The following is a 72,089-nucleotide window of genomic DNA, read 5'->3' on the forward strand; positions in this document are numbered from 1 at the left end:
GCTAACCGTCGGTTTCCGCTATCAATCCAGCAATTAATTGGGTTTTTCTGGTGTATATCGAAGAAACGTGGCAGAGGGGATGTATTTTCGAACTCAGGTCCATCTCAAAGTTGGTGGAAGTTCCGAACGGCTTTAAGTCCCGGCATCCTGGATTAGGATTGTGTCGCCCTGATTCATTGGACAGAGGGCCTCATTAGGTAGTGTGAATGCCCTATGAGAGTTCTTTTCTCTTTTGAAAGAGACACGTACTGGAGAGCAATGAAATGACTGACAAGCCTGATCGTATATATAATTGCGACGAGGCTGTGCTTTTCCTAAATAAATCGGCAGGCCAAAAGGTCATTGTGCCGACAAGAAATAAGCATGCCCATTCACTGTCTGTGGCAACAAATGAACATATATCTGTACACTGGTGCGTTGACGCTGCTGGCCATGCGTTGCCGCCTATGAATATCTTCACCAACAGCTTGCCAGGAGGCCCGTACCATCGCATGGGTCCAGTGAACGCGAGCTACGCCTGCTCTGACAGCGGCTTCATGGATCAGACCCTCCACTTACAGTGGTTCGAGAAAACTTTTTGACGCATGCAGTACCTCAGCGCCCAATACTCCTGATTCATGATGGAGCTTCCTCTCACTTTAGCGTTCCTCTTATACGATCAGTTATAGCGAACGATGTTATCCTCATGTGTTTGCCCTCCAAGACAACTCACATTACGCAACCCTTGTACGTTGCAGTGTATCGAAAAATGAAAATCGAAACAGCCAAGATGGTCAGCCAAGCCAAAATGATCAAGTCAGATGTAAGGATTTCAAAAAAAAGTCAGTGCTGTTTTTAAGGTAATTTTTAAGAAAAGTTTCTCAATGAATTACCTCACAGAGGGCTTTCGAAAATGCGGAATAAATCGGCAGGCCAAAAGGTCATTGTGCCGACAAGAAATAAGCATGCCCATTCACTGTCTGTGGCAACAAATGAACATATATCTGTACACTGGTGCGTTGACGCTGCTGGCCATGCGTTGCCGCCTATGAATATCTTCACCAACAGCTTGCCAGGAGGCCCGTACCATCGCCTGGGTCCAGTGAACGCGAGCTACGCCTGCTCTGACAGCGGCTTCATGGATCAGACCCTCCACTTACAGTGGTTCGAGAAAACTTTTTGACGCATGCAGTACCTCAGCGCCCAATACTCCTGATTCATGATGGAGCTTCCTCTCACTTTAGCGTTCCTCTTATACGATCAGTTATAGCGAACGATGTTATCCTCATGTGTTTGCCCTCCAAGACAACTCACATTACGCAACCCTTGTACGTTGCAGTGTATCGAAAAATGAAAATCGAAACAGCCAAGATGGTCAGCCAAGCCAAAATGATCAAGTCAGATGTAAGGATTTCAAAAAAAAGTCAGTGCTGTTTTTAAGGTAATTTTTAAGAAAAGTTTCTCAATGAATTACCTCACAGAGGGCTTTCGAAAATGCGGAATATTTCCGTTCAACCCTAATGCCGTTGAGAAAACGTTGCTGCTCCGCTCATGTACTGATGTTAATCCAAACACAAGTGACCACGAGGTCCCCACACCAAAGACATACACGGACCAAGAGGTACAAGTAACTAAACCTGACACTGCAGTTCAGATGGAATGCTCATTCTCCAGTATTGAACCGTCGCAGATCGATGACACACTTTTTGACGCCAGCTTTACCGATGGTGATGATGGAATACTGACTTTTCAAACCCTATTTATTTCATTACATTCAGTTAAAGTACGCACCTTAACTTGATACTTTGCGCTACGGTATAGTTACCGCTAAAATACAAGACCAAACGGACAACCGTTGCAAGTATCTTACAAGCCCAAATCAGACCAATGTGTAAAAGACTGACGACTTTAGGTTATCGTTCGTTACTTGGGGAACATGCAAATGGTACCTAAGCCGAAAATCACCAATTGAGCATAAATTAAGTAATATTTAAAGGAGATGCTTCAAAACGAATGCACTTGTGCGTTTCAGATGAGATTTGTAGAATTTCAGCTTTTGAAGCCTATACAAATAATGTGAACAGGGACCCGTGCCCGTTATGAACTCAGGGCATTTTCGTTATTAAATTCGATACAGGAAAACTACAGTAGGCTACACTGCCTACTACTGAATACTACACTGCACTAAAGAATTGCAATTCAGAAGGTTACATTGCACTACAGAATGCCGCATTGAAATTATGAATCCAAGTAGTACCGGTAATCCAGTTCCAGAGCAAAATTGTTTTATTGTTTTCATTTATAATAGCGAAGGTGGAGCGGTTCGAACATGTTTTACTCTTGTCCCTGGACTACAGAATGTACAGTTGGAATACTGCATGTTGCCATGGAAACCGAGATGGCATTAAAAAGAAAAGTAGTTTTTAAAGTTGAACCTTAACTAATTGTATTAGTACATTTTAATATCAAACGTCTGATTTGTAAATGATTATCAAAATGTATGTACACTAGAAGAGCATTCAAACAAGTCAATAGAAAATGTGTTTTTTTACAAAAGCAAAATTGTGACATTAAAAATATATCTATGTTCTTTTAGTATTCTAAACTTAATCCTATGCCAAAAATACAACAAGCCTAATCACATGTCTTTCATAGTGCTAACGGGAAGCTACGGTTCTCAAGCTCATACATAACCAAAGCTGGGGTTATCTTAAGGGCATGCAAGCGTCAATAATTTGAAAAGTAACGATATGTGAATATTCTTGTAAGGAATACATTTGACAAGCTTCAAACATTTTAATTGCCTTTCAAACGAAAGTAACTTCCATTATCATAACTATATAGATGATAATCACCTGTTAATTCAATTACATTTATGTCTAAATGTGATATACAAGGGATATACTTTGATGGTTATCTGCGCTGATAATTATCTTGCTCATCAATTTGTAAGTGAGTCTGGCTGAATGCATGATAGCTTTGTGAAATGTCATCGGAGAAAATTAAATGTCCCCAGCTATCACATATTTTGCTACAGTTTATCAAATGCTCGTAGTTATTTCTCAAGATGATATCGGTTGTTTAATTAAAATTTTAATAGGTTGTTCACACTTGACTACTGGAGTGTGCGGAAGCGTTCAAGTGTTGTAAGGCTTCTACGCGCATACCTCAGCAGGTGGGCTGGCCTGACGACAGTGCAGTAGCTGAGATCCACTGAATGTATCAACTGTATTCAGCTCCTACGATCATATTAACAAGGGTGTTGTTTTTCTTTTCATTCGACGTTTAGCTTATGTACGTGTACGTTTTGAGGATGTATATATATTTAAATAAAATATAATGTTTTTAATTGACCTTTAAGCTCATTTCTTTGACTAAATATTTAAAAAAAAAACTACTCCTTTTAGCATTACAATATTTTCCACGATCTATTGTGCAATAGAACTAAACATGTTTAAAATTGTTAAGTTTTACATGAATTAATAATTTTAAACTCTTTTGTTGATGATTTTCATTAGGCGTAAAAGTCGTTTGTTTTCACTATACATAACGACCCTATTGTTTGTTTCCGACCATTGACTTTGTTTGGTATTTCATGTTGAGTTTTCGATCAATTTTGCTACATTTCGATCATTTTCGCAAAAATGACTTACATAAAAGTATAGGGAAAGATATCCAAAATTTCAGCAGTTGTGAAGCCGCAAGTGAAATTAATTGTTGTATATTATCACAAATGAAATTATTGGATCCTATGGACCTCTGAAATCAGCAAATTTCCTTTTAATTCCATGCTTTCGTAAGACTGAATAAAAATCTATGCGAAATTAGTTTGGAGGTAATACCATTTCAAGGATTTTGCCATCATTTATATGAAATAATAATTTTTAAAATCCCAAAACCTTCTCAACAATCCAAAATGATAAAACCTCATCATTTCACTAAAGCTAAATTGCAATGATCATGTTACACATATTCTCCAGTCATTCCCCCACCAAGCACGAAATAAAAGAAATGTCAACCTATTACTTTGAACATGTAATATTTATTTTCTCGTTAGACATGAGCTTTTTCAACGGCAACTTTGTTTGAAACCCTCGAAGACTAACACTCTCGGCGAGACATGCACATCTAATAGAAACATCGTTTAGCATTCATATACAAGGAACAAACAGTTAACATTTAGCTGTAATATACACAGTCTATATTGTGGGCATCATTATGTTATTATTTATACGATCGCGCACACTTAAATGATGTCCGTAGTAGACATGAGCCGCGATCTGAGAAAACGGGGCTTAATGCATCATTCAGTCCACACAGGCAAATAGGGGACGACACTTTCCGTTTAAATTGTATTTTTAAAGGATGTTCGTAGCGAAAATCCAGTTTAAGCGGAAAGTATCGTTCCTGATAAGAGTGCTCGGGCTAATCTGTGACGACACTTTATGCACGTCATGCGGCACGTGCATAAAGCCCGTTTTCCGAGAGTGAGGCTCATGCGTTGTGCAAAGAAGCCACATCTCTATTGAAGCCATATGCACAGTTGGAATCTCTCCCTTTAATATCGTTTACACAATAGTCCGGGCTGTCTTGTATCTTCTTTGCGTTGCGATATTATTATACCCGTTGCAAATTCAGCAGTCGTTCAGAACGGGAACCGACAGCGTGGAAAGAACTTGAATGGACCGTATTAGTACTTGCGGTGATCTTGCTGGAGACGACGCATAATGGACGGGACAAGCGTGACACAGACTAAGCATGACACGAGCAGCGAAAGTGCGGCCTCCAGTCCATACGTCAGCAAATACTCAACACTACGATTCCTCAAACTGTACGTATCCATTTGTCAATGCGGTCCCTTATACACCTCCCTCCATCCGGCTTGTACTGCTTTCATATTCTCAGGGACCTATACAAACGTATAGGTCCTTGATATTCTTTATCCGTCAGGGTTGAACTAGTTGCAATAATTCAACTATCAGCTTTATAACCCAATGGGTTGCCAGAGCCGCCATAGCAAAAATTATCAAAGGCTCTGGGAGTCCGTCAATATGGACTAGGGTTGAACATGCTACAAATCTCACCTAAATACCAAATAGTGCAAAGAATCCATACCAATAGCTGGATACTTTTAAGGCCTGTTGTCCTTTTCACAGATTTTGGCATTTTTTAACTTATTCATTAAATGCTTTATATCGATAAATGTAAACATTGGATCGTAAAAGCTCCAGTAAAAAATCAAGAATCAAATTAAAAAAAGGAAAAGAACATTACCCTAACCCGAACCAGTGACCCCTGGAGTCCTGCCAGAGTCCTGAAGTAAAAACGCTCTAGCCTACTGAGCTATTCCGCCGAGTACATATACTTAAAGTATTTTATACCTTATATAAGCAATCTTGTAGTTTCACAAAATTTAACGACAAAAACAGAACTCTCCAAATTATTCAATCGTTTCGCGTTGCAACGCTTTATAATTTTTAGGTTTTAAAATCGTCAAAAGATGCATATAATGGCTATATAAGACCATGGTAAATGTTCAGTATTACTGTTTCCTCACAAATATCATAACTAAAACGAAAATTTGCGAATCTGAAACAACTTTTTTCAATTTTGTCAATTTACCAAAGCGTGAAAAGATCCCTTTAACAGTAAGTGGCTAATTACCAAGGTGTAATACAGAGCAATATATGCAAAACGACTTTTAACATCAAAAGTGATTGAAGCTGCAGTCATCGCAATGGAATGGTCAAGGCAAAGACTTGTGCGTTTAAATGTGTTTAAAAGCACCCAAACCTTACATTAAATCCAGCAATTACCAAAGGAAAAGGTGTAAAATTTACAACAAATTGATTTGCTCAATAGAAACGATCTCTTAAATATTGGAACAGTCAATGTAAATAGTGCATGTATATACACATGTATGATTGTTGGAGCCATGGTCCAAGGAAGTTCTTACCTTGTCCTGTCACAACGTAGAGTGCATGGCGTTTTTAGGTGGAAAGGAAACCGTAAGATATTGTAACATAAATGTATGTTGTTACGTTCATCTATGAATTATACTGCATTACAATCAATGTTGTATATTCATTTACAAATATCCCATAGGGCTACACATGCTGATTTTATGTTGAATAAATACAAACTTTTCTTGTCATGTGTTGGTTGAGAAAAGAATAATTTGTATACCAGTACACAATGATCTATAGATGCTATATACAAAGAATATTGTTTATATTATAATATAACCATAATTATATTGTGATTATAAGTGTATACTAGGTCATAAACACCTTTTTGTATGATGGTGTTTGCTGTTGACATGCTGTTCATATGATTAAAAAGCATTATATTAAAATTAATTTAAATGTATGTTTACATTGTATAGATTGTATACATTTTTGAGACAAATATCACTATTTACTTACAGTCTTGCTATATTTGATTAAAACTTTTTAAGTTAAAATGTGAAGAAACAGTGCCTCACACAAAAAAGGTTTAGTGGTTGATACAGGAAGTTGCTGTTAGGCACGTGCAAGTGTCAGAAGACAGGCGTTGGGTGCTTATTATAAATTCAATGCGTGTTTGAATTGGATCAGATATTATCAGATCTTGATTTATGGTTCTGTTGAAAAAACTGCACACATGTCCAGGGGAAGAAAGGACCATATCAAAGGCACAATAGTCAGTTAAAATGAAGGAGACAGAATAGTGTAAGGCGTAAATAAGTGTGCCACCCAACTATTGGCAACTAACGCTCCATTGTCTTTGTCGGCACAGGTACTACTTAAATGAACTTTGGGTATTCTTAAGTATACTTAAATGTACTCTGGGTACAGAAAATATACTAAAATGTACCCGGGAATTCTAATGCAAAATTGGTCATTGTCGGCTATTTTAAAAATTAATTTTGTTCATATTTTGTAAAATGGCCTCTATATTAACAAAATATACTTAAAAGTATGAGCGGTAATAAAACTATAAAAGTCTAAATTGGCTGGATATGTTTTCCATACCTTGGATACATTTTAATATACTTAAGAGTACCCAAGGTACATTTTATAAGTACCCCAGCAGACAATTACCAATCAAGCGCAACTACTGGTCTGTTTTTCTCTTTTTTACTTTACTATGTCTTTATAATTCAGTAGAAAAAAAGTTCAATTGTTATACATAACAGGTTTGTTCCATTAAATGTCTGTTTCATCATTTTGCAAGCATAAACCTGTAACACTACCCTCATTTTGCTTTTGTGATGGACCATTTAATTCAATTAAAGGTTAACTAGATTGCTATCTAATATGGTATGACACCTTGGTGAATGAAAAATAGATTTATTTGCCCCTAATGGCTACAAATGTTGTTATAAATTAATGATACACAGCTTGCAAAGGTTTCAACTTCGAGTTTGAATAGCACCATTTAAATGTAAATGAAAAAGAGAGAAAGACAAAATATACATAATTTACCCATCTGTATTCCATGACAAACCTTGTGGTTGGTGACGTGTATTAATTTGCTGTTGAAAATGACAAAGTGTATTTTGTAGGTAACAAATGCATTCATGAAACATCATGTATATAATCAACTGTTGTAATTTTAAATATCATAACATTCTCTTATTAAGTTGCATATGCTAATGTAGGTGGAAAATGAGCTCATACATCTTTATTTTAACACTTTTCATATAGTAATATATAAAGCAATTTAAACTTAGTAAAAAATTTCTGATCAAATATGTTTTTGTGTTCACTAACTGCAGATTAATAATTCACAATGAGGAATAGTATAAAAATTCAGTGAATCAATACTGTACTTCTTAATGTTACATTGTTGTCAATATTGAATATATTTTTTTCAAATGAATATATAATTATTGTTTACCATTCAAACATATGTTAAAGAAATATTTTTTGCACTAACGCCATGTGTTCACTTTAACATTTGATCCACATCTGCTATTACTTGTATATATATACATAGGCCACGCCAACCCAAAACTGCCTTTTACTATAATTTTTTCATTTCTACACCGATTCACTTCAAATTGATACTGAACCTCTCTTATGACAATGCCGTCGATCTCAACTATGTATGGCCCCATTACCAACCCTAGGGCATCCCTCCCATAATAGGCCACACCAACCCAAAATTGTCTTTTACTATAATTTCTTCATTTCTACACCGATTCACATCTGATTGATACTGAACTTTTCTTATGACAATACTGTCAATCTCAACTATGCATGGACCCATTACCAACCATGGGGCGCCCCTGGGTCAAACATGCGGCGTGGGTATATGCGTCAGCCTCTGCCGCGCCATTTCTAGTTTTAGCTGTGTTACAAACCTCATAATATTTGTGTTGTTGGTTTTTAAATGCTCATTTTGGCTCTGATTGTTATGACAGATCATGGGGTTATTCCTTGGTGAGAATCATCATATCAACAATAATAAAGACCCATTCAAAACCAATTTTAGTTTTGACTTTATACAAAAGTATTGATCCTTATTTTAGGAAGTTAAATTTGCAAAGTTTAATATTCTTGGGGATGTATCTGGGTGCAGGATCACGTGACTTAAAGGGGTTCACAAATGGATTTTAATGGATGTAAACACACCGGTAAGAGATGCTTTTTTTCAAATAAATTTTTTAAATAGTTTTTCGTAAGAATTTCAATTAGTGCATAAAAGACAGTTTGTATGCGGCTTATGACAATTTGAAAAACATCAGAATTACTTTATTTAATAAGCTTGTGTTCTTGGCCAAATATTTGATGTTTACAGCCATTCATATACATGGTGATGCTGCAGGCAACATGTAATTTTGGCACTGATTGACATATTATATAATGAATTCTTAAATCTTAAGATACCGGCAAAAACTGCAAAAAAACATATTTCAATAACTTGAGATATGTACAAATATTAAGTTCTCAATGGTATGTTTTCATTCTGGCCAGCCTGAGGGTTTTAACCCTGTTGATCAATCCTGCACCATCGTATTGTTGGTGTGAATTAAATTTTTGTAGACGAGGATAGCTTTACTGGGGTTTGTTGAACTGGTCATCTGTTAGAGACTCGCTCTGGGAAAACTGGTCGTAATGCATGTGCATACAGGCTAACCAGGGAAGACACATCCCAGTTTTATGGATTTTTGCATTTAAAAGAAGTCTTTTTAACAAAAATGGCATTAAGGTGGAAAGTGTCATCCCTGATAAGCCAGTGAAGACTGCATAGGCTAATCAGGGACGACACTTTACGCACATGCATTAAGCCCAATTTAGCCAGAAGGAAGCTCTGGTAGTTTACAGTATAAGGTCATTCAGTATTGATGGTCAGCAAGCAGTTCCCCTTAAGGCATATGGATATGAACAGTAAATGACTCGGTAAATGAATGTTCTGGTGTCACTTTGACACGCAACCTATTAACTCTAACAGCCTCATTAAGACAGCCTTGTTTACATAGCCTCCTTATGGCACAGGTTGTGCATACCATAATTATTACTTATGTAAACTAGTATCAGTTATAATGATGTGAGGATATTTGATGTTTATCTTCCAAACAGGCCTGAGGTTGCATCGCCTGTAATTAAATCCTTATTAAATATTGTTGGTCAGGCTCTGACGGTACAGCTGAATTTATACCAGTCTTATTAGTCCAGATCACATTACATGTATCTGTATTTAGTACTTGTATTCCCTGGTCTAGGGAATGATATGAAATGCCATTTTGTTAACACACTGATTTATTGTATTTTTATTATTGGAGGTGAGTTGTGAAACGAATATTATAATGATATACAGTTTTGAAAAGCGACTCCAGCGCTGTTAATTAATAAATATTAATGCTGGAAAGCATATCCATGATTGTGCCTTTACGTTTTTTAAATTCATTTATTTGTTTTTACTTTTTTTGTCCCCGAAGGTGGGCATAAAGTGATCGCACCGTTCGTCTGTCTGTCCGTGCATCCGTCTTTCTGTCCGCCTGTCTGTCTGTCTGTCCGTCACACTTTTTTTTTAAATGCTCATAACTTCTATGTCGCTTCAGATATAACCTTCATATTTGGTATGCATGTGCATCCATTTGAGACGGCTCTTGTTTACTTGATGTGTTAAACTGATAAGATAATTACAAGGCATAGAGCTCCATATGTGTTGCCAGTCTTATATTGCTGTTTAATTTTGTCAATTGAAAAATGGCGGGTAACTTGTGTAATTAATTTTATGATTACAGGGGTTGAATGGTGTACTGTAAAGAGGATGGATTTCTGCATTAATTGGGTCGCTTATACTACAATGGCCTGTAAAAAAATACGTCACAATAGTGTAATGTGTTTTAGGTATACAAAAACATTGCATGAGACCTCACAGTGTCAATTTGGAAATCTTAGGGAGTCTTAAAGCAGCTGTCAGAAAATGGGTGAATTTAAATAAAATTTCATGTATGAAAATCTATTCCACTGATAGTGGCTTTAAGATACTGTTGAAACTTTTCTGACTTATAAAATATAAAATTTCTCATCAAAACATGAATTTAAAAAAATAAAATAATGATACTGCTGCCTGTGTTTAAATGTGATGCCCGTAGTTGCTGATCTACCAATAGCCTGTGTTCAATCCATAGCCAAAGTCTTAATTAACAAGGTCCATTTACATCTGCACTTTGTTGGCTTGATTCGCTGCAAGTAATTTAGCGACTCACTAGTGCAGGCTACCAGCACTCATCCACACTGACAGATATGCAATTATTCCACTCATGAACAAGTTAATTGTCAGATCTTTACCTTTTACTTCTCATTTTCTTAAGAGATTTTGAACATGCTGATTAATATCGCTAAGATTGCTACAAAAGGACATTTTCTGCCTCAGGTTTTTCCACTGACTCTGGTCTCCAAGTTTCAATTATCCCTTGTTGTACCAGTGAGGGGCCAATTAAGGGAACACAATGGTTTTGTGTAGGATGGGGGCTGGGATTCCCCCACCACCGATCTCACTGAACGTTGTTCTGGAAAACCTGGGCTTAATGCATACGTGTAAAGGGCCGTTTAAGATTAGCATGTTCAGTCCACAATCAACTTTTCTCGCTTTTAAAGAGATTTTTGTTTAAAGGAATTCTCTTTGAAATGTTGGGCTGTGAACAAGCCTCCAAATGTTACATCACAATTATTTACTGGACACCACAAGCAAACACAGCAATATAGCCCTTACAATGACCTGATGTATACCAAAGACTTTGTAGACCAAGGAATCCTTTTGATGACAAAACGGAACTAATTTTCCAGTCTGGAATTGGATTAGTTTCAATCTGTTGCAGAAACCAATTAACAATGTTGATATAGTGTTGTATCAGATAAACACAGGCTGGCTAAAACAATATTTGCTATTTGTCTGGTTTAATTGGTTGTCTACACTTTAAGACCACTGTAAACATAATCATTGTCAAAATAGCCCTTAAAACTTGACAACTTGCAAAGCTTTGGTTTGTAGGAGGTGGTCAACATTGTGGTTTAATAGAACCTGCAACTGGTGATATTGGTGTTTCAAAAAGTATTCAATTTGAATTGCATAAGTACATATAATAATTTTCATTTTATCGCAATCTTATCACATAGGAAGGGATGTAATTTTATAACAGATGTAATATTAAAAGTAATTGATACTTAAATTGCTAACTGGATCATGTAACCTTCACTTAATTACATTTGTTATGTTTTTCATCGCTCCATTTTTAGCTCATCTATTCTTTGAGAAAAAAATTATGAGCTATTGTCATCACCTTGGCGTCTGCGTCGGCGTCCGGTTAAGTTTTGCGTTTAGGTCCACTTTTATCATAAAGTATCAATGCTATTGCATTCAAACTTGGTACACTTACTTACTATCATGAGGGGACTGGGCAGGCAAAGTTAGATAACTCTGGCTTGCATTTTGACAGAATTATGTGCCCTTTTTATACTTAGAAAATTGAAAATTTTGGTTAAGTTTTGTGTTTAGGTCCATTTTATTCCTTAAGTATCAAAGCAATTGCTTTCATACTTGCAACACTTACTAACTATCATAAGGGGACTGTGCAGGCAAAGTAATGTAACTCTGACTGGCATTTTGACAGAATTATGTGCCCTTCTTATACTTAGAAAATTGAAAATTTGGTTAAGTTTTGTGTTTAGGTCCACTTTTTTCCTAAAGTGTCAAAGCTATTGCTTTCATACTTGCAACACTTACTAACTATCGTAAGGGGACTGTGCAGGCAAAGTTATGTAACTCTCACCGGCATTTTGACGGACTTATGGGCCCTTTATACTTGAAAATTTGGTTAAGTTTTGTGTTTTGGTCCACTTTACCCCTAAAGTATCTTAGATATTGCTTTCATACTTGGAACACTCGCAAACTATCATAAGGGGACAGTAAAAGACAAGTTGCATAACTCTGGTTGTCATTTTTACGGAATTATGGCCCTTTTTTGACTTAGTAACTTTGAATATATGGTTACATTTTGTGTTTAGATCCACTTTACTTCTAAAGTATCAAGGCTATTGCTTTTAAACTTCACATACTTTCATGCTATATGAGGGTACTGTACCTGGCAAGTTGAATTTTACCTTGACCTTTGAATGACCTTGACTCTCATGGTCAAATTATTAAATTTTGCTAAAATTGCCATAACTTCTTTATTTATGACTAGATTCGACAAAACAACTCTTACCTGACATACCACAATAGACTCCACCCAAACCATCCCTACCCGCCCCCCCCCCCCCCCCCCTCCCCGCAAGTCCCCTCCCCCCACGAATCCCCCCCCTCAATCCCCCCCATTATTATTTTTTTAAATGAAAGATCATCTAATAAATGACCACCACACCCTCACACTATACCCCCCCCCACCCCAAAAAAATAATTTTTATGCCCCAGTTAGGGTGGCATATAGCAGTTGAACTGTCCGTCAGTCTGTCCGTCCATCCAAAAAACTTTAACATTAGCCATAACTTTTTCACTTTTGAAGATAGCAACTTGATATTTAGCATGCATGTGTATCTCATTAAGCTGCACATTTTGAGTGGTGAAAGGTCAAGGTCAACGTCATCCTAAAAGGTCAAATGTCAAATTTATGGTGTCTGTCCGTCCGAAAACTTTAACATTGGCCATAACTTTTTCAATATTGAAGAGAGCAACTTGATATTTGGCATGCATATGTATCTCATAGAGCTGAACATTTTGAGTGGTGAAAGGTGAAGGTGAAGGTCATCCTTCAAGGTCAAATGTCAAATATATGGCGTCTGTCTGTATGAAAACTCTTAACATTGGCCATAACTTTTTTAATATTGAAGATAGCAACTTGATATTTGGCATGCATGTGTATCTCATGAAGCTGCACATTTTGAGTGGTGGAAGTTCAAGGTCAAGGTCATCCTTCAAGGTCAAGGTCATCCTTCAAGGTCAAAAAAAATAATAAATCAAAGCGGCGTTCTCATGAAGCTGCACATTTTGAGTGGTGGAAGTTCAAGGTCAAGGTCATCTTCAAGGTCAAGGTCATCCTTCAAGGTTAAAGGTCTTCTTTTTTTTTCAAAGCGGCGTTATCATAAAGCTGCACATTTTGAGTGGTGGAAGTTCAAGGTTAAGGTCATCCTTCAAGGTAAAAAAAATAATATAAAAATTCAATGCGGCGTTATCATGAAGCTGCACATTTTGAGTGGTGGAAGTTCAAGGTTAAGGTCATCCTTCAAGGTCAAGGTCATCCTTCAAGGTCAAAGGTAAAAAAAAAAATAAACAATTTCAAAGCGGTGTTCTCATGAAGCTACACTTTTTGAGTGGTGGAAGTTCAAGGTCAATGTCATTCTTCAAGGTCAAGGTCATCCTTCAAGGTCAAAGGTCAAAAATTATTCAAAGCAGCATTATCATGAAGCTGCACATTTTGAGTGGTGGAAGTTCAAGGTCAAGGTCATCATTCAAGGTCGAGGGTCGAGGTCATCCTTCAAGGTCAAAGGTCAAAAAAATATATTTCAAAGCGGCGTTCTCCTAAAGCTGCACGTTTTGAGTAGTGGAAGTTCAAGGTCAAGGTCATCCTTCAAGGTCAAAGGTAAATTAAAACAAAATTTTTTTTTCAAAGTGGCGCAATAGGGGGCATTGTGTTTCTGACAAACACATCTCTTGTTTTTTTTCAAACATGGTTAAAAACACACAAATATTTATTTTTATTATTTTATTTTTGAAATACCATCCAACCATCCCACCCAAGAATCCCCCCCCCCCCCCCGCCAAAAAAAAAAATAAATTATTTTTTTTCATTTTTTTTTCATTTTTGGAAGATAATGTAATAAATGACCACACACCCACACTATACACTCCTCTCCACTACACCCCTCCATCCTTTGTGATTGAAATTGAGATAGGTCCCTACACCTTTAAAAAGAAAAATAGATGAGCGATCTGCACCCGCAAGGCGGTGCTCTTGTTAAAATATGACTTAAAGTGTTTTAAAATCAGTTTTTTTTCTCACTTAATGGGGAAAGACCTTTCCATTTTATAGGGGAAAAATTGGTGTAAATGCCTGATTTCGGAGGAAATTAGATCTATATGCCTTTTTATAATGGCCAGTTTTGAGAAAATATTTACAACTATAAACATACTCACTCAAGTGTTATTGTTATGTTTTTTATTTATTTAACTGAGTTTGAACTAAAATAAAGTTACAAATTTTACCTTCAATATCTTCCATTTCACTAACAATTGCTTTTACTGTAATCTGTATTCAGTTACAAACATAATTAAGGAGAAAATGCATATGAATCTGACTATATTCAGTGAAAAAAAGCAAAGACTGATTGATATATGGATCTGTGAATAGCATACTATGCTATTGACAGATCCATAAATCAATCAATCTTTGCTTTTTTCATATTCAGATGATTATCTCATAAAATGTTTATATACATTTAAAAATTTGTCCTTACAAATAGACTTTCTTAACTGGACTCCAATTGTTTTTATGTCATAATTTCACTGTGTAAATTTATGATGAATATTTGTTGCTTGTCCATCAAACTTCCCTGGGATTTAAGGACGCACAAAGTTCATTCATTCTTACTTGTTATACATGATGTTCATATTTTATGCCATTAACCCTTTACCACTTTAGGTACATCATTTTGACACATTTTTAGTTCCTTAGAAAGTTAAATTTAATCAAATACCTTGCTGACTAGATTCAAGTTTTAAAGGCTTCATTTCCAACCTGTAGTTACTGATGAGCAGCAAACAGCATAAAACCTGAACAGACTGTGAGTTACTCGCATGCTGTTCTGGTTTTATGCTATTTCCACATAGCTATTTTCACTTTGCTTCTAAGTGGGAAACCGTTAACATGCTTAATTGTTAATATGTTTAGTTAATTCCAGAAGAATTCATCAATAACTTTTCTAGTTTCCAGTTTATATGTGGAAGAAAAATTATACACAAGGAAAATCTCTGATTTGGGAAACAACTGTATTTCATTAGGGGAAAAACTTTCCAGGGGAAAAGGGCTAATAATTATGCAAAGGGTTCCAAATAGGGAAAAAACAGAAGAAATAAAATTAAAATATATTTGGTTGTGCTTAAACCAGAAGATTAGAAAACATAACTCAAATATATATTTTTGTTATGATGGCCACATCAGTGTTGTTGTTTTTTTGTTCAAATTATGTTCCCAATCAAAAAAGTATATATTTTTTCCCAAATGTGACCTTAACATTCCCAGTTTTCCAATAATAAGAGCAAAGATATTTTTTATTTAACAATCCTCAACGTTTAGTTCATTTCCGATCTAGTTGAAATTTAGACTTGGTGAATGTAATATTGAAATCACTTTTATTCTCATTTTTGATGTACCAGTATTTGTTAGCAAAAAAAACAACACTGCTTTCCCAAAGTCAGTCAAAACAAAGCGATTTGCCCAATCCAAAGGGACCCTCGTCCTTTCCAAAAATGGTTAAAAAAACCCACTGTACATTAAACAGTTTTCAACACACCATGCAGTGTTCTGTTGTATTTTTCAAACTCTTCATACTATTCTCTTTATTTAATGAATATCTTTAAGTAGAACAAGAAAGTCTTTTTATTAAATTACTATGTAAACATGTGAATTTCCTTTGCGAAAATGCAAACATTTCTTCAGCAAATTTTAATCAATTAGGGTTGTGTTCAGATGTAAACATTTGATATAACTGCTAAAAGGCAATCATATTTAGCATAATGACTGCTTGTCACAGACAGGAGGTTAAAATAACATTCATGTTCCGCCTTTTCAGGCTTGCATGTTTACTGACGAGATTCATAAATGGTTGCTGAGTCCATAATTTGACTGTAATTGGTGGCTATTGAATCAGCGGATGACTTTCTGGCTCAGGTAAATGATATAAAATCTTATCTGCAATGAGGCCCAGATAAAGCCTGTCGACTGTGGGTCTGTGGTCCACGCCCCCTAGAGGAGCCAGACACATGACAGCACTTCCTCTTATAATGGCTGTTTGTAGGTTATTGTCTGTTTAACATCAGTAAGGAAGCAGTAAAGCAACACAGTTGAGCAGTGCTCTGGGAAAATGGGGCTTAATGCCGGTGTGTAAAGTGTCGTTCCTGATTTACCTGTGCAGACAGTGGTACTTTTTCTTTGAAAGGAAGTCTTTTTTAAGCGTACATTCACTTAAGGTAGAAAGCGTCAACCCTGATTAGGGGATCGCAAAGGCTTATCTGGTATGACACTTTGCACATATGAATTAAGGGCCATTTTCCCTGCGCATGACTCGGTAAAGAAAGTTTTACAGCTCCATTGTAGAAATAAATGCAGGTAGCTTATGTTTCTGCAATAAAAATTATTCAGCAGTTGAAAACGATACATTCAGAATACAAATTAATTTGTCTTCTTCCTCTTTCAAACCCATCTTGGGCGATTCATCACTCACTTTTCTCACACCATGCATGCCTTAGGGCCATTTTCCATTTTGGCACAGTTTTGTTACTGAAATTCAGGGACAACTTTAGTCTTTTGTGTAATTCAATGCAAATGATTCACATTAAATTACAGTTAACAATTGTAGTAATGAAAGGGTTACAAGTTTCTCAAACACTGAAAGGTTGGCTAAGAGTTTTTAATGGTTACCAAAGAGCAGATGTATCTTTTAAGAAATGTAACATGATCAGATTAGTTTTTAAGCATTTTTGATCAGTAAAAAGCACCTATATACAAAACATGTGCTGTGTTATTTATAAGTAAAAATAACTTTTCTTTTTGGACTTCGGTAGTGCATGCAAAAACCATGTACAAAATCTCACCCAAATGTTATTTTACTGTGAATGATACATTACCATTATTAAAACTGATTTAACTTTACACAAGTAATGCATGGCTTTTTTCCTTTTTAAAGAATGGCCGTTATTTACAATTTTGAGAAGTTTGGCACGCAAATTTTAAAAAATTTAGAAAATTGTGACTCAATTTTCACAATTTAATAAAAGTTTGCAACACATTTTTTACACTATTTTTAAAAAGCTCTTGACTCATTTTTTCACAATTTTGAAAAGTCTGCGACTCATTTGTTCATACTGTGGGGCCAAAGACAGGAAAAAAAACCTGTAATGCTTTGTCACTGGTGAAATTACAACTAAATTGGTTGTTGTTGCGTTGGTACCTTCAGTATGTTTATATGCCTTGCTATCAATTAACATTTGAACATAACACAATACAAAAGTATGATTTCAAAAAGATATTTTATAGCTACCAGGGTTTTTTTTCCTTCTTTGTGACCCGCCGATCATCGGCCCTTTCCCCTCCGATTTTTTGTTCCCCTCAGCTGGTAAATTTTCCCCTAGATTTCATTTTCCCCTCCAAAAAAAAAAAAAAAAATTTTATTTTTTTTTTATTTTTTTTTAAACCTTTAAATATATAAGTTAACCTGATCCAGTGTAGAAAAAAGAAAAAAATATTGCATAATTAAATTTTCTGTTTCCTTGAATTTGTTTTAAAAACAGTAAAATATGCTTAATTGATTATTTAAGACTTTCCTTATTTTCCCCAAAAGGCGTTTCGTGTGATTTTTTCCCCCAAAATCTGGTGTTTCGCGCGATTTTTTTCCCCTCAAAAAAGGCCAGGCCCTTTCCCCAAAATCAGATAAAAAACCCTGGCTACTGCATTAGAATTTAACTAAGTTTGCCCTTAATTAATTCTACATTTCTGATTTGTAAAGAAAATTTGTATCTGTCCTACTTGCAGTGTTCCAGTTTTGATGTCATAATAGTTCTTAGTGAAAGCAGCTTACATATCCATCTGTCAATTGATCACTGGCTTACAACCGGCTCTGCAACCCGATCTTTATGCCCAGGTATGGGTTGCCTTGAAACCATGACCTGGTCAAGGGCTCTACTCATGTAGAATTAGCAGCCAAGTGCAAATAATTTGTTCAACATCCTTCCCTGGGTTTTTATAAGCACTAACAATGACTGATAATGTCACACAACTAATCTGCAGTCTGACTTCCACTGGAATGAAGGTACTTCCTCTGTTTGCTTCAGACTTTCTAGGGTGTCCATTGATAACAGCTGCATTGTTCACATGGACCAAATGTCAAGCTATTATCCTTGATTAGAGATTAGGTATTCCTGCTGTGCAGTGACAATGAACCAAAGAGCAATCACATCAACTACATCATATAAAATTGAATGAGCCGCGTTCTGGAAAACTGTTCTTTATGCATGTGCTGAAAGCGTCATCCCAGTGTAGCAAGTCCTAGACTTGATTCTCATTTAGAAAAGATTTCATTTAAACTAAAAATTCCATAAAACAGTAAGTGTCCTCCCTGATTAGCCTGTGCACACTGCACAGGCTAATCTGGGACAATAGTTTATGCACATGAATCAAGCTCAGTTTTCCCACAGCTTGGCTTGAATGCAGTCTGTCAATGCTGCCAACATCCAGCAGGGAACATGATGGGCTGTGATCAAATGTCTTGAACAACAACCTTGGTACTTGTACTTGGTGTGAATCTGCACAATGTGTCGAAGGCAACCTCTGTTGTCTATCATTAGATTATTTTCTTACAATGAATAACATTTTATATTTAACACATACCCAACTGCTTGGTTTCAATATAACAATTTTGGTTTCCATGGTAAAACTTGTACAACCTAATATTTGGTGTCTTTGAGATAGTGTGCAAAAGCCACGTAAGCATGAGTCACACTTTGTTAAGATCAAGGTTAAATTATTGAGCCTCTTTTGTGTCAGCTCCATATCTTATAAACACTTTGAAGAAACACTTTAAAGATTTTTTTATGAAACTTGGCTAGAATGTAACAATCTTTGCATACTATGCATGAAGCATAGCCTAGTCATGCAAACTCAAGGTCAATTTAACACAGCTAGTCATGTGAATAAAGGTCAAGGTTACACAGCTAGTCATGTGAATAAAGGTCAAGGTTACACAGCTAGTCATGTGAATAAAGGTCAAGGTTACACAGCTTGTCATGTGAATAAAGGTCAAGGTTACACAGCTAGTCATGTGAATAAAGGTCAAGGTTACACAGCTAGTCATGTGAATAAAGGTCAAGGTTACACAGCTAGTCATGTGAATAAAGGTCAAGGTTACACAGCTAGTCATGTGAATAAAGGTCAAGGTTACACAGCTAGTCATGTGAATAAAGGTCAAGGTTACACAGCTTGTCATGTGAATAAAGGTCAAGGTTACACAGCTAGTTATGTGAATAAATGTCAAGGTTACACAGCTAGTCATGTGAATATAGGTCAAGGTTACATAAGCTAGTCATGCCAAAGTCAAGGTTACACTTAAAGATTGGGTGTGTGAGCCTTTATATTACTGATTGTATTTATCATGTGCCCTTTATTATGATGATTTATCAAACTTATGTTCTTCGCTTTGAAGAAATATGCAAAAGGCAATGTAGACCACAGGTGGTTAGAGTGTGGCTATGATATTAATTAGTTAAAACATCATTTTGAATGTTAAATTATCATATAATAACGAAAAATAAACTTTTCTGAAAAATAAAATTCACTATCAAATATATATATAACAAGGTATCCATCTCGAAATCATCCGAAAACGGGGTACATCGTACATCGCCATTACTTCATCAATTTTGCAGCGATTTTCATGAACCCGGTCTTATTCAACGCAGAAATGAATTTCCTTTCTGGAAATGTTTATATCTTGTAATATTTCTACACATGCTGGGTTAAATTTTAAGAAATAACGCGATACACAATTCGCTTGACCCTGTTAACAACCATCAGACCGTATTTATGAATGAAATCTCCAGTTGTAAAGACACACCTTCGCATTGGACCAATGAAATCACTCGTGTGTTTAAAATGTCAGTTAGTTGAAATGTATGTAAACAAAGGTTTCAAAATGCTCTGGACAGTTAGTATTGATAATGCAACAGCAAGCACGGTAAGAATGTTTGTTCATACGTTTTGTTGAATTATGGTATCAAGGTCCGTGAACTTTGCAGGGAAAATGCCCTTTACTCCATGAAGATTTCAGTCATAAATATGGTCTGATCGATGTTAACTGGGTCACGCGAGTTGTGTATCGTGTTATTTCTTAAAAGTTGACCCAGTTTTTGTAAAAATATTGCAAGACATATACATTTCCAGAAAGGAAATTCATTTCTGCGTTGAATAAGACCAAGATCGTGAAAATCACTGCAAAATTGATGAAGTATTATGGCTGTTCAAAACGATGCACCCCGTTTTCGGGTGATTTCGAGTTGGATACCTTGTTATATATATATTTGATAGTGATTTTTTTTTTTTTTTTATAATATGATAATTTGTCATTCAAAATGATGTTTTCATTAATTAATATTATAACCACACGCTAACCACCTGTGATGTAGACAACCCAATATACAAATACGTTTAAAATCTAATAATGATAAAATCACTGAACCACCAAATTGCGGAACAAACCTGAATACTTGATGTTTCAGATTAGCCTTTTATGCGCATAATTAAAAACATGTTTATTAACCTGTTGATGTATACAATCCAATCGCCATGATTATCACTGTGTTCATACATCTGTTTTGTGTTGATGATTAATCAACAAATTGTATATGGATTTCTATCATTGTTTGATGTTTTTACGCTGTGGGATTCAGGTGAATGCAGTTACCATGGAGACACACTAACATCTCATGTCACCACAAGCTGCTCTGCCTCATTTGCATTTCGCTACATAGTTTCCTCTAATAATTCACAGGGTTAGAACTCCTTATGAGAAAAACATCATCTTTGATATGGTAAATGTATAAAGAAAGTGTAAGACTGTGTAAATTTCTTCAATGAACCAAAAAACAATAATGTTTTATGCATAATCGTATCAAGTGGCAGAAAACATGGGATTTCACGCCTTCTGTATTAGGGCAGACTATTAAATGTCAATGAAGGGCAGACATAAGATCACAGGGTTATTACTTCAAGCCAGCCAGTTCACAGGTGTGGTCCCAGAGATGCCTTCAAAGTAATATTTTGCTGGCTTAGCTGTAAAACAAACACTCGGTAGTTCTTGAGCTCTCAGCCAAACTATATATGGATTAACATAATTTAAATGGTTTTAGTGATGTGAAATCTCTACAATATACTGTAATCATCTAGATTGCTTGGTATGAAATTTATATTATTTTCCAAAAAATAGTTTCATGGACACACATTCGCTGATTTCTTAAATTTTGGAAAAATATGAGGAATTTGCTTCTGTCTTTGTCTGACATGTTTATGTTAAATTTGTGGATAAATGAACTCACAAGATCAACAAAAATTATTGATGTCCAACAAATAATAATGATTTTGCAGTAGTTAATGTACTTTTTCTATGCACTAACAGAGAAATGATGGAAAGTACTAATTACCTACAAAAAAAACAAAAGCAACATAGATATTAATTAAATAGACTGTCCTGAGTGAAATACATTTATCTATACCATCTGTTATGTTGTTGATAATAAAATTACCATAAACATAAATGAGGTTAGGTTTAACAAATTAGTCACTTAAAAAAAGAGTAGAGATAGTACTGGCTGACATGACAAAAGTTAAATTCACCAATGGCCAGTGGTGTCATGGCAGTTGTGACAAATTAGAAATTCTCGACTACTGTCAGAAAACATTGCTTGCATGGCTGATGGCAATCCAAACGTAACACAAACCATCCTGTGAAATATTGCATCAATATATCTTTATGATTTCTCATGAAATATTTCAAAATAAAAGTTTTTTAAATGATACACTTAATGGGGGCAAAGCAACACTAGATTAATTACTAAATTAATTATTAGAAGTTAGAACTGCTATACAAGGGTTGAATGGTATTATACTCCTCATACATTATAATAAAAATAAATACATAAACACACTGAAGTATTGCAGTTATTTAGACTTGTGTGATAAGTATCGCTCGATTGGTCATTGTCGACTCGGGTACTACTAACATGTACCCCAGGTACTCTTAAGTATACGTACTTACATGTACCCTGGGCACGGTTAATATACTTAATCATACCCGGTCGATATTAGACTTTACCCGAGTTGTATTCCCACCCAAAATCAGATGTCATAAAACGCGCTACCGATTATCTTAAACGAACTTCTCTTGTAAAAAAACTGCATCAACATGTTTATTGAGTATGAGTTTCAATAATATAGAGACCATTTTACAGAAAATTGACATAAATGTGAAAATAATTAATTTAAAAAGATAGCCGACAAGGACAGATTTAGCATTAATTTTCCAGGGTATGTTTTAGTATATTTGCCGTACCTGGGGTACATGTAAGTATACTTAATAGTACCCGGGGTACATGTAAGTAGTACCCGAGCCGACAATGACCATTATTGAGCTTTAAGTATCACTCTCAAAGTACTGACTGCTTTCGTCGCACACTTTGATCTGAAATTGATTAAAGTCCAAGTCTGTAAATATTTTCATCATGAAATTTATGTTTTCATGTTTCTAACTGCTAACTCCTATCAGGAAATACCAACTCAACAGGACTGTTTGTTTTCTCATAGACTGGATGTGAGAGCCCCACTATTCTATTGTTGCCACCAGTATTGTTAAACACTGTATTGTTGAACCTAATCCTCCAAAGCTAGGTAAATATTGTCTTTGTACGGGCTCTAAAAGGTTATTTTAGCAGTCAAACTGCATTATTTAACAGAAATAATTGAATAAATATTATAACCAAATGTTTATAAGATAAATCAATATTTATTTAAGAAAAATAACACCAGCATATAAGTACTTGGAAGGGAACATTAACAAGTCTTGATTTCTGTATACTTTAAATAGTGTTAGTTACAAGATAAAACATTGAACAAAAATTGTATGATGTTACCTTTGTAAATACTAAAATAAACCAAGAAAGATACTTTAATTGAGTGGAAGCAAAAAACTAATGTTTATGTTTGAGATGCACTCACATAAATACAACTGGCTATTGCTTTGTGAAATCGACAGTAAGCATAGAAAAATAATAAAACTTTAATAAAATAACTATGGAAAGGTATTCAGTTAAATCTTTTATAAATTATATTTAAAATAAGCTCAATTTCCTATTTGGTAACATTAATATTGGTGTTGACATTTATTATACCCACGTTTTTCTGAGAAAAAAGTGGGGATTATGTGGTTATCTCCGCCGTCCTTCCTGGCCACTATCCCCTCCTACACTATTAGCACTAGAACCTTGTAACTTACACACATGGTAGCTATGAGCATATGTGCAACGCTGGCGGCAACTGAATTTTGATCTGACCCCTTGGTCAAAAGTTATGGAGGTTGGGGTGGAGCCGGGTAAGAGATTTTCCTGCGACTGCGATTCGAAAAAGGCTCATAACTACTGTGTCCCTTCAGATATTGCTTTCATATTTGGTATGCATGTGTATCTAGACAACGCCTTTCCATGCGCATACAATTTTTTACCCCTGTGACCTTGAACTTGAGGTCAGCGTTCAGGTTTCAAAATCTGCGACCGCGATTTGAAAAAGACTCATAACTACTGTGTCCCTTCAGATATTGCTTTCATATTCGGTATGCATGTCTATCTAGACAATACCTTTCCATGTGCATACAATATTTGACCCCTGTGACCTTGACCTTGAACTTGAGGTCAGCATTCAGGTTTCTAAATCTGCGACCGCGATTCGAAAAAGGCTCATAACTACTGTTTCCCTTCAGATATTGCTTTCATATTTGGTATGCATGTGTATTTGGACAACATCTTTTCATGCGCATAAAATTGTTGACCACTGTGACCTTGACCTTGAACTTGGGGTCCGTGTTCAGGTTTCTAAATCTGCGACAGTGATTCAAGAAAAGCTCATAATGTCTGTGTCCCTTCAGATATTGCTTTCATATTTGGTACACATGTGTATCTAGACAAGACCTTTCCATGCGCATAAAAGTTTTGACCCCTGTGACATTACCCTTGAACTTAGGGTCAGCGTTTAGATTTTAAAATCTATTTTGTCGTTATCTCCGCCGTCTGTCCGTCCTGGCCACTTATAATCTCCTCCTACACTATAAGCACTAGAATCTTGAAACTTATACACATGGTAGCTATGAGTACATGTGCTACAGTGCTCTATTGGGAATTTTAATCTGACCCCAGGGTCAAAAGTTATTGGGGTTGGGGTGGAGCTGGGTCAGAGATTTTCACTCATATTTTTATTTTACATTAACGTTTTCATTTCTACACTGATTAACTTCAAATTGATACTGAACATCTCTTATGACAATACGGTCAATCTCAACTATGCATGGCCCCATTACCAACCCTGGGGAGCCCCTGAGTCAAACACGTGGCGTGGGGATACACGTCGACCCCTGTCGCAACATTTCTAGTTTTTATATGTGTGTGTGTCAGGATAGTGTTGTTATGTTTGTTTGTCAAAATTTTAGTCTTTTGGGTTAAAAATAATTCATTTTATATTCAATTGTGTGTGTCTCAATTCTTAGAAAATAAAATAAAAGATTTGCTGTTCACAGGAAGGGGAATATCAGATGAAAGTTTACAAAATTAGATTTTTTTTAATAGTTGGTTTAAATGGCATCTTATTCAGAAGAGCTTATAGAGGAAGCAGTGATGAAACTAAATATGTAAAACCCCATTAACACTCAAAATCAACAAATATTTCATCAAATCTTTTGTAAAATAAAGTTTGTTCATAAACATAGCAACTGCCAAAATTTCATTGCTAGAGCTGGTATAATAACTTAGATTGAACGAGATACAAAATGCTGGTTTTATTTTGTGTTTGACAGAATATCCCATGTGAATTTCCCGCGACAATATCTGACCATTTACAAAAGAACGCCAAATTGGCGTTGGGCAGCGTTGGAAACATGTTGTTCTCATGAGCTGCTGGAAGTCAAACTCGCGTTTGCATGTTTGGATATCGACGTTTCATTGTTTAAATAACTTAGCTTGACTTCCTCCCATAGTCCAAGCTATTCTTACCCAAATGTAAGCTTCGGCATCCGAGTATTATGCTCTTGTAATGTTAAGGTGCAAAATCTCTTTTTCTCTGTCAGTTTTTATGCCCTCCTTTGAAGAAGAGGGGGTAAATTGTTTTGCTGGAATCCATTGTCTGTCTGTCGGTCTGTCGGTAGACCAGTTTGTTTCTGATCAATAACTTATATGATACAATTTACTCTTATGGTCAGTTTTGTTGCAAAAATATCCTGTGTCAAGACTCCGTTTTGGGGGCAATAAGTCTGCAACCGAGGAACTCTTGTATATTTGAAATTTAACCCATGTGTTAGAACAACTGCATGCAAGATGAAACTTTAATAGCGGAACATTTGCATACAACAAATGCATCTCTATGTGACTACTACATATATTCACTTGAAACTTAATACATGCCTTGGGATCATTATGTGAGGTCACTGACCAAGGTCCATAACTTTGATATGCGATTGAGCACAATAATGCCCATTTTTAAACCTCAAAAATCGGGTTAGTGTTTGTGTGCATCAACTCATTATTTCTATATCTAACAGAGATATTAACATTTAATATCTATGCATGTCTTAGTGGTAATTATATAGGGTTACTGACCAAAGACCACAACTCTGATCCAAAAATAATGCCCCTTTTGTACTTACAAAATAAAGTTTTAGGCTTGTGTTTGCTTATTAATAACTTTAGTTTGCATTGACCAACTTTGATGAATGTTTGGATGTAACAAACCCACATGGAGAAACTGCATTTGGAGCAAGTTGGGTAAAGATAACTGTTGCTAAAAATATATTAAGAGTTTCCTAAAAATAGCTTCAATTAAGATGAATTAAAGAAAATGTAGGTGGCTAATACCGGTACATACTGACCTAGTGCACCTAGTGCCGGTTGGGTTAAGGTCACTGTAACTAAAATTACAAAAACAAATTTATTTCAATGACTTTAGTTTAAATGAAGGTATTTTGTTTTAATTTTATGAAAAGATAGTGTAGATGAGGACCTAGCGTGGTATTGCATTTCTTGAGAATGTCAGGTCAAGGTCACTGTTACTAAAATAGACAAGCATTTTGACGTAAGTATTTGATACTTCTTTGAGGTATTGTCCTAATATTTGTCTTCATAGTCATTATTCAAGTGACAGAAAGCACATACAAATGACATAAGAAAGGTGGAAGAATTGTCCATCACACTGTCTTTGGACAGCTCTTGTTCATATTCATTTATTGAATCCTGTCAGAAACAACATTAAAGCAGACGAGCCTCACTCTCTGCAAACCAGGCTTAATGCATGTGCATAAAGAGTTGTCCAAGATTAGTCTGTGCGGTCTGCACTCTTTCCACTTTAATGGAATTTTTCATTTAGAGGAAGTCTCCGGTAAATGAAAATCCAGTTAAGGCAGAACCTGTGCATACTGCACTAGCTAAAGTTGGACTACACTTTATGCACATGCATTAAGCCCTGTTTTCCCAGAGCGCAGCTCAAATTATTGCTGGATTCTTTTTCATTTGTACAAGGTACTACTGTGTCCCACTGACACCAGTAGAATATCTTCATCTCCTTAAACCCAGTTTAATCAGAGGTCAGATAGCCTTATCTTCAAAGGACAGCTCGATTGCAATTGTTTTAAAATCTTATTGTGGCAACTTTATTAAGAAAAAAAGAAATATTCATGAATATGGAAATAGCTATGTATACAGAAAAATTAAGTTTTCGTATCAGTGAGTGACTGGTAGTTGACAAACCATTTTAAAGGGAATTATTTACAGTTTGGTTAAATGATGATTTTAAAAATAATTGTCATAGATGCAAAAGAGAATCTATTCATTTTTTTAAAATTAAGCGAAAAAACATGCCTGACCAAGAAAAGCGTTAAAAATATTGGTTCATTAACCTTTTCCCTCATAAGTGAAAGTGAAAATGGCTATTGCAACCAGCATAAAAACAGAACAGCCTGCGAGTAACTCGAAGTCTGTTTGGGTTTTATGCTGTTTGCTGCTCATCAGTAACTAAGGGTTGGAAATGAAGCCTTTAAAACTTGAAACTAGCAAGAAAGGTCTTTAACTAAATTCAACTTTCTATGGGACTACAAATTCATCAAAAAACGGTAAAGGGTTTATTGATAATCATAACTCTAAATAGATAAAATAAAAAAGCGTTTGACTTTGTGACGCTTTTTCTCCATAATTTGGAAAATATGTGAAGCAGTTATAAATTGGTTACAATTCACTTTTGAATAATAAATTGCTCTAGCTTTTATCTTTAGAGGGCACAGGTTCGAAACATGGGGAGGCAATATTTATATAAAAAAAAAGTAAATGCTGTTGTAATTAGTTAAGACCATTCAAAACATTTTATATGTGTGGTAAACATATTAAATTAAATTGTTCAAAAGTACAAAAATCTATGAACATTGAAGATGACAACCAGGCATGATCACATTTTAAAAACCGGCACAATCACAGTGTAATCTTATCCACCCAGTTTAAGGGAAGGAAACAAATTGGTGAAAAAGAAACAGTTTCAAGTCATGTCACACACTTGACTGATAAAATCAGAAGTTCACAAGTGGCAATTCTTTGTAAAAGGAAGTTTTGGATGCCGTTTCAAAGGCACGCAACTGTTTGCTATCTGATTGCTGGATGAATATGCTCATCTTCTTCATATCTCTCTCATCTTCCTGATATCTCTCTTGTTTCAGTTTCAGACAGGACCGCATGCCTAAGGATCCACTAACAGAAAAGCCGATGTTTATCACAGGGCATGCTTTTTTACTGTCTCTTTCCACCACCAAAATGCAAACATTCTTACCCACTTCTGAACTTTTGAAAAACAATTGGACGTTTTTCACTTTTATGAAATTTTTCGTTTAAAAGAAAGTCTTTTCTAAACGAAAATTGTGTGCAAGCACAGAAAGTGTCAACCCTGATTAGCATGTGCAGATTGCGCTAGCTTACTTTACACACATGCATGAAGCCCAGTTTTCCCAGAACAGGGCTCATATGTGTTGACATTTCAACATGGGTCTTTTCATGTTTTGGTAAATTGACAAAATAAAAAAAAATTGTTTCAGATTCGCAAATCTTCGTTGTAGTTATAATATTTGTGAGGAAACAGTAATACTGAACATTTACCATGCTCTAAAATATTCATTATGTGCAACTTTTGATGATTTAAAAACCTGAAAATTATAAATGTTGCAATGCGAAACGATTGAATAATTTGGAGAGTTCTGTTGTCGTTATATTTTGTGATACTACGTCAGGATTGCTTATATAAAGTATAAAATACATCATTGAGCACGGATGGCCGAGTGGTTTAAGCAGTAGAATTTTACTCCAGGGCTCCAGGGGTTCGAGCCCCGTTGAGGGTTACTTTCTTTTCGTTCTTTAATTTTATTCTTGTTTTTTTTTTATTGGAGCTTTTTAGATCCGATGTTTGCATTTATCAATATAAAGAATTTAATTACAAACTTCAATACATGCTAAAATCTGTGAAAGGCCCATTCAACCTTTCCCACTCAGAAGCAAAGTGAAAATCAGGCTTTGTGCAAACAACATAAAACTAGAGCAGCCTGCAAGTAACTCGCAGACTGTTCAGGTTTTATGCTGTTTGCTGCTCATCAGTAACTAAGGGTTGGAATTGAAGCCTTTAAAACTTGAATACAGTATTAGAAAGGTCTTTAATTAAATTTAACTTTCTAAGGGACTACAACTGCGTAAAAATAAAAATACGTATCTAAGTGGTAAAGGGTTGTTGAGTATTTTTCTAATGACATAGTTATTATGCAGGTACTTTGGCTGATTTGAGGTACTGGTCTTAAAGGCTTAGGGTCTGTATATGAAATTACAAAACCATTGATGTCTGATTTAACTGTGATTAAAGAATTATTGGATTAATAAACTTATTGTATAAAAACCGAACACATGTAATTGCATTAATTTGAGTGTCATTAAGAGTTCATGAAAAGGTAACAAGATTAACTGTGTTGACTGAATTATGAGATTATGAAGACTAACAAACCAGATGAAGATATCAAAACATAATCTTGCTTTGTTTTGTTTAAAATTCATTGTTTAAGTCCATAATAATTCATGAAAGTAATAATATTGACTTGGATACAGTTTTTACAGTATTTGTAATTTCATAAGAAAACTGAAATATGATTTATTTGTTAAAGAAAGTTATGAAAACTTGCTGAGTTATGTGAATCTATAACACTTTTCCTGTCACCCAAGGAACACATTTATAAAGCCTTGCCCTAGGGGTCACTAGTGACTGTGGTAATGTTATTGCATATTGTTATAAACTGTAATGAACTGCAAACATTCTTGTCAGATGGCAGCCTGTCAGGGGCTGCATGTATTGTCTGTGTTTAAATGCATCCAGTGCACTATGGAGGGGGAGATACAAATCTAATAATCCTCTCATAAAGGGATTAGTGATTAGTATCTCTCTAATCTTACTAAGGGTTTCACTTTCATGATATTATTTTTCTTTAGTTCAATACCTTTTCCTGGCACATTGACAAATAAAGCCGTTTGAAAAGTCTTAATGCCAGAGATTAATATAATATGGTGATGTAATGAACGTAGATTGCCTTTCCAATTTCATTGTACACCTGTGAAACTGTGTACTGTATGATGCAATAAAAAAAATAATAACATTTTCGGAACTATTTTAATTTTTAATAAAGACTGAATCAAATAAAATTCTCTTTTCTTCTGCAAACAATAATAGAAGATTTTTTCCACAAAACATTTTAGAAACAATCGAAAAATAATGAAGGGTCTATCAACAAGGATATAGAAATATTTTTTGCAAATTAAATATTGTTTTAATCAGTCTTCACCAGCATTCAGAGCTGTATATTATGTCAAAAGCATCTGTATTGTGCAATATTTTAAATCTGTATGTCATTATAAACAACAGCTTTAAATACTTTGTGATTCTTTTAAATATTTGAAAGTTCATACTGATTAAATATTTGACCCTTGACTGTCAAATCATTAATCAAAGGGTAGTTTTATTTTCAATAAATCAATCATATGATATATAAAAACATCAGCCTTGTATTATGAATGGATTAAAGATTATCAATTAATAAAAAAATACTTTGACATGGGCAATTTTAATATGATACTGCTGTGAGATATTGATCCAAGGTGTTGAGACCCGGTGAATACATTCTTAAAGACAGAAGCTCACTGTACTATCATGTTTCATGTCACCTTGTTAATTGTAGAGGCACATGTCATTGGCCGCCTTTATACATATGTTAACCAAGTACATACACCATGTTGTTCCGGTCATAATAACATTTTGACACGGGATCTGTGAACTATCATTCTTTGATATTACATAAGAAGTGGTATTTTGGAGAACATTCACAAGATATGACCTGCTTTTATAAATTAACATTTCCCAAGGCTGAGTATAATTCCAAAGGTCCCCTGTATCATATATTATAATGATTTTTTAAATGTTAGATTTCTTAGGGTTGATTTAACCTTATGTGTTTCTTTTATGCAATCACATTCCCTGTAATATTCTGATACTAAATGCGCTTTATTTTAATTAAATGTTGAATAAGGATACTGCAATATTTAAGGCAATTAGTAAGAAATACAATTAAATTAAATGGTAATAGTTAAAGAATGTCAAAGCTTTGTTTAGGAAATTGTAAAGGAAACTACATTTTTGGCATTATAATTCTTTCCAAACAGTAGGGTGTCACAGTGATTACAAATTGCAATTAAGAGACAATACTATTTGGTTATTGACAAGCTATCACCTGTTGAATATTGATGAGGTAGCTTAGAGAGCTGGTCTGTGATTGGCTGCCACAGCTACCAATGCTGTTCTGCCAACCAATAGCAGACAGGCCAATACTGCTGTTCTAACACTGCAGTTTGATAGTGTTTCAGTTTTAAACCTTTGTGGCCAATTTACATAAAAGTATTGGTAAGGTTTAAAAGCATCATAATAAGTGTTTTGAAATACCTTTTTTATGGAGACTTTGTAATAAAGTCAGCTTTAACTAATGCATTATACAAGTTAGATGGTATCTGAGTTCCAGTGTGAATAGTTAAATAGGTGAATAGTTAAATAGGAGGTTTTGAGATACCAATCAGCAAGGCTTTGTTTTAAGTGTTTTTCATCCTCCCTGTGTATCTGGGAGGCAATCACAAACTATTCAACGTTTAGTGAGTTATCATTCAATCGTCAAATATCACGGTATCACAGCTAGTGTAACGCGCCTGTTCTCTGAAGTGGAACACCGACTGAGTCCTCTAGTATAACATTAGCAGTTTGTGAATGTATTGACAATAACTCAGTGGTCAATGGAAAATGAGCAGGCCATCTTAGGTGTTTAGTTTGACAAGTGTTTAGAAGGAAATCGTAACTGGAATATGATAGTTTGTTAGTATCAGATACACCGCAAGTGGGACTGTTGATTCACGACCTGAACTAGTCGGGGATCATAGGACAGACCTGAGCATGCTGCCATAGTCTAGCAGGACTTATAATTATTGTTTGTTAAAGAACGTTACATTACAAGTGTTTTGCAAAACTGGAATACAGATACAACCTTAATACTGGTATGTATACTTTGAGTAATATATTTTCTTTACAATTTGTTTAAGTAAATGTATTTTTATTTATTTATTTCTTAGAAAGAATTTGCCTTAACTTTTAGTGATGGGACTCTAATTTATGTTATATGAAGATTATTTAATTTATAGCGTTTTATTTGTTTGGCATTTTATTTGTATAAGCATACAAAATTTTACTACAGGTTAAAAGTATGAAGTTATCTGATTGTCAGATGAAAAAAGTGTAAATTTTTTTATACATTATAATTGAAATTTTTAAATCCTGTAAGAGAAATTGTATAATATATAACAAATTATATAAAAACACACAAATATTCTTATAAGAACATATACATGTAAATAAGGAAAGTCTCTTCATACCAATATGGTGAACATATAATGTCTTGTATGACTGTGGTAGGTGGAACATATAATGTCTTGTATGACTGTGGTCGGTGTCATTTTTCTGTGTGCGTGTATTGCTTGTTTTTGGTTCAGTTCCTTTCTTGAAATGGGGGATTGTTACCAAATGATATAGTGAATAAAAGTTTTATTCTGTAAGTGTTCTGATAGGCGGTCTTACTCATTACAAACATTATATACCATTGTTAAATTCTTTCTCAATGAGAAAAAATAATTTAAATTAATGTATACTTTACATGACATAATATTTATTAGCCCAGTCATATTAAAATAAAACAACAGGGAAAGCAGATGGGTAGTCTGTTGTCTTCATACAACAAAATTATTCATTACACTTTTAACATGTTTTAACTAAGTATATGCCAGTCTTTAAATCTTTACAGAAGTCCTGTAGCAGAACTCTTGTCTTAAATCTCCATTGTTACAGAGTTTGATTTGATAAATATTATCCAAATACAACAACAACTGTAACTGTTATAGCATTTGTCCAAAGATTGTTTTAGTTCCAAACTTACCTGGGACTCATTTAGTCACATCTTTTAATATATTGTATCAACAGATACTATTTAAGGAAGAAATACTTAACTAGTGTTACTAAACAGTTTGTTTTTTTGGTCTAATTTCGGACCCATTTCCAATCGTAAAAAGTGTATATTTTTCTCAAATTACTGACTATAATTCTCAATTGAAGTTTCAACGCACAAAAATAATGATAAAATTGAAAATAAAATTAATTTCAATATTTTGTTCATTTTCCTCTCCAGCTCTTAAAATTGAACCTAATTAAATATAAAATTGAAAACATTTTTATTCTCAATTTGAAAGTTAGCAAACAACAACATAATTTTCCCAATTTTAGGCAAAACAAGAACACACCTTTCCTAATGTATAAGTAAAAACAATGCAATTTTTACAAAAATGGGGAAAAAAACTTTTCAGTTTTTTAAATGTATAAAATATTAAAAATATGAAAATTAGCTCGTTGATGCAAAAATCAGCTATTTAACATTTATGTAAAATAACTGCTTTAAACATATTTTTGTTTTGATTTAATTTCTTTTTTCATAATCACATTTAAAAGGAATTAAATTTACTTGTAACATAATATTAGTTTTGTTCCTTTAAAAATATTTTGTTCATCCTGGAATTTGTTTGGCTTGATGTGTTTTGCTTTGAAGTGGCCATTCCTGGACTGGTTTGATGGATTGCCCTACAAATCATACTGGACTGAGAGTCAGTGAACAAACCTCACCTATCACTTGGTGTCAATTGCATACTTTATAAAATCAATATAAACATGTCAATAATGATGGATATCTTCATTATGTATGTGTCTATTGTTGGATCACGTTGTATCAATCACAATAAAAATTCCCTTCTTGTCAATGTTTACAAGTGAGTCTATGGGATCTTGTCTTTTTTATCATCTCTTGTAGTTGTTTTATGAACATGGTCGTGGTTAATCATAATATAACTGTACTAATATTGGACCTGGATGTGCAAACTTTACGAGTGGCTGATAGTGACCAGGATATGACCCGTGCACAACTTACCGCACTGGACCCCCATATTGCACAGCTTACCGGACTTCCCCATATTTTTGTCTGTGTCAGGCATTTAAACTCATGCAAATACACTATGAAGAATTCCCAGACACTAGAATCAGTGTTTTTTCCACTATAGTATTTTGTGAATTATGCTTTGGCTCTTTTGATTGGGAAAAAGCACGTAATATTTAATAAAATAAGAACATTGGTGTTGCTTTTTTTGCTAACAGGCAGTTTAAAATTGAGAATAAAAATGTTTTGAATATATTTCCTACTTAATTTAGGTGCAACTTATAGAGCTGGATAGGGAAAGGAATTTAATGTTATTATTTATTTAAAAAAAATATATATTTTTGGGAAATCTTCAATTGGCAATTTTAGGCAGTCAACTGGGAAAAATATATACTTTTTGAGATTGAAAATGATACCAAATTTCGGCCCCATTTACAAGCAAAAACAACAAAGTAGACGCATATGTTTTTGGTCAATTTCATTCAACTTAACCTATGCATAGAATGCCCGGACACTGGCGAATTTTTAGTTTGCCAGATTATTTGTATTTCAATAGAATTTTGTGACGGTTAAAATAACTTTTCATTGAATTTTCACTTATGAATTTATGTTATCATTTTTTATAGTTTAATAAATAATGATTTGGAGAACTGATGCCTATGAATTTAACCGCAAGAGTGCTAGTTTTAAATTGTAAAGGTAACATCAACTTCCAACCCAACCTCGATGGCCATGTAACATTTATTATTTACACCTAATTATTGTGTATGTTAACTGAAGTGCAATTATTAGGGAGCTAATGGCCGTTGCAGAAGTTAGTGGTAACATTCAGTTAGTGTGCTTTTTAATAAGACGTACAATGTAGTTCATGTTCATTACCCAGTGTTGTTATTGTCATGTTCATTGCCCAATATTGTTGTTTGACAGCATGAAAGTTAGGAAATGTAGGTAAAACAATAAAGGTCAAACAGCAATAAAGGTCAAACACTGGATCAGATGATGCGCAGGTTGACAGAAGAGAATAGGATGTTATATCATGGGATACATTGGTCTTAATGAAGATCTTATATAAACACTGCATCATGTGCATTTGGAATAAGACATCAAACTTGGAATGAGTATCATTTTTGTGATTATCTCAAGGGAAACTGTTCATGTAATCTTCTGAATGTATGTTAATAATATTCTATCTTTACTTTTAGTACAATAAGCACTTTTTCATGACTTTTTATCAGAGTGATTGTGTTTTTTATTATTTTCACTGTATTTTTAAACTGCATTTATCCATGCATGTACACAGTTTCATTTTAGGATTTATTTAAATCAAAAACACAGTTTTGTAGTAAATCAATTAAAATATTGCAATGATATATTTATGTGTCTATTTACTTATAATGTGTCAACATTTATAAATACAATATTTAAAACTGCACTTATTGTATTACAAGATTGAAGTCTTATTCCAACATCCCATAACATTTATTTTTCACATTTAATAAAAAATAGAAACCATTTATTCTCAAAGATTTGCAAAAAAAATCAGTCAATTTGGATGTTTTCCGTATAATGTTTGCTCAGTAATTGACTTTTGACACTTTTGTCTGATACCTAAATAACTTTTGAAATGTGATGTATTTGTATACATTGAAAAGACGTTTAAAAATATTTGTCATGCTTAATAACTGAGGGCTCGAGTTTGAATTCATCTTTTCAAAGTGTGAGGCTCCGTCAGCTCAGCCTGTTTATGAAGGCCTTTGATAGCGTTTTTCAAATTGAACGATGTTTTAAATTGTAAATGAACATCATGAAGGAACGTTGACTAAAGAATAGCCTTTTGGTTGGCCCAGATTATAATGTTCCAAATATTTCTAAAGTGTTCACGTACAATGCACTTGTAGAGAAGGCCTACGATACAAACCTTCTTGTATCACCAGATTCAATACAGTTTAGAATACATTGTGTTTGCTAATGATGAATTTAGGCTGATATAAATCACTGCCCCAGTCATTGTCCATGCCTGTGGGAATATCCCTGTTTAATATGCCAAGTCAGCTGTGGATTTCTTGGTCGTGTGGATCCCTTACTAACAAGGCTCAGCCCTTGATTTTATGGCCGTATCAAATAAAAATTTATCGCCTGTAGCCATTATTGTAATTTGGACACCTCGTTTTGAAAATATCCCAAGGCAAATTTAATAATTTTCAATTAATGCATAAAAATATTTGTAAATGTAGATGATTTAATTAAGATAATATTGAAGGTGAATGTTTATTTATGACAGGACAATTAGCATATGTTTTTTTAAGATCATGAAGTTTAACCCTAGTGTATTGAACTATTACTCAGTGTTCATGTGCGCATACTGCAAATTTCCTACAGTCAATTTTGTAACAATGTCAAGCTTGTTTTCTTTCAGAATTAAATAAACAGTAGGTGTTTAATTTAACCGGTTAAATATTAATTATCAACAAAAAGTTGATTATGAAATTTGATCTTGTGGTATTTATTTACCGATTTTTACAGTCCATGTACAGGAAAGCAAATTAGCCATGCGTCTAAACTGAATTTACTTAAGTTGTTGACACAGTGTATAAATGCATTTGTACTTAACAAAAATTGTGCAAGTAAAAATAAGCATTAAACTGAAAGTATCCTCTATTTGTATGGGTAAATCAGATATTATTTTTGCAAACTGTATTTAAGGGGGGCCCTGGCTGAGAAAATTACAGGGTTGTCACATGGCACTTGTTTTGACCCCTTGTGGAACAAAGATTAGTTTGTGTGTGAGCAGGGCATGGTTTAGGTTGAACTAGATCTTAAGAAAACTGTCTTCAAGCAACACTGACTACTGATTATAACTTTTACAAAAAATGATTTGCAATAATAAAACTAATGATAATAATTATTATTATAACTATTTTATTATGCTTATAATCAGATATCTCCTCTTGATTTCAGTTCTTATAAATAATAATATTATTGTTGCTGTATTATGTCACATTCATGCTGTAAAAAGTGAAAGCTCTTTATGCTTCATTACATATTTGCAAGGTTACACACTACATTTCATATATTTTACAGGTTACACACTTCATTTAATATTTGTAGCACTCACTACATCAATATTTTCCAGGTTACACACAACATTTCATATTTGCCAGGTTAAACACTACATTTCATTTTTGCCAGGTTACACACTAAATTCATAATAACCATGAAATATCTCAGAGTCTGGTTATCTTCAGTTGATTTAGAATAGTTACAATTATAGAATGACCTGTTTGCTATTCTTCGATGCAGATAATGTGTATTTAAAAAGCTATTGACCACAGTGACAAAAAAGTGATATCTGCCTTGCAATACTGTATAAAGAACATTATTCCATTCAGAAGGGCGAAGGGCTGTATAACACTGCTACTGCTGGAGACAATGATTGTAAAGCACTTGGAAAACAGTGCTGAAAGGCAAACATGTCCACAAAATATAAAGATCATGTGGAGAATAGAAAACAATTTAACATATTCAAACATAATTTGAAATTTTGAGCAGCTTTTTTTTCTTGTGTCAATTTTTAAAAAGCATAAACACTAATACACAGTTTCAATGTAAAATGTATAAATATTTTACAATATGTAAGTCTTTGTTAACATGTATTTAGCATATATTATTAATTTAAAGCAATACACAACCTTTGTGTTCAAAGTAACACACCTCTGTAAAAGCCATCTATCACTGAATGAATGTTTTTTCTGTATTCACAAATGAAAAGTGTCTGGTGGAAAATGTCCCACTGGGGTTGGTGGTGATTTATAATTGAATATTGGTAAGTTAAATTGAAAACAGTAGGAACAAATGAGGATCAGTAAATCAAACCAGTGCTGTGAAAATTAAAAAGTTTATGGTTAACACATCAAAAGCCATTTGTGTTTATCAAGTCAGAGTTTTGCTTCAAAGGGCTTGTTCACAGTGTGCTAAAATGAAAAAAAGTCATTCATAGAATCAAACAAGAATAAATGCAAATATGCAAATAAGAGAAATAAAACACATGAGTAAGAATTTTTTTTACAAATATATGTTTTTTTCTTGATTATCATCTTTTGAAACAATCAAAATTAGAATGTGTTTGTAATGATTTTCATCAATAATTTAGCAAAAAACATATACCAACGACATGGGATTTTAATTTTACTCCAAATGTTGGAAGCCTGCTGGTGTTCTGCAATTACATTGATGTAAAATATTACAAATACAAAGATATATTAAATGACTTGAAAAGGAAGTAACATTAATGAGCTTATTTGATATATTTTTACAAGTATTATTGGTTTTCATGCTGGTCTCAAATTTCACTAAATGAATTTAGTATTTTTGTAAAGGTGTGTTCAAATAAGTCTTGGCTTTGAATCTGATAGGCCTGTAGATGCAATCATGACTGTATCCATGGATGTTTTCACTTCTCCTGTTTCACTGTGGCCATGTGAGCCATTAGGCAAGTCCCAACAGCATGTTGGGTAGCTGGTAACAGTAGCTGCCTGAACAAGACTTTGTTTTCATCAAGTACATGTATTTCTTTATTTGTAGCATTTACTGCTTTTCAATTATTTGTTGGGCGTTGGAGTTCATGGTCAAATAATGTGAGGTAACTTGTGTGTAATGAAAACAAGTGATGGGAACTTTCATTTGATACATTAGTTGTTTCAGTTTTAGTTTATTCACACCCTACTAATAAGGGTGGAAACCTGCCCGAGTTCTGACTCTGTTAAGGTGGACACAATAGGTGGCATTTATTTCTGGCAATAGAGCCTCGATCTGGGAACACTGGCATACACAAGGCTCAATAGACAATCCCTTGCCTGGGAAAGACCTTGCACAAAGTGATATTTCTCATATGCAAAAAAATGCAGATAACTTTGAATGTAATACCTTATCATATGGGCAAGTTTAACAGTGCATTATTGTCTCTTTGGATAAGGCTATATTCTTGACAAGAGGATTTTCTTAGATTGTATATAGATTAGTGGCTAAAACTAGAAATACTTGTTAAAACTGCAAATAATCCTTTGATCCCCAAGGCTTGATTGGCATTGATAAGCTTGCAAGCAAAAATATCTGCCTAACATTGAAGAAAATAGTATCCTCCTGTGACTTTACTGTTTTAATTGCTATCAGTTGTCATGAAGGATTCCTGATACACATAGTGTTAATGACAAACCTGGCCTGACTTTCTTCACAGTTTGTGACTTTCTGATTGCTTTCACGGCTTGTCCAATGGCCTACAGAGATAACATGTGGTCCTGAATTGTGCACTGTTGACACTGGCCGATCATTGATGATTGCTATAAATCAACACTGCTTTTATTAATCAACACTGTTTTAATGACTTGAGATATTATGTGCTGTTTTCTAAGGAGGGATTAGTTACATTGAAGCACACCTGTAGCTTGGGTTCACACATTATTGAAGTGTTTTGGGTGAATCCCTGGGAGAACATGGAGAGGTTATCAGGACTGATTGAGACTCTGGTCTTACTTCTGGTTATACTCTACAGCCCCTCTCTATCAATCAAATTCAGACAGTCAAGCACCTTTCAAAGATAGTGTTAAGCTACTGACTCCATGAATTGTTTGTGTAAGTTGAAAGTTGATTATGGTGCTTATCTATTAAACAAAACTCTACTGGTTTTTACTGAAAACAATATTTCATTTCACTGCATTAAATCAGAGGATAAAACTGTGATTGATTGCCATGTACAATCAAGACTCCAATTAAGTTTTAACATTAATCCATTTAATTGATAATGAAAATTATAATGCTGTATTGCACTGTACAACTTGTCAGATAACATGACTTGTTGTTTTTTGTAGGTTTTGTTAAAGAGACTTGTTCACAGTATGGCTTATTTAATAACATTGTCATAACAAGAATAGAATTTAAGATCATAAATTAAAAATAATTTTGTCCCTATCAAAGATAGAACCAGGGTCATTTGGATGAAAAGGCAGTCACTGTAACCACTTGGCCATCTGGGCTGTTTTAAAAAGCCTGCATTGTATATTTTACAAAGGAATTTTATAGGAGTTGTTAGAAAAACATCAGAAACAATCTAAATCATTAAGTTGTTACACATTTGTAACGCTTAATAACATTGTCAATTTCAAAATTAGTGATATTTTTTCACGAACGAAACTTCTTTTGGAGTCTTTGTCATCAGTGTCATTTCCCTCCCTGATGTACAGTGTTCTTTTTTTGAATCTGTGATAAAAAGTTAGGAAAATGTCATTTTAACAATCTGTGAACAAGTACTTTTAAATATTAATATTATGTTAACCGATAACTGTTTGTAATTTCAGGGATGCCAGGTGTCTGAAGTGACCAGGTACCCGCTGCAGAAGTTTCCACTGATGGTATGAGGCTGTACAAGATGTTTGCACTGCATCTGCTAGCCTGCGTGTGTCTGCTTCTGGCAGTCAGAGCACAGGAGGATGGCGTGATCGCAAACCTTGCCTTTAACATTTCAGAGGGCCTCGAGAACGGTACATATATTGGTAACATTGCAGGAGAGTCGAAACTTGGCCTTAATGGAGGCTACAACTTTCGACTGTCATCAACGGTTAATCCTATTGTGTCCTTGACCCCTTTGGGAGAATTGCGAACAGCCTACCGGATTGATCGGGAAACAGAATGTCGCAATGAGGTCAAGTGTTCTAGAGAGTTCCAGGTCACTGCACATAAAGATGCTTCAGTTATTGTAATTACAGTTACTCTGAATATTTTGGATGTAAATGATGAAACGCCAACATTTGATCCGAGCAGCATGACATTGAGGTTGTCCGAAGCCATACCAGTGGAAACACTACGGCAGCTTCCCGCAGCAGTTGACCTTGATAAAGGTCCAAACAATGGAGTGGCTGGCTACGAGTTCTCTACTTTCGTTCCTCCATCTGATCTACAGAACTTTGCATTGGTTCAGGTTGTTGACAATAATACAAATGCAGTCACAGTCAGTTTGAAAATTGCAAAAGCTTTAGATCATGAGGTCAAAAACAGATATGTCCTGCAAATATTTGCCAAGGATGCTGGGCAACCAATCAGGACGGGCACTTTGACAGTGACCATCGATGTCATTGATGAAAACGATAATAAACCAGTGTTTGAGAATTCAAAGCTGAATGTTACTGTAACAGAGGATATATCTGTTGGAAAAACTATTGTGTCTCTTCTTGCTTTAGACAAAGACTCGGAAAAGTATGGAGAAGTGGAATACACATTGTCTCAGCCAACCATGTACATTAGTGAACATTTCACTGTGAACTCTTCATCTGGTGAGCTGAAGGTGGCTCAGAAACTGAACTATGAGGCCGGGAGTAATGTGAAGACCATATACATAGTTGCTAGAGACAAAGGCGAACTACCTCTCTCTTCCACTGCAACTGTGCTATTGACAATCAAAGATGCTGGCAATAAACCCCCAAAGATTACGGCTACCATATTGGTGAATGAGATCTCTCCAAATGTTCTTATAGTTAGTGAAGCAGCTAAAATCAATGATGCCATTATGTATCTTTTCGTGACTGATTCAGATTCTGGGGACAACGGGCAGGTTTCCTGCAGCATTGTTAACACCTATTTTGGACTGGTTGTCAATGGTGTTGGTTACAATGTCTTTGTTCAGCATTCAATCGACAGAGAAACCCAGGCTGAACACAACTTGACTGTTCGCTGTTCTGATTTAGGAGGTCTGTCAACATCTGCAAGCTTCAAAATAAAAGTCGGTGATGTAAATGACCACACTCCTACTTTTGATAAATATTTGTATCTCAAAAACATAGAGGAGAATAATACATATGGTTCTGAAGTTCTAAGACTTAGAGCAACAGATGATGATATAGATGACAATGCAAGAATAACCTATAGTGTTGACAGTTCTAATGAATTTGAGATAGTTATGCAGAACGATGAAGCGGTGGTGAGAGCAAAAATAACATTGGATCGTGAGAAGTATGCGCAGAAGATTTTTCATGTGTTGGCAGTGGACAATGGCAATCCACGCAGGACGGGCACTGCTACAGTGCAGCTTAACATCCTAGACATCAATGACATGGCTCCCATGTTCACCATGACCAGGTACGTGTTCCGAGTGACTGAGGGCAGTCCTTCTAACACCCGCGTGGACTTTGTGACCGCAATTGATGAAGACCAGGGTGAGAACCAAAGACTGCGATATGAGATCATGCCACAGTATGCCCCTGGTGGAGCACTGGCAGTTCCATTTACAGTTCTATATGATGGTGAAGTGAAAACAACACAAGAGCTGGATCGAGAAATGAAGGCTAGCTATTCATTTAAGGTGTTAGCAGTAGACTTTGGTATACCGGCGCAAACAGGAACTGTAGAAGTGCTCGTAAATGTCGAAGATATAAATGACAACATGCCAATATTTGTTTTCCCATCTGCAGATAATAACACTGTCACTGCATACAATGAAAAGTCAGAAACAGAAATTGTCAGGTTACAAGCCACTGATATGGACTCTGGAATCAATCAGGAGCTCATCTACTTCATAGTGGAAGGTGACCCAGACAATCGCTTCTCCCTTGACCCCAGCTCAGGAAAATTATATATTGTAAAGTATGTGCATTTGACTGCTGACAAATTGATCTCTTTGCTTGTGGCTGTATATGACAAAGGCAAACCTCAACTATCCAGCAAAGCTAGCTTGAACATTAATCTGAGGTACACAAACTCAACAAACAGTGGCCTTGGTTCTTCAGAGAAGAGCAACAATAGTTATGTGATCATTGTGGTCACAGTGGTGTGTATAACATGCCTGCTGTCAGTGACTATCATCACGGTGATCTGTCTGATACGCAGGAAGGACATTCACAAGTGTGGAAAGGGCGGCATCGCAGCCCTCGTCCCCAAGATGCCAGGACGGAGGCCCGAGTCTCACCAGACATTGCCCAATGACAAGGTCTACCCGACAGATGGCACTCAGAAAAACAAGAAGGAAGTGAGCTTTTCATTGGCAGACGGGGACAGTCTAACCAGCCATGACAAAATCACGAGAGTTCAGGTAGTGTAGACATTTTATATGAGCCTTACCTTGGAAACTGGACTTGATGCATGTGCTTAAAGTGTCTTCCCAGATAAGCGTATACAGTCTGCACAGGCTAATCAGGGACAACATTTTTGTCCTATACTAGATTTTGGCAAAGAAGAGACTTCATTTAAACAAAAAAAATTAAATGAGCAAAGAGTGTCAGCCCTGATTAGCCTGTGCAGACTGCACAGTCCAATCTTGGGTGATATTTTGCACAAATGCGTAAAGCCTAGTTTTCCCAGAACAAGGTTTATATTTCTTATTAATAGTTTTGAGGATTACCTTTATGATTGTGGGCATGTTTTGTATTATGTTCAAAGGCAACTATCCCAACTGCATGCAATGTTGTTTTCTTCAGCAATGGTAGTCAATTTTTTTAACAATTGAGAAACAACTCAAAAGTTGTTTGTATTTCTTAAAGAAAACAAAAACTTTTCTTGTGCCTTTATTAATAATGCTTTGATTATTAGACTATCCTATTTTGTCACAAAATATTTTGCCTCTTTAGTAATTTAAAATCATTTGATACATATGATAAAAGCAAAATAATTGAAAGAAAATTGCAATAACATTTTTTACAATTTGAAATTCATTGTAAATACCGCCAGCTGGATTTCTTCATTTAGCTTTAAATGATCTATGAGTGTGAGTTACTGAATAATTATGGCTGCTATTACACCAAATAGATATTATCAAAAAGCTTTCACCAATTTACCCATTTTCCACCCCATTGCAGACAATAATGATTTCAATAAAACATTGCGTAGTGTTTTGTGTCAGCAGTAACACTTCACAAATTACTGTATGGGTCAATTTTGCAACTTTCTTAAAACGTGCATTGTCACAAAAAGAAATATCAGTTTCTTAAATTTGAAAAAACAGATAGCGCACACAAAGGATAAAGAACTGCCTTCAAAATCACTTGAACTTGTTGAGTTCGTGCATTAAACGCTTTTGAACAGAGTTAAAGCAGGCCACTCTACCCCACCACAATTGCTCGCAGATTGACAGAAGTGATAACACTGCTCTAACAGGGGTGACATATCATTAAAGACAAAAAATCTGTTTATAAATAATAATCATTTAAATCTTGGTTTAATATGCTTGATTAATTTTGATTGGTATCTTCAAGACGTGATAGTGTGTTAATGGCCAAGTGAGTGACTCTGAAAGGCCCGCTATTCATGTGTACTCACGGTTCCGTACAGAGGCAATGGTGTAGTAAGACGTGAAAACACGACCCTTGCAGAGTATCAGTGGACTCATAGTTAATAACAGCTTTGAATTTCCTGTCACAGAATTAAAACCCAATAGCCCCGTTTTAATTTTTAAGTGAAACAACAGTTTGTTTTTAGCAGCAACTTGTTAAAGTTTCACAAGAAAAGTTGCTGCCTTTTATCAAAATGCTTGTTGGCGTAGGAATTTTAAGTACTCATAATGCGATTTCATTAAATCAGTTTGATGTTAAGTTGAGCACTTGATTATGATGTTGTTTTTAAATGTGACACTAATCATGGCAATGACAAGAACAAGGGACATTTAAATTCATACTGACATTTACATCTCACCAATTACAGTTATTGTCTAGCGGTTTCCCAGGGTTGGTCATAATATTAAACCATTACTCAGTGATTGTTGGGCTGTTCTTGTGAATCAGCTCTTGTGGTCTGTGTCAGTGCAGGCCTTATCTGTACACCAAGCCGGTCTTGTTCAGCATTGTTCTGTCTGTCCCTCATAAAAGACGTTCTAGGACTTGGGTCTATAATGGAAGATGTCCTGTTCACAAAGGCATTTAAACATTTTAGTATTAACAATATTTATATTGTTATCACTCCTCTTTTGTTTGTGTGGCTCACCTCAAGAATAACTAAATATTTAATACAGAACAAAACATGTTCATGTATTGAAACATATCCAGCAATAATTATGACTACCATGAAGAAGATTGTTAATATTAGGACACAATGTTATTAATAATGAGCAATGTTGTCCCTCTACAGACGCTGCTTTCTGCACGGCAGGCCCCTCAGGCCCCGCTGGTGAGTGTGGGCAGGGAGTCAGACCTGCTTCCAGCCAGTCTGCCCCGCCCCCTCGCAGCCACTCTGCCCCGCCCACAGACCAAGTATTCTGACACGGACGTACAGATGGTAGGTACACTGGCCACAGAAATAGTTGAGTTAACTGTGAAGAATCTAGTTTGATTTATTGTAATAATTTTTAGATTGGTTGTAAAATTATATTGTTTGTTTCAATATTATCACCGCATTATTGATACAAAATTGATCTGTTATTCTAGAGTACACTATTATTGTTTGTGTTATGTATGAATATATTTTGACAGATATTGGTAAAGCACGGTACATTTTCTACTCTAATAGAAAAAAAATCCAGCCATTCAAAAGGTATTATTCTTGGGATTGGTTTCAAAACTGCTGCATTAGTGTGTACACTTTGTGTCATTAACGAATTGGGTTATCATATTTATATATCTGAAAATGTGTACTAATGCCTTCATAAACTCAGTTGGCTTGTAATCAGTTCAGACTAACCAGGTCGCAGTCCACTCTCTTTCTATGCAAAGCAGTTTGAGTCCTACTAGAAGATTTACTGACTTGTAACCTCAACAGATAACTCATCCAAGTGGCTTGAAATGTCTCCATACAGCTTATCATAATGCTATCTGGTTGAAGTAACAGAGTTTGTTTACCATTCACCATGTTTGAGTGCTGGTTATCAATATCATTGTGAACATGATATCTGCAACCTAGCAACTGTCTCTTGAATTATTTTTCTCAAGGTTTATTAAATACGTTTCTTTTTTCAACCACATCTATAGATCATTTTTAATCTTATGCAAGCTTGACCCCAGTTGCTTTCATTGTTTATTGTATCAGTACATTACAAAAAAGCTTCCCGGTGTTGTTGAGAGCCAGCAGTTATCACGCCTTCTCTTCTTGCAGGTGATTGGTCACCACCGCGAGGACAGCCACAGCGAGACTTCAGGGGAGACAACTACTAGTCATGACAGCGGAAAGGGAGGAAGTGTGGAGGGGGACCATGGTAATAAATTAAAAACCTGTTTTAATATATATATATAGATGCAATTTTTAAAGGCTTCATCTCCAGTTCTAAGATACTGATGAGCAGCAAACAGCATGCAAACTTAACAGCCTTGGAGTTACTTGCAGGGTTTTCTGGTTTCACGCTGGTTGCGTATACCAGTAGCTTTTTTCACTTTGCTGTTGAGTGGTAAATGGTTAAAAGATAGTAGAGTGACATGTTTCTGAAATGAATATTGCAATGTTGTATATATAACGTATAGTACAAAATTAATGATAAAGTTATTGACTGAAGTTTAATAATTTTGACAACAACAAACAAACAAAATACTTAAATATGGTTATAAAAATCAAAATAATGTCTATCCAACAAAATACAAATGTTACAAAATAGTCAAGCATATATGACTTATATCATGATTATTATGTATTTTGTATACACTGGGTCTTAAAGTCTATAACTTTGAGCACCATGAATATGCTTTAATTGAGCCTTATTCTGGGAAAACTGGGCTTAATGCATGTTGGTAAATTGTTGTCAGAGACTAGCCTGTGCAGTACACACAGGCTAATCAGGGACAAAACTTTCCACTTAAAAAGTTTTTTTATGTTTTGAAGAGACTTCCTTTTAAACAAAGAATTCCATAAAAGTGGAAATTGTTGTACCTGATGAGCCTGGAAAGACTGCACAGGCTAATTTGAGACGAAACTTTACGGACATGCATGACACCAAGTTTTACAGAATGCCACTCTTTAAATGAATGTGCATACATTTGGGTCACAACGTGTTTGTCTATTTGCAGAGCCCAAGTTTGAGATGAACCCTTTGAACCCGTCTGCCTATCTGATCCTAGATGGCCACACCAGCCAACCACACGATCTCTACAGCAGACCAATCAAGCAACAGCAGCCATCAACAAATGCTGTTAAACCTGACTATGAGATTATAAACAGCGCTCATAAAGACAAACATTTACCATCAAAGTCTAGCGTCAACTTCCCTCGGAGTTTAACATGGAATCCAAAACAGTGCCATAATCTGAATTCTACGGGTAGTTACCCGGACTCGGACTATTTGAGTCTGGGCTCGAACCCCAACCTCAGCCATGTGAATACAAGCATGTATCCAAACTCTGGTAAACATGTGCAAAAGAACTTTCCTCATTCAGGATATGTGAATTCAGCATTTAACTTATCGAGTGACTTTCCATTGTACAGTTCCAATAGTTTGAGAGACGATGATGAGGCAACCACAACCTCGGGTAGCTACACGGTGAACCACGAGGACCTGGAGGACGACCTGCAGCGGAGCTACACGCGATTCTCAGACTATGTTGTCTGATCATGCAGAAAAGACTGCTTTATTATCCATTGTGCCAAATATTTGTTGATTGTACCAAACCCTTTAGAAGACTGATGACTGTCACAGTTCATACTTCACTAAACTGATCAGACCTCACAGTCCTTGGCGAGACCTCCTTCACTGCAGTGTACCTACTTTTCACAGTCGAAAGTGGCAGCCTTGATCGTTACAGGTAGCAACAGCTTTGACAGTTGTAAAAGCAAAATTCTTCCACAAAGACATGCTTTTTATGCAAAAAGAAAGAAAATATTTCTTGTATATTCTGCTACAAACCATGGGCGCATAATGTTATGAAAGTAGTTCCAAGAAATTATTTAGTAAAATGCATGTGCTTAAAAGCATGACTTGACAAATAACTTTTGCAACTTATGAATATGTTTACTGTATTTAACATGAAATATGATGTCCCATGATCTTATTTTGGCAAAAAAGGGTGGATTGGTTGCATTCCTATCCATATGAACTCCAAACCATTGGCTGCTACTGCAATAAACAACACTCCGCCTCAAATTATATCTAAAGTGTTCATTTGCAGTGCAAAATATTAAGTTTCCATCACCTACATATCTCAATAAATTAATAGATTTTTATGTTATAAATTCTATATGAATTAATATCTTTATCTTAAACATTAAGTATGTTATTTGCCTTTAATCATTGTTTTCAGTCCCATGAATAGTTTAACCCAAAGTCATGTTTCAATGGTTCATACAATATTGGCAGGCTTGTAATTCAGTGTCTGTACACGACAGCTGGCTTTGTTTCTCCAGTATTGACATTTCTTTAAGTTGTTTTCCTTGTCAACTTTCAGTTTGCTGGCAGTGAAACCAGCAGGAATCATGTGCGCTCTGAAGTCTCCAATGTCCACTTTGCATGAGGAACTGTCAATATACATCTCAGATGATCTCACTTTAAAATTAGTGTTTTGTATGATATACTTGTGTACCTGTTGATGTCTCAAGTTCGTAGCATAATCAGTAGCAATGTGTTCAAAACCTTAAACCAATAAAATGAGCCTTGCTCTGGGAAAATGCGACGTAATGCATGTGCCTAGTGTCGTACCAGTGTAGCCTGTGCAGTCCACACAGGCTAATAATTAAATCACTTTTTGCTTAAACTGGATGTCTGCGTTAAAGAGATCTTCAAACAAAAAATGCCTTTAAAGTGGACTGCACAGGCTAATCTTGGAAGAAACTTTACACACATGCATTAAGCCCCATTTTCCCAGAGCACGGCTCAGATATTTGTGCATTATTTGGTTTCAGGTGCTTTAATCAAAATCTTATTTGTTTTTAATTTTGATGCATTTTGTAAATTGATATTGTTGTTTTCGTTAACTGCTGTAACATGACTATTTCATGTGCTGGTGAATGCATAGGGCATAGGGCGGGATGGGAAAGCTGCCTGGTACTGACATTGATAGGCCAGATCGGCGCAGGTTGGGGAAATTAGATAACGTAATGGGGAAATTATACTGAGTTGATCAGCATATTGATCGGAGGTTTGGAAAGGGCTTTCCATTAATGGTCATTTCCTGAATAGAAAGTCACACAATTTAATCATTAAACTATCACCCATGTAACAATGGGGTACACTGTGTAGTGTAAAAAGACAATGAGGCGTGTCAGAAATCCTATTGTACTAAAGCTTCTGCTGCAAAATGAATGGAAAGATATCAGTGCTACATAACAGCTGTTGTTAGTTATTATATGAATATATTAGAGTATATTACTTTTATAAGTGGAAATATTGTTACTTACATTTTTGTTTTGTGTTATGTAAATATTTGTTATATTGAACGAGAAAAAAATATTCTTATAAAAATTAATAAAATGAACAATCTTAATTGTATTATAGTTTATTATGATTCTTCGCTGATTTCCAGGGTACTTTAATCATACAACAGCGGTCAGTAAGACTAGGGATAGCTGGTTAACTAATCCAACTCCCAGCTATTGACCCTCAGGGCTGTACGTATGTGGGTGAATATTTGATTAGGTTCCATTTACATGTACTCATAAAAGCTCCGAGCATCAAGAAGAACTAGCTGGTTAACCAGTAAGTGCATCTGCTCGAGCCAGATACTGCCTTACTTGAATCAAAGGGGCGAATGGTCGTTAAACATTTCAGTACTAATCCTTATGCAATAAATGTGGCCGGGAATTTAATCGCATCATAGGGTAGTCCAGTGGCAGAGTCCACCTGGGCTTACCGGCCCGAGACCAACTGACCAGTTACCAATCCTGTTAAATCTTATTGTGTTTTTTTTCTACTGACAGGACGAAAACGCAATATCCGTCATGTATAGCAATACAAAAAAAGAACCGGTTTTCATTTTTTTATTATACGTAGTTAGGTTTAAATATAGATAAGTAATATAATTTATGATATACAATTTTAATGCCCGTGCAACAAGTCTTACATCCGAACCGATAGTATGTTCTATGTCCGACATCCGAACCGATACTTGCAACATGTCTGACATCCGAACCGATACCTGTGTTCTGTTTCCGATATCCGAACGGATACTTGTGTCCGAAATCCAAACGAAACTTGCAAAATGTCCGAAGTCCTAAAAATACCCAAAACATGTCCGAAATCCGAACGATACATGTTTTCTATGAGTTAGAAGAGTAAGCAACGCAGTTAACTTCTACAAAATACTTCAACTTGATTATGTTGATGACTTGGTGGATTCAAAGCAAACATTTTTTTATCAAAAATGTAATGTTGAAATTGAATTTTATATTTCGATATCATAAGTATTTTTATTGCATTTGTCATTGCATTTCATAAAACGTAACAATACGCAATGAAATCACATTCAGTTTGTTGTGTGTATTTCAAAGTTTATGAGGAACTTCCGCGCCCGATGCTACACTATGTGAGGACCCAGAGTGTGTTCCAGAACTTCAACCAATTAACTTACTAGACTCACGAAAGTTGGGACGAACTTTGAGTATAGGTGCAATAAACAGCTATTTTTGTTATGGAAGGCATTTAATTTCGGCATGGTCTTGTACTGTACGGGAAACGGAAGTACCTGGATGACACTATCAGTCCAGTATGGTGACCTAGAACCAAGCTCACATGAGACAGGAATGGGGATTGAACCAGCGCCGCATAGGTATTGTAAGTTAACAATGTGGCATTCATACGGCTCCTGTGTGAATGGGTGTGTATCAGAGTTTATTTACAGGTCCTACCGGCCTCTTCACGAGGTCTTTGCAATCTGTGTGACTGGTCATTGATCAACAGACCATATGCTGGCCGAAGCAGACGTCAGTCGTGGTAATGGACACCCCACACAGGGGAGGGATGTACCTGGCTCAGCGGGTCACCATGACCCGTGTCAGGGTACACCTTCGTGATTCTGCAGCCATTAACTGACCGGACACCCGAGGCATCGACGTAATACCCGCGTTATTGTAGGTAAATTACACCACCGGTTTGATGTTGGAACGCTGACCACAGTAATCATCCGATCATTGAACTTTAATAGTATTTAAATTAGAAGTGTGGCGAGGATTTTATTCCCATTGCAGCAATGAAACCAGCGGGAAAAGGCCAAGTTAATGCCGGTGCATTACTTGAGGATGTAATATCCCAGCCTAAACAATGGCGTGTACAAAGACTGTTCATTATAAGGAAATGTTAACTCTACATTGAAGAGTACAAACAAATCGTGAAATTACACACCCGATTTTCGTGACGTTATTTTATTGCTCGGCGAAATGCGAGTAAAAGTTAAACACAATCTAACTACTGTACGACTAATCTTGATAAAAGTTGCCTAATTGAACAACAACGTAATTTTTCATTTTATACGAGCCATCTTTAATGCCGCTGTCGGTGTCATGTTTGTTTAAGTTATCTCGGCATGTTTATGTTGTCCCTCATTAAAGACCCATTACTTGGCAGTAAAACAATGCCACTGGACGCCCGGGCGATGAGGACACGCAGGCTGCTGATGTAGCTATGATGGGACCAGGAATACCCCGGGATCTACGCTGCAGACAAAGTCCCCAGCCACCGTATCACTGGGGATGTGATCGTTAATCCATGTTAGACTTTGAAGCTGATATGATACGAATAAGAAACTCGACGTTCTCCTGTCTTCTAGAAACATGGATTAAGCTTCAAAGATAGACAAGATCCGCCGTAGTACAAAACAGTGCAGTGTTGAGTTGGTTTAGAGTCCATTTTGCAACACAAATGATAATTTAAGCCTAATTCATGAAAAATAAACCTAATGCATTCGCGCTGAGTGTCGTCCCAGATTAGCTTGTGACGTCCGCGCAGGCTAAACCGATACGACATGTTCCGCATAAGCTGGATTTTCGTTTATAAATGCATTTAAGAAAACAAAAAGGCATGTCATGCAATATGCAAGAAAGAACTTGACACGAATCAACGTTCACTGTTTGTCTGCACGTTTTTTCCGGCTATTTTCACGTTGATTGTTACCCGCCTTTCGCGTAAGATTCACGCTGTAGTCTCCAATCTTAAAACATAACAGTGCCATGATGATAAAGATCAATGCTTTCCCTGCACACATATCGATTAAAGAGTAACAAGAAAGAATAACAAGAAAAAATAACAAAACGACTGTCATCATCTGAAAACATGTCTTCTATTTAATCAATGTGACTTTAACACATCTCAATTATTTGGTGAACTGTAAGCACACTAATAATTACAATAATAATATATAACAATACATAAAATAGAATAGTATGATACTAATACTAAAAATAGAAATAGTAATAATAATTACAACAATAATAGCATAATTATAATATAATAATAATAATAATATATAAGGTAAAATCGTGACGTCATATGATGCAAGAAAATTTGACTCGGTCAACCGCAACAAAGGCCGCTCGGTGATTTGCAGTTGATGGCCCCTTTGTCAGGCCCTGTCATGTGACGGCCCCGGGGCGAAACTGAACTCGCACATTTCCTGCGTTGCGACATAAAAGGATCCGCGATTCCGCCTATTCCATGCATGAATTTAGATAATTTTAAATGATTTCTTTTTTAGATGTTTCAACAGCTGCTTTGGACGTTTTGCATTTTACAGAGGTCGTGTGTAATAATCGAATGTATATCCTTGTTAGTGGATAGGCACGGTTAAGATGACAGGCAGTTATTCGACGTAGAACACATGTGTCAATCGCTTGAGCATGTATATGATATCCACTTAACAATGTCCTACCGCCTCTATCAGTAAAAAAGGTACCCACTAGTCACATGCATCTGGAGGGATCTTGCTGATATTATTGCTTAGTCAATTATAGTTGTGCAATTATTTAATAAATAATTGATCTTTTCATGTATGATTTGAACTCAAACGAATAGAAAATAACAAATGAAAACCATGCTTAAAAATATTCAAATCGAATAGCATCACTAAGTTTGAAACAACGGCGGTGCAACATCTGTTTATAAAAAACTGGAGTCATATACGAGTGTTGTGCTCATGTACTATTAAATAAATAGGTCGGCATTTGTATTGCCGTCATATTATTTAATTCAACACTTTTTGTTGATACGTATTCGAAACAGTCCATGCACGACCGAGTGCGCAAAAGTCGCCACATTTGTATTTGGACATGTGACGAGTGAGAGAACGTGTCCCAAATTAACGTTAAACACTAAGTCCAGTTAGTCCGCAGGTCATTGCGGGTCAACCTTTCAAAGAGCCCTATTTTCCACTGGATGCTTTCAGACAACAAACCCCTTGATCAAACCTATAATGACGCGGTTTTCCGATACAGAAATCATCAGATGCTTTTCTCGAGTGGACACTGGCAAATTGAAGAGGATTTGACTTGAACGTATGATAGAAAAGAAGATTAATGGCGCAGATTTTGTCCAAACTCATTACGATGTTGCGGAGCGGACTTTAAAATTAGATCGAGTCGCGCCGTATTTGGCGACGGAGACCTAATCAGTGTAATACTACAAATCATTATCAATGCACTTCGTTTATGCTTAAACATTTGTTTCATTATATTCTCTTTTTTTAACAAACATAGTTATTACATAACGTACTCAAAAAGGAAGCAAACCATATTAGCATATTACATATTTACCGAGCATAAAATAATTATTTCCTTCTTATCCTGCAACAGACAAATCGTCAGTAAGCAAAAACAATGACAGGTCATTTTGCCTACTTTCGTCTACAATTACCCAGATTACCAGCCTGTCGGATGCCGGTTCATAAAGTGTCTTTGAAGTACGAATGTCGTATTTACATATTTTAGCAGCGGTATTTCTGTCATGTGTTAGCGCCGTGCTGAATACATTTCAGAATAGGTTTATGTTGCTTATGTTACCATATAAAGAGCCACACTTGAATGTGTAATATGCTGAGCATCGCCTGACTTCTAAAAACGCGTCCAATATCAAAGAAATGTCAAACAAAAATAACTAGAAAGTCAAACTACATGTAGTTAAAAGACCATCCATATACTTTCGAACAATATTTAAGAACCGTTCTTGGTTACCAAAGCTGGGCGTAATCTGGTATTGCATAAATAAAATCAAACTTTCACTTTCATGGTATTTTAGAAATAAAACTGGACTGTCTTGGTATTGCAGAAATAAAAATAGACTGCCTTGGTTAGTCTCGCCACTCATAGGTAAATGAATATTTTTTTTATAAGCAGAGCTCAATGCTTAAAATGAATCTAAGAACACTCGAAAACATGTCTGATTGATCCAAAAATTTTATGCAATCGTTCACCCTCTGTCAACTTAAGCACGTACTTATATCGGTAACAAGACATATAGGTATTAGTTCTTGACATCAAGTGTTATTGCAGAAACGATATAACTCCTTAACCTCTCTAAATTTCTAGACTGTCGAAATCCATGAGTTAGTTTTTATATGCTTTGGCACGCCGTTAGTTTCATACCTCACATAAACGCTGCAATGCACACTCTTTTATTGTCTGTATGTCTACATTTACAAGTTTGGAGGCAACATATTGATAAATCGGATGAATAACCAATGGGATCATTTTCATCTATAACGTAATGGGATCATTTTCATCTATAATGTATAAAATAAAACATTTACGCACAAAGCTAAACGTGCAAGACGTAAACGTTAGTTTAATGTCACATAGTGACTAGATGATTAAGGCAGCTTGAAGAACACCAAGCACACTGTAAGCTTACGTTACTCTGCAATGGATACAACTCAAATACGATAAGGACAATAATGAACAAAACACACGCCATAATTTTCGGATATTTTATTTCTTTTTATTCAAGGATTTTTTGTACATTTATCATCATAAAAATAATGTCAATATACAAAATGCCAGCCGTTGCTTTTCGGTACAAATGCCACCTACATAATTGACATGTAATCGAACGCACATTAATGATAAAAAACATGCCTTCCCTTACTAGGCACATGACATAACTTAATAACGTTCAATGTACCGAAGAGCAACATTTGACATGTTCATTAAAAATATTGCGCAATACTAACATGTGACACCAAATGTAGCACTCTGCCCTTGTTATACTTCAGTGCAACCGAAAAATAATTTGGAAGTTGCAAGTTTTTTGTAGACATTCACATGGATTGTTTTAGAATATGATCAAGCGGGCCAAATACCGTAATGCACTCACCTGAAACCCAAAGGAAATGTATTGATTTGATCTGCATTTTTTATACTTGTGTAATGAGTTGACTTCTGACCAAGCTTTTCTTAATACATGTACACCTTACGAAACAGAGGCACAAGGTTTTTGTTTGGTTGACCATTTTGAAATCATAAAACCAAAGTCTGGTACACATTATCATGTAATACCATGAAAACTGCAACATGGCACCCAGGTACTTTATCAGAAAATGTTTCGTCTATACAGACAATTCTTTGATAAAATAAAAAGAACATTCCAAGCTAATTGCATGATTGGGTAAAACTGCTACGTATTGCTTGCTCACAATGTTTCAATAACGTCATACAAGAAAAACTGCCTCCTTTTCCCACACTCTGGCAGTAATGTTTAAAAACTTTTCATGATGATCGGGCTAAAAATGTTCTAGTGTTTAGGTACACTACAGCAATATTAAGAAAACTGCCTCACCCATTGGTGGCCATATTATTAACAAACCAGAACCATTTGTTACATAATCCAAGATATCATTTAAACACATATTCTGACCAAGTTTCATAAAGATTAGAACACAAATTTGACTTCTAGAGTATTACTAATGTTTCACCATGGTAATATGAGGAAAACTGCCACCCTCGCAGCCATGGTTTTAAACAATCTAGAAACCATTTTTGAACTTAGCTAACGCATCATAAGCACAAATTTTGTTATAGAGTTTCATTATGAAAACTAATAATAAATGTTCTCAGCAAGTTTCATCATGATTGGACCAAAACTTAGATTTCTAACGTTAACAAGGTTTCAATATAGACCTATCAGGCACAATGCCCCACATCCTGGTGGTCATGTTTTTTAATGAACGAGAACCATTTTTGAACTCAGTTCACGACATTTTATTAGACACAAAATGTGCCTTGTAGAGTGTCAAGAAGCTTCCTTTTAAATTTGACCCAATGACCTAGTTTTTTTATCTTGTGTGATCCAGTTTCCAACTGAGCCGAGACAGCATTGGGAAAAATCTTCTGACCAAGTTTTATGACGATTTGACAATAACTGTGGCTTTTTAAGTCTTAACAAGACAAATGTTGATGACAGATGACACACGACAGACAAAAGGCAATCACAAAAGCTCACCATTAGCACTTCGTTCTCATTTGAGCGAAAAATGGTTACAAAAAATGTAAAAGAAATACCGGGTAATTACTATGAAAAGACGGGTAACTATAGGAAAAGTGTCAAATGGGCAGGTGCCACACTTGGCTGTATCAACATTATGCTGACATAACAAAACAGGGCCATCCTGAGGTACTGAGAAACAAGTACAACAATCAGAGATGACATAGTGAACACCAACAAAAAAGACAATCATACAAAATGAAAATAATTTCATTATTAAAACATCATATGTCTTACCACAATAGTATACATGTAATATTAATTTTAACAAACAATATCATAACATAAATAACAGTTGAAAAATGTTGACTGTTATGTGATACAAATAGATCCCAGTCTGCAAAGATCCCAGTCTGCAAGACGTAACAGCTTACATGCGTATATAAACATTATCAACAACTTTATTACTGGTACATTTAAACAGATACCAAACTTACACAGGTTCTTTAGGAATCATATTTTGACACATGATTACACAAACAAGGTTTTGTTGAGAGTATACATCTGGCTTTACAAGAACAAACATTCAGAGGTAATTTTTAATCTTAATATGAGCCTCATGTGCCCAACGTGTCATCCAAGATTAGCCTGTGCAGTTCGCATAGGCTAATCAGGGACAAAACTTTCCACTTTATAGTATCTTTCGTTTAAAGGAAGTCTAAACAAAAATTCTGTGTAGGCAGTAAGTGACCTTCCTAATAAGTCTCTGCAGGCTTATATTGGAGGACACTTTGCACAAATGCATAAAGCTCCATTTTATCAGAACAAAACTCTTTTGTGGTGGGACAAGATTGTTATTTTTTTGTTCAAATATAATTTTGACCTTTCACTTTTTTATTGAATAGTCATTTTGAAATTTTGTGAACGAGTCCTTCTCAATTTGACTTTGTGATCTTAAACTTTGTAAGTTCTTCGGCCAGACAACATAAACTCTATCAGCATAAAACACTACTTTGAAAAAACAACCTACAAGAGTGTTGGAGATCACAATTGTTCCTGCAACTCACAGAAGGCATTCAGAATGACTGGAATACCGCTTGCACTAAAATGATGGAGACACTTGGCATATGGTTAATTATGCTCATGTATAACGTTTTTGTAGCAATATTTTAAGTCAGAAAGCAAAACCAACAAGCCTGCTTTCAGATTGACATGGAGCCAGTGTGGTGTAGAAAACACAACTATTGCACTTGCATGAAGAACAGTCAGCATGTGAAATAACTCAATGTTGAGCTACATTCTGTGAAAATTGGGCTCAATGCATGGGCTTTATTGTCCCATATTAGCCTGAGCAGTTCAGACCCTTTCTGCATTTATGGTATTTTGTGTTTGAAAGAAAACTCTTCTAAGCAAAATTCCTGTTTAGGCGTAAAGTGTCATCCCAGATTACTAAGTACCTTGTGCTGCACAGGCTTATCTGTAATAACACTTTACGAACATGCATAATGCCCATTTTTGTCACAGAAAGCAGCTCAATTTATATGCGTAAAAATGTGTTCAATTTCATGTGCCTACTTTCTTATGTAAAATACCCATTGGTTTCAAATATCAAAGAATAATTTCGCTTCTATAATAGTTATGTGTGATTGAATTTGTGTAAATAATGAATGCAAATGTAATATGTTTCAGTAAATTTAACAAGGGCACCAATATGTACACAAACATATCATTAATTTCAAAGAAAAAATAAATTAACTTTTTCATGTACAATTAAAAAAAACGTATTATGAAACATAAAAGTAACAAAACAATATTCAACAATTAAACAAAGTCAGATACCTCCTTCATTTGAGCACAAAAACATGGAAAAGCTGCGGCAGTGGCTGTGTAGGCCAGTAGCAACTATCAACCCTCAACCAACTCTCGCCTCATAACCAGGCAGCAATCAACCCTGCTTCAAAAATTGCAGCATAACCAGGCACAAATTAACCCTGCTTTAACATTCCCCACATAGCCAGTGACTCATGCAGACTCTACCCCTTCATCTTACTGGTCGATTACCCCATAGTCCAGATAATTACACTTCAGATAATGGGTTCAAGTTTGAAGTACTGAGTTAAAGTTGAGAATTAATCACAACCAATATGTCAAAAAATGTGATTTCACTTTGGTATGTTTCCTACCTGAAGTCTCATTTAATTTATGATTACAGCACAGAGAACACTTCAAATGCCAATTTCAATTTGTATGAATAACTGTCATCAATAACAAATTCCTCTGAATTCTCCTTGCTGCAGTGTGATAGTTATCTTCAATAAAAATCCTGATTCATTGAATCAAACACAGCACAATAAAAAACGTTCAAACCATTAAAACGAACGCACAATTGAAGTTTTTCCAACACAAATGATAATTATCCATACAAGTCATAAAAATAACAAATGAATTATTGAAAATAAACAACTCAGCTGATCTATGCCGAGTTAAATCTTCTTAGTTTGTAAAGGCATGCCAGAAGGCATAGCAGCTCATGAACACGTTATATAACACTAAGTATAACACGGTATATTCCACTCTCTGCACCATGATGACTCATGATTGAGCCCATCCACGCTTGTGATATCTTCAGGCCACACAAATCCAGCCTGCATGGAAAGTGTCGTCCCTGATTAGCCTGTGCGGACTGCACAGGCTAATCTGGGAGGACACTTTACACACATGCAATTAGCCCTATTTAAATCCTGGCCTCTAGAAACCCTGGAGGACATCTACAGCCCCCCCTGGCTACTGGGATTCAGCACATCCCGGAATGCGTTCTCAAAGCACTGCTTGAGCTCCGAGTATGAGACCACCAGGATGTTCTGCTCATCCCTCGACACGAGGCTGATCTTCTCTGGGGAGCCCGCATCAAGCTGACAAACAGAAATTATCAAATGAGCCACTCTCTGGGAAAACCGGGCTTCATGCTGCTGCCTGTGGTAGTGTCGTTTCAGAATAAGGGACAACAGTTTCTGCCTAAACTGGATTTTTATAATGGTTTAAAAGAGACTTGTTTTAAGCAATAAATTCCATGAAGGACAAAAGTGTCGTAATGATTAACCTGTGCAGACTGCACTTGCATTAAGCCCAGTTTTACCTATAATATGCTATGAGTACATGTTGTTCATGAGATCAAATTCACCACATCTTTTTTTATTAGAAATCTTGTTCTTGAGCTTGTTGGATTAAAAAAAATAAATATTGTTTAGAGTATTAAAATCATATTATGGTCATCAACCAATTCACACAGGTCGCTGAGGCGTAGAAGATATGGTGTTTGCCAACAACCTGGCGGTAAGGATTTGATTGCCACTGTGGGTGTATTCTTTAGGTATCACCAAAGACACCAAGTGCGGGTGTCTTTGAGAAGAAACCTGAGGCAATCACGCTAAAGTTAATTGGTTTAAACTCAAACAATGTACACTTTTCTCAAGCAAACATAAGTACTAACTGCACATATTTATACTACAAATAGACCACTGCCTAACTTAAGCCCGAGTTTTTGGAGGGCCATAGAAATTATTTGAATCGCCTTCTGGGAAAATGGGGTTTAATGCACATGGGTAACATGACTTCCCAGTTTAGCCAATGCAGTCCCAACATGCTAATCAGGGGTGACACTTTCTGACTTAACTGGATTTTCCCCAAAAAGCAACATCCTTTAAACAAAAAATACCAAACAAGAGTGCCAAACTGTCACAAGATACGCCCGTTCGGAGGTTTTGGACACCATGCTTAATGCTTGAAATGCACTAAGTGACCTCGAGACCTAGTTATTGACCCGGCATGACCCATATTTGAACTTGACCTAGATATCATTTAGATGTAACATCTGACTAAATTTGGTGAAGATCAAATGAAAACTACTTCAATTAGAGAGCGGGCACCATGCTAAATGCTTGAAATTCATTATGTGTCCGATCGTGACCTCGTTTTTGACCCGGCATGACCCATATTCGAATTTGATCTACATATCATCTAGACTCAACTTCTGACCAAATTAGGTGATGATCAGATGCAAACTACTTCAATTAGAGAGCGGACACCATGCTAAATGCTTGAAATGCACTAAGTAACCTTGTGACCTAGTTTTTGACCCGGCATGACCCATATTCGAACTTGACCTAGATATCAACTAGATGCAACTACTGACCAAGTTTGGTGAAGATCGGATGAATACAATTTGAATTAGAGTCCGGACAAAGTGGCGCCGTTGAAAATGCACTAATTGACCCTATGACCTAGTTTTTGACCCGGCATGACCCATATTCGAACTTGGCCTATATATCAACTAGATGCAACTGCTGACCAAGTTTGGTGAAGATCGGATGAATACAATTTGAAATAGAGTCCGGACAAAGTGGCCCCTTTGAAAATGCACTTATTGACCCTATGACCTAGTTTTTGACCCGGCATGACCCATTTTCGAACTTGGCCTAGATATCAACTAGATGCAACTGCTGACCAAGTTTGGTGAAGATCGGATGAATACAATTTGAATTAGAGTCCGGACAAAGTGATGCCTTCCGCCCGCCGCCAAGGGGTTTCACATAATACGTCCCGTATTTTATACGGGCGTATAAAAAAGGAAAGTGTGGTCCCTGATTAGCCTGTGCAGAATTAAGCCTGCTTTTCTCAGAATGCCACTCAACTACATTCCAGACCTCTCCACCAACAAGGCTAAAAAGACCTTGGCTTAAGATGTTGGCAAAAAGAAGCTATTTATTTCAATCATCAAATACACCAACTCTATTAACAACATTAGATAATTCCAGATGACTTACATTTCAACAAGTAATTTAATGCTTATATATTATGCACAAAAGCTATTAGGTAATTTAATAACCATAATTGTGTGTAAATTTTGGCATTTTTATAAATCTTTGTCTAATTTTTATTCAGAGTCTAAAAATGTAAAACAAAATGAGTCTTGTTATGGGTAATTTTGACTAAATGCATGTGTGTAAAGTGTTATCCTAGATAAGCCTGTGCAGTCCACACAGGTTTATCAGAATCAACAATTTCTATTTTACTATTAAAGTAGGTCTCTTTATGAGGAAAAACCAGTCAAGGCTGACATTGTCATCTCTTGTTAGTCTCTGCAGACTGCACATTGTAATCTTGGATGACACTTTAAACAAATGCATTAAGCCCAGTTTTGCCAAAAGAAGGCTCATATGGACCATTTTAAAAGAAGCAAAGAAAAATAAATGCCACAGATAACACTCGTCAATAAGCAAGCCTGTTACCTTGTTGAGGCACATCACGATGTGGGACATGTCCACCCAGGGTGCTCCGTTCTCATCCACCTGGTGGAACACGTAGTCTCTGAACAGCTTCAACATGTACCGGTCCCCTGTGTCTGACCATTGGGGGTCCAGGAAGAACCTGTATATACAGTCACACATGATCATATAAGCAGTGTTCTGGGTAATTTTGGGATCAATGAATGTGCATAATGAATTGTCCCAGATTGACCGTAGCAGTCTGCACAGGCTTATGAGGGACGACTCTTTCCAACAAGACTGGATTTTCATTTAGAGAATTCCTTTAAAGGAAAACTTCCATTCAAGCGGAGACAGTCGTCCCTGATAAGCCTCTGTGGACTGCACTCATCCTATTTATGCACATGCATTAGGGAAAGTTTCACAAAAAACAAGACTCAAATACAAAAAAAACCTTGTACTCAATTGTCATGTTAATTTATATCAAATTGATACCAATTCTTTGAATTACGTAACTAAGAGTTTTTTCTGCATTACAAACGCTCAGATGTAAACACGGTATATATTAAAACAATAATGTTTACCCAGTTTCTTCTTAACCTACAAATCATACATATAAAGACCATGTTAAGATTCCTCCAGCGCTAGTTGTACATACTCAGGTCTCTCGTTGATAGTTCCCATCTTACACAGAAGTCGGAACAGGCGCCCATTCTCCACCTCCTACAATACACAGGATATTTGTATTATATTTCCAAATAGTAGATCCTTTATTTTTTCTTAACAATTAAGATTGCCTGGTAAATATGGACCCTGGACTTGAAAGCAATTCTCATCACTCAATATTGATAACTATTAAGAAACAGTGCAATGCTTACAGGACAAGAGATAAAATTACAAACTATCTACAGAACACTGCACAGACCTTGGCTAGTTCATTCTCGAGTACAGACCTTGGCTAGTTCAGTTTCAAGGACATCACTGCGCAGTTGTGCTGAATCAAGCTGCGTGTAGAAGCGTGCACCAATCATGGGCATGATGTCATTGATGCTGCGGGGACGATTCTGGTTACCCAACAAGTATCTGAAACACACCTCACTATCATCATGTCCGGACACAGAAAGCAAACTTCACCACTGACTCTATATTAGCAGCTTTGCCTAAGAAGTAAGAGGTCTATATTTAAGGTCTAAAATAAACATATTCTGCCTTACATAAATCTGAAAGTAATTGAGCAGGATCTTTTAAGTTTAAGTTAACAGTAACCTTAACAGCGTTAATACATTTCATGCAGTCACTAATGAAAATGTTGTCTAGGACTCTTTGTTTCTCCTGAACTGATGATAAAAAATCTATCAAAGCATACTAGTTTCAACGAAGTATAAACAAGCTACAATAGATTCCTTTTGTTTTTTAGTGGACAAGTAAAAACAAGTATATAGGATCTCATTACTTTTGTTATAGGATATTAAATGTTGTTGAATAAAGAACTAGAATTACAGTTCAGAAGAAAATAAATAAATAAACAAGGGCTGTTTGTAAAACATGCATGCCCCCCATATGGGCTGTCCGTTGTAGTGGCAGCCATTGTGTGAATACGATTTTTGTCACTGTGACCTACACCTTTGACCTAGTGACCTGAAAATCAATAGGGGTCATCTGCGAGTCACGATCAATGTACCTATGAAGTGTCATGATCCTAGGCAAAAGCGTTCTTGAGTTATCATCCGAAAATTATTTTACTATTTCGGGTCACCGTGACCTTTGACCTTGTGACCTCAAAATCAATAGGGGTCATCTGCAAGTCATGATCAATCTACCCATGAAGTTTCATGATCCTAGGCGTATGTGTTCTCGAGTTATCATCTGAAAACCATTTTACTATTTCGGGTCACCGTGACCTTGACCTTTGACCTAGTGACCTCAAAATCAATAGGGGTCATCTGCAAGTCATGATCAATCTACCCATGAAGTTTCATGATCCTAGGCGTATGCGTTCTTGAGTTATCATTCAAAAACCATTTTACTATTTCGGGTCACCGTGACCTTGACCTTTAACCTAGTGACCTCAAAATCAATAGGGGTCATCTGCGAGTCATGATCAATGTACCTATGAAGTTTCATGATCCTAGGCCCAAGTGTTCTTGAGTTATCGTCTGACAACCACCTGGTGGACGGACCGACAGTCCGACCGACCGACATGAGCAAAGCAATATACCCCCTCTTCTTCAAAGGGGGGCATAATAAATAAACGAAATACAAATGTTCTTTTATTGCACATAATGTGTGTACATAACACTTTATAAAAAAATCCACAATAGTTTTTGCAGATTTGTTTATATGACACATGGACACAATTTTGGTTCTGCAAACAGCGAGTCAATGTAATGGTATATTCGTAAACTTGTTCCTAATTATTTTCAGAAAACAATATTTGATTGATGTATCATTACAGAGATTTTATTTATTTATTTATAACATTCAACGTTCAAATCATATGTTGGTTTCAGATTGTGAGAAGAAATGTTGACATTGAAATAATATCCATTGGCTTCCATGCAACAAATTGAATCATTTGACAGAACATGACAAATTACTGATTAAATTTTTGTAAGAAAAAATGACATCTCTTAACCCGTTACCACTTAGATAAGTGTTTTTTACGCATTTAAAGTCCCTTAGAAAGTTCAATTTAATTAAAGACTTTTCTTACTATATTAAAGTTTTAAAGGCTTCATTTCTGTCCCTAAGATACTGATGAGCAATAAACAGCATACACTTGAACAGAATGTGAGTTACTTGCAGGCTGTTCTGGTTTATGCTGTTTGCACATTTTCACTTTTCTTCTGAGTGGGAAAAGGTTAATGGAGGGGTGTGGAAATATTGAAATCAATAACTATAAATAATGTTCACTGCAAACTTCAAATATCTGCAAACAATAAAGACTTGTCTTATTTTTTGTTTATTCATGCTTCCCTGAAATATATTTGTATTAATTAATAACAAGGGCTGTTTGTACAACATGCATGCCCCCCATATGGGGCTGTCAGTTGTAGTGGCAGCCATTGTGTGAAAACGTTTTTTGGCACTGTGACCTTGACATTTGACCTGGTGACCTGAAAATCAATAGGGGTCATCTGCCAGTCATGATCATGTACCTATGAAGTTTCATGATCCTAAGCTTTCTTGAGTTATCATCCGGAAACCATTTCAATGTGTCAAGTCACTGTGACCTTGACCTTTGACCTAGTGACCTGAAAGTAAATAGGGGTCATCTGCGAGTCATGATCAATGTACCTATGAAGTTTCATGATCCTAGGCGTAAGCGTTCTTGAGTTATCATCCGGAAACCATTTTTCTAAGTTGAGTCACCGTGACCTTTGACCTAGTGACCTGAAAATCAATAGGGGTCATCTGCGAGTCATGATCAATGTACCTATGAAGTTTCATGATCCTAGGCATAAGCGTTCTTGAGTTATCTGGAAACCATTTACTATTTCGGGTCACTGTGACCTTGACCTTTGACCTAGTGACCTGAAAATCAATAGGGGTCATCTGCAAGTCATTATCAATGTACCTATGAAGTTTCATGATCCTAGGCATAAGCGTTCTTGAGTTATCATCCGGAAACCATTTTACTATTTCGGGTCACTGTGACCTTTGACCTAGTGACCTGAAAATCAATAGGATTCATCTGCGAGTCATGATCAATGTACCTCTTAAGTTTTATGATCCTAGGCCTAAGCATTCTTGAGTTATCATCCGGAAACCATCTGGTGGACGGACGGACCGACCGACAGACCGACATGTGCAAAACAATATACTCCCTCTTCTTCGAAGAGGGGGCATAAATATAACCCACCCAAAGTGTTATAAATTCAAATATATAAGTCTGATATAACAAGAAGTTAAACATTTAAATATCCCATACTATTCACACCCTGGAATTGTACTTTTCCATTAATAAAAAGAAGTAAAAATAAAATATAGAAGTACTGGTAAAATAACCCATATAAGACAAGTCAGGCTTAGAATTACAACACCCTTATGTTACATACAGTATGAGATTTTTGAGATCAGCGGAGTAGTTCCTGGCCACGAGTTCCATGGAGGCCTGCATGTTGTCCCTCTGTATTGCCATTACACTGTTACATGCCAGGGCGAGAACCACCTTGCCTAGAGAGATCAGATCTTCCTGCTGCAACACACAGCAACACACAACTATGAGCCTTGTTTTGGGAAATCTGGGCTTAATTAATGTGTGTAATGCAGTATGCACAGGCTAATCAGGGATGACAGTTTCTTCCTAAACGGGATTTTTATTTAGAAGAAACTTTCTTTAAACAAAAAATTAAATAACATTGGAAAATGTCTTCCCTGATAAGCCTGTGCAGTCTGCACAGGACCATACTATGCCCATGCATTAAGCCAAACTAGGCTCAAATGAAAATGCAGTAAGATTAAGTCTATTTATTATGGCCAAATTAATCAAAAGACTAAGGCTCAAAAGACGATATCAAGTTATTGCCTTGCATAAAACTAGTATACTAGTGGTGTCAACTTAAACTTTGTGTGAAGGCTTCCCAAGCGTGGATTTAAATAAGGGCCAATAAGTCATAAGGCAACCACCATGTCCAACACAATAATGTGAAGTTAAAATTAATGTTAAATGGATAAAGAATATAATTTAAAATGTGTTAATACTTCTGCTAACTAGTATTGATGTTTATAGGTTTAAGAATGGCATCACTATATGTCTCCAATGGGACAATTAATATGGCAGAAGTCTTACTAACTAACTGGTGGAGGCTTGGACATTAAACCTCTCTAATATATATACATGATATGTACCATCATCTTATATCCAACATTTGTGATGAGAAGGCAGCTGCTGCATAACTGAGAGTGAAGAGGCCTACCTGATAGTGTTGTGCAGCCTACCTGCATGTGTAAAGTAGCCTACCTGTATGTGAGTAGTAGCCTACCTGATAGAGTTGACAAGCCTACCTGATAGTGGAGAAGCCTACCTGATAGTGGAGAAGCCTACCTGATAGTGTGAAGTAGCCTACCTGATAGTGTGGAGTAGCCTACCTGATAGTGTGGAGTAGCCTACCTGATAGTGTGGAGTAGCCTACCTGATAGTGTGGAGTAGCCTACCTGATAGTGTGGAGTAAGGGCCATGGGGTTGCTCTGGTTATTGTCAAATGTCAACACATCAAAGATCCCACAGCAGTTCAGGCGCAATCTTGCAATAAAACAAGTTCAAACTCTTTTTGAAAACAAAAAGTGGTTACTGAATTGTTAAGCAAAACAAACTTCAAGATGTGATCAAGGTTGAGTAATAAATTTTAATCCTTGAGTAGTATTGAGGTTTATCTAAGATTTAACCTAGTGACATAGTATTTGGACACCTGTGATCAAGATTCTTACCCGGCCTAGATATAGTCAAGATAGACAATCTAACACAGTTTCATCAAGATAGTCATAAATGTGGCGCCTAGAGTGGTAAGGCGCTAAAAGTTGATAAAAAACAAGGCTCAAAAGTCTATGCACGCCAAACTTAGGATGATCACAATAGCTTATTCCGTGTTATAGTTAGCTAAAGAGAAAGGCCCTTACATGATTGTCAAGCTTTGACCCAAAACTCAGGAATACTTTATTTTATTATGCATCATGATAATCTAATAAACATACTTTCCAGACATTTTTATAAAACAACAATCACATATTGAGTGTCCCATGTCCTACATACCTGGACTTGCCGTATATGAGAATCTTTGAAGGGTCCAGTGTCCTACACGAGAGTCCTGCAGCGTGTATGGCTCGCAGAGCCGAGGACAGCTGTACCACGTACGACCAGATCAGACTCTCAGGCAGGAGACCTGCATGCTGCCTGGGAGCCGACGAGCCTGGAGCCAAACACCACACACTGACAACTATTCCTTCAGAGGCTTAATACAGGAGAGCAAAGTGTCTTCCAAGATTAGCCAGCACAATCTGCACAGGATAATCAGGGACAACACTTTCCCTGTTTATGGTATTTTTTGTTTGTTTAAAAGTCTTTTCTCAGCAAAAATCCAGTTTGGGCAGAACATGTCCAAGATAAGCCTGTGCTGACTGAGCATGTTTATCTGGGACAACTCGAAGCACATGCATTTACCCCAGTACTGTCAGAACCCAGCTCCACTCAAAACAATCTTAGTTGGTTCTTTGTAAAAGGCATCAGTTGCAACAATTAGAAATTTGTCTTGAAATTTAACTTCATTATAGTATAATGTCCTGAAATTTTAATTGCAAATGAGATGTTTTAGCAGACAATATATTTTTTTACAGCAGTGAATGAAAGTAGCACCAGACAACAAGCCCAGCATTGGTAAATCTTGTGGCACACTTGCTCAGACTCTCAGTTTCATATACGTGGGCTTGCAAAATTGTCTCGGTCTCAAGTAAACTATAACAAGTCAAACTCGCTTGGTGAAAATGAGAATGTCTATGACTGTACTGGCAGTGATAACATACTACGATTATACCGGCAGTGGTGCATGAATCAACCTTTTCTTTAGAACTGAGCTGCATTCTTGGAAAATTGGGCTTAATACACGTGTCTACAGTGTCGTCCAAGATAAGCACAGGCTATCAGGGATAAAACTTACAGTTTTTTATGAAAGTTTTTGTTTAAAGGAAGTAATTTCTTAGATATAATCCATCAAGGCAAAAATGTGTTGTCCCTGATAAGCCTTTACCCAATGCATTCAGCCCAGTTTTCCCAGACCTCCGCTGCTATGAATGTAGTAGTGCATAACTCACCTTTTCCTTTAGAGCTGAAGGGCCTGACGGAGGGGTCCATGTTGAAGGGGTTGTGAACACCATTCATTTGCTGATGCTTGGACAGCAAGGTTTCAGCCATGGGGTAGTAGTCATACACAAACACAATTGCTACAACACACAAACAGCAATAAACAATAGACAAACTAGAACAGTGCTTTTTTCACCATTTTGGGAATGGCGTCCGGGCCCTTTGGATTTGAAAAATCGTGTCATTTTGACTAAAATTGGTGAATCGGTTTTGTGTTTTTTTGCTGACAAATACTTTAAAGCCACATAAATACTCAAAATCAACGAATATTTGTAAAATATTTCGTAAAATAAAGTAAACCCATAAAAAAAAAGTGTTCCATAGAGCAATAGCCAAAATTTCAACACTAGATGTATTATGGTAACTTAGATATAACGAGATACATAATGCTCAATTGGGTTCGGGCAGCTAATGAGAACTTTGTCGTGCTTTGAACGCTGCCAGAAGGCAATTTCACATTTGCTCATAAGTGTTTGGATATCATTGCGGGAAATTCACATGGAATATATTGTGACACAAAATATAACAAGGGCTGTTTGTAAAACATGCATGCCCCCCATATGGGCTCTCCGTTGTAGTGAGAGCCATTGTGTGAATATGTTTTTTGTCACTGTGACCTTGACCTTTGACCTAGTGACCTGAAAATTAATAGGGGTCATCTGCCAGTCATGATCAATGTACCTATGAAGTTTTATGATCCTAGCCATAAGCATTCTTGAGTTATCAACCGGACACCATTTTACTATTTCGGGTCACCGTGACCTTTGACCTAGTGACCTGAAAATAGGGGTCATCTGCGAGTCATGATCAATCTACCGCATTTTAATTGTTTATTAAAAATCTGTTACCAGACAACATCTAGCATTTCAATTTGGCTATTGCTATAAGGAACAATCATTGTTTGTGTTCATTTTATTTTTCAAAATAAATATTTTACTTAATATTTGTAGATTTTGAGTTTTAATGGGCTTTTAAAAAATAGAGAATAAAAATGGTTTCATTACTATATTTACTTGAGTTTTAATGGGCTTTTAAAAATAGAGAATAAAAGTGGTTTCATTATTATATTAACTTAAGTTCAACTAATAGAGCTGAAAAGGGAAATTAACTTAATGTTGCAATTTCCCAAAAAACTTCTTGAAACCGTTTATTGGGATTTAAGGAAATCATTTGGGAACAATATATTATATTTTTGAGATTGATGAAAACAGGCCCATTGTAGTAGGCAAATAGCTAAGCTACCAGTCAATGTATATGTGTAGGAGTAGATTCATACCTACACCAACAAGAGCTTTGTCACAAATCTAACTTTTACCTGGCATTGCTTTGTCATCTACATTCAAATAGCTAAGGAATGTATGCATCAGTGGGCATGGAAAAAAGGTCTTGCAAATCTTTACTTCAAAGGTCTTGCAAACCTTAACTTCATGGTGATGACATTATATTCAATCACTTGAGAAATGACAAAGCAGTGCCATCCACAACTTGCATTTTATGCCATTGCCATGAAAAGTTCAAGGGCGTATAACTCAGGAATGTGTTCATAAATTGGCAGGAAGAGTCAGGCACATCATTGTACATCATGGTGATGACACATTTGCAGTTTCAATTAAAGGTTTTAAGAACTATAACAATTTGTTATATTTGCTGTTCTTTCTTTGTAAATTTTCAAAAGTTTTGGTATTCTGCATCTAAAATCAAAGTTAAAAAGAAACGATCCAACAATTTAGGATGTGTAAACAACCTTCAATCTTTGTTTCTGCATTATTCAACAAGAGATGTGTTTTTCAGAAACACAATGCCCCCTACTGCGCCACTTTGATTTTTTTTTTTTTTATATCCCTTTAAAAAATATTACTTCCCTTGTGAAAATGATATGTACCTGCCAAATGATATAAAATAGAAATGATCTCCCTTTAAAGCTTGTTACTTCCCTTGGATTTTGGTTTTTTGACATTTGACCTTGAACGATGACCTTGACCTTTCACCACTTAAAATATGCAGCTCCATGAGATTCACATGCATGCCAAATATCAAGTTGCTATCTTCAATATTGCAAAAGTTATAGCCAATGTTTAAGTTTCCGGACGGAATCACAGACTGACAGACAACTGCTATTATGCTACCCTACCGGGGGCATAAAAACCATATATTTACAAATTCCACTCTAATGAACATACATATTGATCATTTAAGACTAATTTGGTATATATTTACACATAAATGCATTATATGTGTATCTCCACTAAGAAATTCTGAAAAAAATCCAATCTATAGTCATAAGTCACTTGAAACAATTTATTTAAAACGGGAGCTGTGTTTGTGAAACACAATGCCCCCTACTGTGCCGCTTTGAAGCCATATATTTGACCTTTGACCTTGGAGGATGACCTTGACCTTTCACCACTCAAAATGTGCAGCTACATGAGATACACATGCATCAAGTTGCTATCTTCATTATTGCAATAAGTTATGACCAAGGTTAAAGTTTGTGACAAGTACAATGACAGACAGACAGACAGACAATGACAGACAGACAGGCCAAAAACAATATACCCCCGATCATTCGATCCGTGGGAATAAAAATACATCAGAAGGAAAATGAAACAATTGAGCATTGAATATTTCTTTGATGTATATATATATATGTGGATAGCAAATTTTCATTATATTATACAAAATCCTTGTAAACACTCTAGAGGTCACAATTTTGTTTCAGATTTTATGACTTTGCTTACAAAAATAAATATAATGACCAAGATTCATAAAATCTGAAACAAAATTGTGACCTCTAGAGCAGCGCTTCTGTAAGTGGACGTCTGGGCGTAAATGACGCCCGAAAACGGCAGTCATACGGCCATAATGCAAATGGTGGAAGTCCTTTGGACGTCCGATAATCCGCATGTACGCTATTTTCTAATACAAAAAAACACGTACAAATTTCAACAGTAAATCGGGTTATTCAGAACATTAACTCCGCCTTTGAGCTACTGTTTTCAATGAATTTCACAGCGAGTGGCCAATATTGATTTTTCCAGCTGTCAATCAAAGTCTTCTTGGTAAGCGCATCAGCCAATCAGCGCTAAAGCAGCCGAATACATGCAGACCCCACGTGAAGCTGTCTACAATAGCATTAGCGACCTCTGTTACAATGTGTTTATTCAGCAATCAAATATCTGAGTCCACGCTTTCCCCGAGAAAGAATGACGTAATGTCGTACATGAAGTCTAATTTTCGCATGATTTCCATATGTACACAAAATACAGGAGAAATGTTTATTTGTTGCTAGAATATTCGTAACTTTCCGTGAATAATTAAATCTGGAAATGATTTCGGATAACACGTTTGTTTATACGCATTTGAAAATAAGCAGTCTGCAAAATTAACCCATCGCCTGATCGCCGATGCGATGAAATATCGGCTCTGGCGATAGAAAAATTGTCTATTGATCGCCTGATTTGCGATGAAAAAAAATCTGAAGACAGTTTGGAAATAAACCGACAAATCATAAATTCACAAAAATTCCTTTGCGTGCGCGATTATTTGAGAACGAATTTAATAGTCGGCATTCTGGAAATTTTCGGTACTGATTTTCCCCGGTAATTTATTTATTTATTTCC

General features: G+C 35.8%; 2 protein-coding genes across 10 annotated transcripts in view; one reads left to right on the plus strand and one right to left on the minus strand.

The window, feature by feature from the left end:
* The first annotated feature begins 4,636 nt into the window (after nucleotides 1-4,636).
* LOC127841778 (protocadherin beta-18-like) lies at nucleotides 4,637-49,432 on the plus strand. 2 transcript variants are annotated; one of them, XM_052370850.1, is made up of 6 exons: nucleotides 4,637-4,810; nucleotides 40,415-43,137; nucleotides 45,165-45,311; nucleotides 46,125-46,224; nucleotides 47,027-47,758; nucleotides 48,398-49,432. In XM_052370850.1, exons 2-5 carry the CDS (start codon nucleotides 40,471-40,473, stop codon nucleotides 47,563-47,565), a joined length of 3,453 nt encoding a protein of 1,150 aa, XP_052226810.1. In that variant the 5' UTR covers nucleotides 4,637-4,810; nucleotides 40,415-40,470; the 3' UTR covers nucleotides 47,566-47,758; nucleotides 48,398-49,432. The 2 variants fall into 2 exon arrangements, with proteins under 2 accessions (XP_052226810.1, XP_052226809.1); XM_052370849.1 differs by lacking the exon at nucleotides 4,637-4,810 and adding an exon at nucleotides 31,406-32,088.
* A 5,410-nt stretch (nucleotides 49,433-54,842) lies between these two features.
* Nucleotides 54,843-72,089, minus strand: part of LOC127841374 (PAN2-PAN3 deadenylation complex subunit Pan3-like) — a 72,934-nt gene continuing 55,687 nt past the window's right edge. For all 8 annotated transcript variants that reach the window (XM_052370184.1, XM_052370183.1, XM_052370182.1 and 5 more), the window contains 8 exons: nucleotides 68,421-68,549; nucleotides 67,366-67,522; nucleotides 66,771-66,858; nucleotides 65,672-65,811; nucleotides 62,567-62,696; nucleotides 62,272-62,336; nucleotides 61,638-61,776; nucleotides 54,843-59,261 (listed from right to left, as the gene is read on the minus strand). In XM_052370184.1, coding sequence (XP_052226144.1) covers nucleotides 59,118-59,261; nucleotides 61,638-61,776; nucleotides 62,272-62,336; nucleotides 62,567-62,696; nucleotides 65,672-65,811; nucleotides 66,771-66,858; nucleotides 67,366-67,522; nucleotides 68,421-68,549 — 992 coding nt within the window. In that variant the 3' untranslated portion in view covers nucleotides 54,843-59,117. The remainder of the gene's footprint in view (nucleotides 59,262-61,637; nucleotides 61,777-62,271; nucleotides 62,337-62,566; nucleotides 62,697-65,671; nucleotides 65,812-66,770; nucleotides 66,859-67,365; nucleotides 67,523-68,420; nucleotides 68,550-72,089) is intronic.

Source organism: Dreissena polymorpha, chromosome 8 (assembly GCF_020536995.1).
Source record: "Dreissena polymorpha isolate Duluth1 chromosome 8, UMN_Dpol_1.0, whole genome shotgun sequence".
Taxonomy (NCBI): domain Eukaryota; kingdom Metazoa; phylum Mollusca; class Bivalvia; order Myida; family Dreissenidae; genus Dreissena; species Dreissena polymorpha.

Bases quoted from the DNA above. Each gene is read 5' to 3' on its own strand.
- LOC127841778 (XM_052370850.1), top strand. From the start codon at position 40,471: ATGAGGCTGTACAAGATGTTTGCACTGCATCTGCTAGCCTGCGTGTGT. The intron at 43,138-45,164 runs GTAGTGTAGACA...GTCCCTCTACAG, and splicing joins ACAAAATCACGAGAGTTCAG to ACGCTGCTTTCTGCACGGCA. The intron at 45,312-46,124 runs GTAGGTACACTG...CTCTTCTTGCAG, and splicing joins CTGACACGGACGTACAGATG to GTGATTGGTCACCACCGCGA.